Raw genomic sequence first — 72,089 nt, forward strand, 5'->3', positions numbered from 1 at the left:
AGGGAGGGTTGTGTCTTTTTAATCCAATATGTTAACCACAGCAATTAAGAAGAAACACCATAGTACAAAATCCTGTGCTAAACAGTACCACACAGGAGGGTGAGGGGAGTCTGAAATAGCAGAGCTCAGTGTCACAATAGGCCCATGGGAACTGGAATTAATTTGGGTCCATAACTTCTTATATATCTTCAGGCCGAAGGCTTGGCTCTGCAAGCCCCAATGGTCACTGTTTTCCAGAGATTTCTGACTCTGAGCTTAGGGTGAGGGGTATACAGACAAAACTCTTTTACATTTTTAACATGAAATCAACTATAAAACCCTTCAGAAAGCCACATAAATTGATATTAAATCAGGCCAATACAATCCATGTGCAGGCATAGAAGACATAGACACATTTGCTTCATGAAGTACAAAAATAGAAAATGAATACAATCTATGTAGCTAAAAGTTACTGCAGTAACGTTTATAATATAGCATATAAAGTACAGTGAATTAAAATAAGTGTAAACCTTCAAATGTTTAACTTTCATCATATAACCTAAACTAACAGTTTAATATTCAACTAAAGGTTTAATTCTCAGAGCTCCAGAAGGTCATCGGTCATCTTCCACAAATGGCTGAGTTATCGACACAATACTTCAATGTGAAAACTCCAGTTGGGCTGTTTTGCAGGTGCCTGCAACAGAAAGCCCAGGAGAATTGGAGGTATTGTTTGAATAAGTCTCTCCATTGCTGCACAGCTTTTCTGTTTAGTCTTTTGTCTGCCAGAAAATCCATGTACACAGCCAAGGTTACTCATTTCAGAGCAAAAGTGAATAAACCTCTGCTTTTTTTTTTTTAATTAATTCCTATCGAAACCCAGGATGGACAGACAGCTAGTTCACTTTTCTCAGTCAGGCATAATGAACTCAATACATAGCACAATGCACATACCAGCTCTTATTAGTATCCTTCTTATTTGGACGGGATTTTTCTCACACTCAGATTAGGTGGAACCAAGGCACAGAATCCAATTCTAAGTCTGCCTGGTAGGAGGAGGGATGCTTTCAGTTGATCTCTGATTCTTTCCCACCCTTGCCTCCCGTCCCCACACTCTCCCATATAAGCAATACGAATACTGCACGTACGGTCTCTAATATATCAGACCTAACCATTACAGGACTCCTTTCTTGAGACAGCATGGAGGGACTAGTGCTGTTTGAGATTAAGCTGTACTCATGGAGGTGTTTAGGAAACAAACAAGTCTGAACTCCACTATAGCAGTGGTCTTTCACTTTTTTGTTTTAAAAAATCAGGATTGCAGTTATGCTGAGATGAGGAAGTTCCACAGAGACATTTGAGTAAAATGTATGGTAAGTGAATCAGATATTTGGTTTGGGGATTAAGACTCTGAAAATTAATTTGGATCCAAAGACCTGGAACAGTGTTTTTCAATCTTAGAAACACAAATATTAATCAGAAAAGTATTCATTCTCTGTATTACACCCACCACTCCCAGTGAAAGTATGAAATGCTGTTGTGGGTCTATCTGACTCCAGTTTACATTTAAGGTGTGAGGGGCTCAAGGACAATTTGTAGACAATTTGAAACTCTACCTTAGTTTTTCTGGACAGAGGTTTGTGTCAGAATAAATGTCTTAATGTAAACAGTGTGTAACTGATCTTTATTTCAGTTTATGTAGATGAGCCTACAGATTTTTCAGAGATGCAGAAGATATAGTCACTGCCCAACCCGTGAATTGACTGTTCAAGTCAGAATTCATGCAATCATGATTTGGCATTATCACATGCTTTTAGATTCACATAGATTAATAGGAATGAAGGCAAGAAGGGATCACTGTGATCATCTAGTCCGGGGTCGGCAACTTCTAGCACGCGGCTCGCCAGGGTGAGCACCCTGACAGGCCGGGCCAGTTTGTTTATCTGCCGCGTCGGCAGGTTCAGCTGATCGCGGCTCCCACTGGCCGCAGTTTGCTGTCCTAGGCCAATGGAGGAGGGAGGAAGCCACAGCCAGCGCCAGGGGCGGCTCCAGGCACCAGCGCAGCAAGCGCGTGCCTGGGATAGCAACCCGCGGGGGTTGGCCTGCCCGTTGCTGTGAGGGCGGCAGGCAGGCAGCTTTTGGCAGTGCACCAGCTGGAGGTCCAGTGGTCTCGTGGCTTTGGCGGCAATTTGGTGGAGGGGACACTGATGGCGCGGCACTGATGGACTTCCCGCAGGCGCACCGCCAAAAGCCACCTGTCTGCCATGCTTGGGACGGCAAAAAACATAGAGTTGCCCCAGGCCAGCACATCCCTCACCGGTGCCACTTGCCGCCTCCCCTGTTGGCCCAAGACGGCAAACCGCAGCCAGTGGGAGCTGCAATCGGCCGAACCTGCCAACACAGCAGGTAAACAAACTGGCCCGGCCCACCAGGGTGCTTACCCCTGATCTATTCTGACCTGTATAACACAGGCCACAGAACTTCCCCAAAATAATTCCTAGAGCAGATCTTTTAGAAAGATATCCAAGTAGAGAGGAGTCAAACATACTGAATAAGGGGTCTCAGATCCTCCCCCATAGGTTTGTGGCTGGGACAGTAGCTGTATCCTCACCAGCCTGAAACAAAGCATGTGTTCTGCAACAGAAGGGATAGATAAGAGTCCCGGCTGATGAGCGTAGACCACAGATCAGTTCCCTGCTATGTTCTTCAGTTGGCTTCTGTACCATCTCTTTTAAGGTTTATTAAACTAAATGAAAACCAAAAAAGAGAAGAAAGGGTTAATCAACGATGTGTGAGCTGATTTAAATACAATTGCTTGTGTTGCTCTATCACTAAGAACCAGAAGGATCTGCTATCAGCTGGCAGTTTCACACTTTATGCTAAAATATCTCTTCTCCTTATTATAATCTATGGATGAAATCACAAAATAGCTCAACTACCAGCTGTGAATTTAGGGCCCGACCCCTTACTTACATGAGAATTCCTTACAACTGCAAATATTACATATGCAAGTAGTGGGATTATTCACATGACTCAGGGCTGTAGGCTGGGACCCTAAAGGTGTTCTCTGATAACTTCTTTCACCTGAGAATTGTGTGATGAGAGCGGCCTGCAGTTTCCCACGAAACAGGATCAGCCAGGTTATAGGCTTTGATTTCTGAACCTGATCAATTGGAGTGGTGGGCAAGCACCTCTCAGGATTGGGCTATAAATCTGCCATAAGGTGGCATAGGGCAGTGTGACTGCATCAATGACTAGCTACTCACATTAATTTTAATAGAACTTTTAAAAATAATTTCAGCATAAACCACAATGTATGTGAGTGAGTGTAAATTAATAGAAAACTCTCTTTCAGGAATGAAAAATAAATGTAATCTGAGATCAATATTTATGAAGCTGTGATTAACTGACTGATGACCAAATGATTACAAACCTCTGTCTGAGACATCTACTCAAATGTATTAGCTTTGATGAAAAAAAAAATTGAAAAAATACAAACTGGGTCAATGAAAGAGAGCAATCCTAATCAATTTTTAATAGCACTTAAAATTTTATGATTTTTTTAAACTTTCCTTTTAATAATTAATCCAAAAAATGAATCTAATTTAAACAAGGTGGTAGAAGGTGTTCTGTATCTGTTTGATGGTGTCCTTAATGAAGACATTCAATTAGGGTTGGCTTTTCATTATAAATCTGTTTGGTTAGATGAAACATTCTGATTGGCTGATAGACTTTTGAGACCTGTCGAATAAGTGAGGTGAACCACGCAGCGCGGCACAACTGTCTTGTTAAGATTCTGTGCTGCTAACTTCACCTTCCTGTAGCTCAAAAAAATGCACGTTCTTCCTAGCTTTTGCAGAAGTTTTTTTGAGTGTCATGGTGCTTTGTCTTGTTCCTCAGTAAATCCCAAGGACAGATCTTCAGCTGCAGAAAATTGTCAAAGCTTTATTGACTTCAGTGGAGCTCTGACAGTTTACACTAATTGAGGAGCTGTCCCTAAGAGCACGATTATTTCATGATAACCTTATATTTTCTGGGCTGGATTCTGATGTTCATACAGTGAACAGCACCTCACTCCACCCAATAGTCCAATAATGGTATTACTTGCAGAGTAAGGCCCCAAACCTGCAATGCATAAGCATGCAATTAGTTTACTGAAGTCAAGTTAGTCTTTGTAGGATCAAGACCTAAAGCATTATTCTGCATGAATAAAGGTATCACAAACTGGCCCTCTTCTGTGTTGTATCGCCTATTACACCACGAAAAACTATAAACAAGATGATACTCTACCTGAAAAAGAAGAAAATAGGGGCAGATTTTGCCACCCTGACTCACACTGAGTATTACCTTATTCCATGATAGGATAACCAGATAGCAAGGGTCAAAAATCAGGATGGGAGGGGAGGGTAAGAGGGTCCTGTTGAAGACAAAGTCCCTAATATTGGGACAGTCCTGATAAAATTGGGATATCTGGTCAAGCTATTCCATGAGTAGATCCATTTTCTTCAGTGGAACTATTTGCCTGTGAAATAATGGCAGAACCTGCCTCATCACTTGTAATTATTTCTGGAACTTCCTTGCCCCCAAATAAATAAGGATCTTACATCACTCCTTCTTTTAATGTAACATCTACATCTAGGGCAGGTTTTGGCACACACACAAAATCAGGTATGAATAAAGGGAACTGACTCCTTGCCCCTCCACTTGTAGGGCTAGATTGAGCTCTGACACCCATACATAGTCCCTCTGACTTCACTCATAATCCTGTACCTTTTATTCCTCTTAAGATAAAATCTTATCTATAGCAATAAAAATGAAAATATATCACAAGGACAGAGTCAAAATATTTAAAGACTATCATAAAATGTAAGCCAATTTGGATTCTTTTCCCTACTTTTTTTTTTCTTTTTCTTGAAGCACCAGGTGAAGCACACCAATACTTACACAGTGTTGCCAGTCCCAAGCAGTATAAACTCCTGAGTCAGGCCCCTCAAAATCATGACATGTTCTTATTGTGGTCAGATGTTTGCTGCGTGTGTTCCATCATGCTGTCATCCTGATCTTATCTTTAAGATGGTTCTGCATATTCCTGCTATCTTTGGGGAATGTGCTAGTATTGATGTGTTCTGGTACCACCTTTTTGGAATGTGTTTGCATATATATTCTTGTACCTAGCACTATTTAGGAATATGTGTTTCTGCAATATCAGCCCTGTTCTTGCCAGATTCTCTGAGCAGGGCCTGCCTCTTGCTCACAACTTAACTTTGCTTTATAGCAGCAAAGCTTGGGCCCTTACTTTAGCCCAGGCCTCAAGCCTCATAGCAGACCTTTGATACAAGGCCTTATGTCTCAGGCCCTCATTCTACTATATTTATAAGATTTAAAATGTAATGCACTCATGGGTCTTTTTATTTGCCTGTTGGTGAGCCAACATTTAGAGTTCATATTTTCAAGCTTTTCTCCATAGTCATAAAGGCTAGAAATGTACTTTTGTTTTTAAAAGGAAGCTGATACTCAGAGGTAATAACGTGATCCCAGGAGCTAGGCCTTTAAGAAAAACACCAAGAGAAGTGTGAAACCCATGGTCAAATCACAAGAGTTGGCAACACTAGATGACATGTTTATGAAGACAAAGGCAAATTCTGAAGTCCTGACTTTGAGCTTTCTGCTCACCTGTGTATCCTGTGTCCATGGAAGAGGAAGTTCCACCTTCACAGACCTGAAAGAGGAGGGGACAGGAGGAATTGGGGCTGAGAAGACAGCTGGATTCCTCCTAATTCCCCCTGCCAAAAAAATTACCCGTGAAAGAGACTCTCACAAATTACTAAATCAGATACATGCATGTCATGTTTATATAGCCCCATCTTTATCCATCTGTGCTGCTTCCCTCGTCTAGGGTGACCAGACAGCAAGTGTGAAAAATCGGGATGGGGTGGGGTGGAAGTAGGCATCTATATAAGACAAAGCCCCAAATATTGGGCACTCAATAACAGATTTTAAAGTAGCCATTCTTCAACAAAAAAACTTCAAAAACAGACTTCAAAGAGAAGCTGCAGAGCTAGAATTTATTTGCAAATTTAACACCATCAATTTGAGCTTGAATAGGGACTGGCTGGCTCACTACAAAAGCAATTCTCTCTCTCTTGGTATTGATACCTCCTCATCAATTATTGGGAGTGGACCACATCCACCCTGACTGAATTGGCCTTCAACACTGGTTCTCCATTTGTAAGGCAACTCCCTTCTCTTCATGTGCCAATATATATTTATACCTGTACCTGTAATTTTCACTCCAAGCATCTGAAGAAGTGGATTTTTTACTCACGAGAGCTTATGCCCTTATCTCTTATGAATCCACTTGAGATCTGCAGAGAATTTCCTACTTCTTCTGTGGAGGATAGAGTGGAGAACACGGACCCTCCCAATACCATCACTCATGGAAGAATTCTTGTGACTCCTCTGCACAAGAACAAAAAGAATGGAACCCTACTTAATCAAGTCAAATTCTGTTTGAAGGCAACATTTGTTTGGTTTTAGTAAAGAGTAAAAATGGAACATGAATTGCCCTATGGTTTCCTTATAGTTCTCCCTCCCCTAAATCTGTGTTCCTATTCCTCCTTCTCCATCTCAAACCACCCTAATCCTTGCTAAAGATTAGCATGTTTGCATTATCACTTAGTATTAATGACTGATAGTATGAATATTTATCATGATAATTATTATTATGTTATATACAAGCATGTCATTATTTCATTAATTTCTTATTGCATCTATCACAGTGGTTCAGGCACTTTCACTACAAAAAATAAAATAAAAATAAATTAAAACATAAACCAGGACCAAATAAAAACATTTAATAAAATGCTAGCTGAAATAGAGGCACCTGCCATCTTCCCCTGAAGAGATAATGTTATCAGCTCACTTTTATCTGTTTAAAAGCTTGATTTTTATTGGAAAGATATTTCCTATAGGCAATGGAACACTGATAATTCTTAAATATCTAGTTTTATGTAATGCAAAGCTTTTAAACATAAATATGGGACTTACTACTCAAAAGAAGCATGCACTAGTGCAGGGGCCAGCAACCTCTGGCACGCGGCCTGCCAGGATCGCGGCTCCCACTGGCCGCTGATCACCGTCCCAGGCCAATGGGGATGGCAGGAAGTGGTGCGGGCAAGGGATGTGCTGGCCACGGCTTCCCGCAGCCCCATTGGCCTGGGAGAGCGAACCGCAGCCAATGGGAGCTGCGATTGCCCGAACCTGCCGACGCGGCAGGTAAACAAACTGGCCCAGCCTGCCAGGGTGCTTACCCTGGCGAGCCGCGTGCCAGAGGTTGCCGACCCCTGCTCTAGTGGAAAGAACAGCAGTGTAGGAGCCAGAAATTGCTGAGGTCTAATCCTAGTCTTATCAGTGACTCAATCTGGCCTTGAGCAAGTCAATGAACCTCTGTGTGTCCCAATTTTCCCATCTGTAAAATGAGGTCAATAATCCCTCCCCACTTCACAGAGTTGTATTGAGGATAAATTATTTAATGATTCAGGTACTGACCAATGGTTATATTTTTAGTCAAGCTGGTTGAAACTTTACGCACGAAAAGTTTTTTTGTGTCTATGTGTGAAAAAAATGGACTTTATTCAACATTTAAAGTTTTGGGAAAAATTGCAGACTTTTGGAATGTTTTGGTTTTTGCAGAGTTCAACAACATTTTAATTGATGGTTTTATAAAAAAAATTATCAAAATCATTTTGAAAATTTTCATTTGCCAAAAACCTGGCTTTCAGTTAAAAGATATAGTTTTTAGTAAATGAAAACTTTTGAGAGAGATTTTGATAATGTTTTTGAAAATTTCCATAACAATCTTGTTAAAAGGTGTTGTGAAAAATCCATAAGAAACAAACAGATAATGGGTTCATTCTGAACCTGGCGAAATGGAAACAACTTCAAAAACTTACATTATTTCATGAAATCACTTTCCCATCTTTTGACCAGCTATAAATTTTAGACTCTCCCTGCCTTATTTTTAGAATGCCCCCTGACAATGCCAAATAATGCAGATGATGCTACAGAGGCTGGGTACAGCTCCTGTTGTCATTTTGTATCAAAATACTTTTCCTTCTATTCTCACATAAGGGGTTTAATCCTACATACCTTGCATACTTGAAACTTCCATTGACTTCAGTGAGAGGTTTAGGTACACAAGCTAGGCAGGATCTGGCCCAAACTACCGTTGCTTTCTCTGATGTATTCAGCACTTAGATGGGTCTCCCACTCTGTTCCTAGTCAAGGCATATAAATTCATCTGGGAGGCACTTGTTAGAAGACTAGGACCCAATCTTGTTCCTATTGACGTCAATGGAAAAACTCGCATTAACTTCAGTGTGCGGAACTCAACCCTCTCTCTGAATACATTGGGCCTGATTCTTCACTCCCTAGCAGCGAATGTAGTCTCAGAGTGAAGCTGGATCACATGCTAACTTTCCATGACCATCTGAAGAAGATAGCTGCCAAGAATGAAGACAAGGATCAGCCTGGTCCAGAAACTGGCAAGCACAAGCTGGAGAGCATCAGCAACATATTATGGACATCAGTGATGGCCCTTGTGTACTCTGTAGCCGAGTACTGTGCTCTGGTATGGACCAGAAGTTGCCATATGCGACTTGTTGATGTCCAACTGAACAGTGCAGTTCAGTGCATCACTGGAACCGTCAAGTCAACCCCAACGCTTTGGCTTCTGTTGCTGTCGCACATTACTTCCCCATCCATTTGCTGCAATCCTTCGGGAATTTCAGAGGATTCTGGAAAATGAACACATTCCCATCCACCAGGACCTTAATAACGTCCCTCACCACTGCCTGAAGTCGCATAAGCCCTTTGGGATCCGCAGGTTTAACCTTAAACAATGCATCTTCAACCCTGATGAAAGCCAAATGGAGTTTACAAGAAGTTACAAAAAATATCTCGTAAAAGATCTGACACAGAGATCCCTGGTTTCAATCACCCATGAAGCTCCAGGGCAACCCTAAAGCACATCCATACAACTATGGCAGATGCTGCCCAAATGGAAAATTAAAGACTCCCCAGTGTGTGACTGTGGTCACCCAGAACATATAAGAACTCAATGCCTGATTCACAAATACAAAGCAGGCATCACAGCAATACACTCTGCTACTCCAGATGCAATTAACTGGCTTAACCATCTGAATGTAAAACTATAGTTGTTACTCTACCTTTACATCAGCCATATGAGGAAGAGAACGTAGTCCAGAATTCGGCAACCTCTGACACTCGGCTCACCAGGCTAAGGCCCCCGGTGGGCCAGGCTGGTTTCTTTACCTGCTGCATCCACAGGTTCAGCTGATCACGGCTCCCACTAGCCGCGGTTTGCCACTCCAGGCCAATGGGGGCTGCAGGAAGTGGTGCGGGATGAGGGATGTGCTCTGCTTCCCGCTGCCCCAAAGGTTGCCAGTTCCTGATGTAGTCATTTCTACCTGTGCACAGTAAGAAATCAGCATCTTGCACCCACTTTGCACAGGTGGTGGGTAGTGGATAATCAGCCCTCTGTGTCTGAAAGCAAGGTTTTCTCATTCCAGGAGCTTTATCTTTCAAATTCATTCCCTTAGACCGCGACCCTAAGCAGCTTAGTATTTGAATAATTGTTTCTATTTTGATCCCTTTTTTAATTTTCTGAAATTTAAGTGAATGGTTGCTACAGCAAGAAGCAGTCCAGAAAGTATTTTTTAAAAAAAATCTTGAAGAAAGGTGTGGCTGTTTAAGAGCTACAAATTCTACCAACAGAACTTGTCTATATCCCTTATCCTACTCAATTACCTAAATGTGAAAAGATTTAGGTGTCTCCACCTGAATGGCTGACCAGAATTTCTTGTTCTATCCTGGCTTTTCTTAGAGCTTTCAACAAAAGACCTTGGAGTCAAGTCATAAATAATATTTTTGGGCAATATGACAAAAAGGTTTCTGGGACTCCAACTGCATTTAATAAACTAAGTGATAAAGTTAACACATAAGGCCCCTTTCCTGCAAGCTTATCCTTGCTTTTTTGATACCTCTCTTTCTCCATTTTTTAGCTGTGGGTATATTAATGCCACTCTCCAAATCAGATGAACTTTCACAGTTCACCACCTAGAGTCTTCATGCTGGAGTATTTCAACAGCCATTCCAAGCATTCCTAGAACTTTTCTTTTCTTTCCCATCAACCCTGTGCTCATTGACAAATCATTGACTCAACTCCCATTGACCCATGTTAACCAGCTCCTCTGGGCCTGGACCCTTTAAATTCTTGTTATCTCCTGCAATAGTGCTACATTTCTCATCTCCCCTTAACAAAGGCAGATTGCTAACCCTCCAGCTTCTTTCTTCTTTTCACTCTCTCACACTACAGAATTAAATATTTTCCATGCCCCTGAAGAGTTGGTAACATCATTCCATATATTTCAAATAAATCTCAGGTACTATTAGATCACAAATAATTTTTAAAGTATTTGTTCACTATCTAAGCTTCCAACTACAGCAGAAATCTGCTAACCAAATAAGTTTAACCTCTGTGCGCAGAAAATGTATTCCTTTTGGAAGGTATTCAGAAAGAATAGCTTGCTTGTTTTAGGAGCTACTTTTGGTTTAAAGACCAGATATTTATCTTAAAACTAACATGTTCCTTTAACAGATCAGTTTTCTCTTACATATACTTCTTGAAAATGGAGGAATTTTATTCCTTTGAAAAATGTACTGCATGATCAGGTATTTGTTTTAAAAGGTCTCATGTGTCAGCTGTAAGACATGTTTCTTTATATTTGATTTCACTTTCATGTGTTTTGTTCTTTGTGTCATCTATTAACACTGTTTTGATTAAAAAATATATAAAAATAAAGGAAGATACATAAAAGGGTTTCTTTGCCAGTCTGTGATTTTGTTTGGTGCATGGTAAATTCAGTAATTTAATAGATCTCTTATTTAGGCTGTTATATTTAAAGCTGGTTTAACTATAAGAATCATTTTAGGCTTATATAGTCTGTGCTGTGATGATTATCAGAGTCTTTTCTCATTTTCTTCCAGGTCTTAGGTGTTCATTCCAGGGACAGAAGCAGCGTATTCGCTTAGAAGACAGCAACCTGCCTCAGTTAGTTATAATTAGAGACAGGCCTAGTCTAGAAAACCAGACTTGTCAAAATCTGGGGAAAGTTTACATCTAGATCTGAATTTTATGGCTTGGGCCTATCCCTCCAGTAATGGGCCTAAACCAAAACCTAAATCCAAGCAACCCTGCTTCTGGGGAAAGTTGAGATTTTGATCTGAACTTTGTGATGTAGGCTGTTTTCTCTCTCTTTTGCAGAGTTGCTCCCACAGTTTTATCTGGTAGGGAATCTGTAGTTTGGAGATTGTTGGCCACATCCTTGAATCCAGCTGTGCTGCACTTGGAGTAGAAACTGGCGGGGGAGGAATGTGGCTCTAAATCACCCTTCTGCTCCTCTGATCCAGAGGCTGGCGGGGGGATTATATCATCTTAATTTACACCTTGAAGTATACTAGCATTAACAGTCCCATACATACCTTCAGATGCCATAGATCACAAGAAGCTCAAGCCACATTGCCAGCCCCTCCTCAAAGCACACCTTGTATATTAGAGCAGGGACCACAAATAGATGGTTTAGAACCACCTGTGTTGACTTTGTGACACCTGGGGATTCCCTTTGGCCAGGAAAATTCCCAGTTAAAAATGGTTTCTAGGAGATTTACACTGAGCATTGCAAATCAACCACGAATGGGGTTGGCAGGGGTATCAAAGATCTGGTTCTGTTCATTTTTCTAAGGTCTAGTCCTGCAGACACTTATTATTAGGCATAACAGTTTACTATTCTAAAGCCTGCTCTACACACAATTTTTTTATCAGTATAACTATTTGAATTACGGACACGGGGTGATCTTTTTTTCAAAATAGCTATATCTGTACAAATTACAGTGTGGATGAAATTATAAAGGTGCCATATTCCAGTAGAATTTATTTTCCTTTCCCATATGGGAACAGCTATACCAGTATAAAGCACCTTCACTTCAATAACTATACTGGTGTAAAGCACCTGTATACTAACATAACTGCGTATACATTATAGGTGTGGAAGAGAGGCTGTACTGCTTTAACTAAATTAAATTTTTATTTGTACACAAGCCCTAAATTATCCCAGTGATTATTTTTGGCGATGTTTATCAGATCAGATCCTTAGACTGTAAACCCGTTAGGACAGAGATCATGTCTTCTTTTGTACCTTGTACAGAGTTGAGCACCCTCTGGGCAACTAATATTAATAATGAAAATAAAATAAAGAAAATAGTTATTTATAATACTACTATACTAATAATAGTAATAACGATAATACATTAAATAATAGGGTGAAACAGGTCCTACACTACATTGCTACACCATTTTAAACCCCATTTAATTGGCTATGATTTTCATTCTCCTTGATCTTAGTTGTTGCATCTTCTGAGAGTTATGGAAAGGTGAGGTAACTAACTTTTTCCAGAGGTTCCTTCTTCAACTCCCCTCAAGGAATATTAGAGACTAGACATTTTAGAGATAAATCCCCATACCACCACAGCAGAGTCCTGAGAGCTAGCCAGGAATACGATTTATACTTGGGACTGTAGTAGCCTCTCCACCTCATTGCCCTTCTGTGGGATTGTAACGAGACTGCTGACTCGCTGAGCGTGTCTAATGCTCTGGCTTTCTATATAAGCCTGGGCCAGGGGGGCAAGATGCTGAGAGACTCCTGCACAGGCAGATCCCACAAGGAACAACAGAGAGAGGAGAAACGAATCCTCCCTAGAAGACAGTGAATGCTGGTGGTATATTAACAGGAGGGGACAGCCTGCAGTTTCATAGCCCAGTAAACCAGTCCTTGTTTAAAGGTTCAGGCGGGGCAGGTTAACCTTCGGCACAGCAGCAGCAACATGCAGCTGTGTACGCGCTACACCCAGGAGGCCCAAGCCCCCTGTTTCGCCTCTCTTCTCCTCCAAGGGAACGTTTCAAAAGCGCGATTTCGGTTTCCTGTGTTGCGCTGCGGTTGGACTCGCTGGCTTGCCGTACTCCGGGCTAGGTCGTGGGGGCCTGTTTCTCTTGCTGCCGCTACTAGCTGGTGCCGCTGTTTGTGGAACTTCCGCCGCTCGCGGGATTCGAAACGCCACAATGGCTCAGAACGTTCAGAATGTGACATTGTCTCTGACGCTGCCCATCACCTGCCACATTTGCCTGGGAAAGGTAATGGAGCTGCTGCCGCTGGGCAAAGCGAGCGGGGGTAGGGGGAGCCGGCTTGCACCTCCTCCCCCAAATGTGCTCGGGGGCTGGGGCGGGAGATGTTCGCCGCGGGTGGGCGGGGTGGAGGTGCTGCTCTAAGGAGCCTGGCAACAAGTGCAGCCATGATCAGGGGTTCGGCATGTGTCTGGATTTAGTGTTGTCCCTTTAAACAGGCTCCAGCTCCTAAAGTGGCGCCGGAGAGAGACAGAAGGAAAAAGTTGGGGATGGGTGGTAATGCAAGGCGGGGAGGGAGGACCGACCCACGCTGTGTGGTGTTTGCCGAGCCGGCATCGTGACTAGTGGCGTTTTGTTGCTAGCAATTTTTATTGCCACCTTTCGGATTATGACAAACGTGCGCTGCGCTTGTTAAAAGAAATCTTTCCAGCGCTGCGAGTTAACAGAGAGAGTGAGAGGGGAAATGGCCCTTTGGATGAGTGTCTGGCTCCCAGACACGGTTTATCCGTCCCCCTGAATGTGGATAAAAAGGCTTTTTCTTGCGTGTCTGTTGAGGTATTAGGACGCTTTAGAGTGGCGAGTAATGTGTTCTTTGAGGCTGGGAACTACATGTTAAAGAACAACTGGAACAAACATTTTCAGGTGCTGGATGTGGAACAGAGTAGATCAAACAACATGGAGCCAAATTCTACTCCATGCTGCTGAAAAATGTTCCATTTTCCTAATTGAAGTTCTCTTAGGCCAGAATCTCTTCCCTTGACCCTCAAGATTGGGGAGGGTTACTGCTGAAAGTTGGCATATTTCTTCAAGAACTCATTTTCATGACTGGTTGCTTTCCAAATTCACTTTTTCTATTACTTCTCCACCCCAAAATAAATAAAAGACTTCATGAAGAGAGACTACCACTAGGAAATAAATAGTTTTTTTGCTCAGGATTCTGACACTTGGTTAGTGTGTGTGTGGGGTCCCCTTTTCTAAATGACGATAATGTTTTTGCCAGGAGGAGGAGATGTCTGACACAAAGTAGGTACAGCATAGAGCAGCCGTGTTCTTGAGCCGCATGCAGCTCTTTTATAGTTAAAGTGTGGCTCATGGAGACCCCCTCCCCATTCTCTGCCTAGCAGCCAGGGATGGGGGGAGCTTCGAACTTCTGCCCTGTGGTGAGATGTGGAACTAGGTGCTTCTGCCCTGCAGGGAAGGGAGTCTAAAGAGAGGTGTGTGGGTGTGTGTGTGAGACACACACCTTGGTGCAGGTATATCTGAAAATTATTGTATACAGCTAGGAGAGTCAGTAAGTTTGGACACTCCTGGCATAGAGGATGGCCATACTCCAATTGCTCACACTCGTTAAGTGTCTCAATTCTGATCTGGAGGGAGAAGAGCGTAGTTCATTCAGTATCTATGCTAGCTATTCATTTCTTGCCTTTTTTGCTGAGACTCAACAAGGTCTTGTTGGTCTTATGGTCTTGCTTCTGTTTCTGTGGATACTTGCTTGCAATTAACTGGAAGAAACCATAAACAAATTTGTAGGCTGTGGTACAGAATGGCTTTTCTCCAAAATCTGTGTTTTATTCTTTAGAACAGTGGTTCTCAAACTTTTTTTTTTTTCCCCATGGACCACTTGAAAATTGTTGAGAGTCTCAGAGGACCACTTAATTATCTTTCCAAATATTGTTTGTACCGTTAGCCAACTACTGTAAAGCACTTTGGATAAAAGTGCTATATTAAAAAAAAAAACACTTAATTTGTTATTCTACAGATAAAAGCACACAACTCATATTTTAATATCGATAGTCTTACCTTTCTCATGTGACAGATGTGCCCTCTCTCCCCTACCACAGCAGCCCCCAAGCTGGGGCTGGGAAGGAGGGTGGGGGGTCTCTCACCTGCTACAGAACTGAGGCTGTCTCTCCCTGACAGCTGTGGCCCTGGAGCTGGGGAAAGTCACCTCTTTCTCTGGCCACCACAGCCCTGCATATCCCAAATTCCTCCCACTTCCTCTTCTCACCCCACTGCCCCCTCCTACCTACCCCTTATACTCTTCCCCCACCCCCCCCGACCACCACCTCACATGTACGTCTTCTCCAGGGTCCAGGCACCTAATTAGTGGAGACATGCCTGTGCGGCTCCACTAATTAGGTGGATGACCCTTCATTTTCTCCTGTGCGGCCACCCAGGTGCTCCCCTTAGAGGGAACTATCCGCGGACCACCTGAATGGAGCTCGCAGACCACTGGTGGTCCATGGACTGTGGTGTGAAAACCTTTTGCTTTAGAATCTTTCCACAATATGTTGAGTTCAGTACATCTTACATCAAGATAAATGTGTTGACATTATAAATGGACCTGGTAGTAACTCCTGTGGTTGAGGATGTTCAATTGTTTGTAATTTTACCAAACTTTAGCCATTCTGGGTGAAATTTTCCATACTAAATGTTGGCTCTTAGCTGAATTTTTTTGGAAAACTTTTCAACAAAACATGTTCAGAACCAAGAACAAACTTAAGGGGAAAATATGTTCTTTTTCTACTGTAGTATAAATTCTTACAGCTGTTTCTTGTTGAAAAGTTCTTGTCTGTATGCTTTTGAGCATGTGATTGAAATTTGGCAGGGGAGTCACCCTGGAGTCAGAGAGGTGCCTTTTGCTGTCCCATGAAAATTGTGCAGGGTTTGGATGGTATGTGATAAATAAGACATGGAGCCACATGTTCAGTGGTGAAGGAATAAAAGAAATACTGAATGAATAGCTACTCATTAACTGAACGCCATCCGTTCTGTGCACTGAGTGAGGCAGAAGTCCTGTGGGGAATAAATAGTGTGTGACCAAGTAATTAAAGATTGAATCATATATATGCACAGTGGGTGAGGTAAGAAATGAATTAAAATTATACAGGTGACTTTAATTCTGGAATTTCATAAGTTTTGAATACCTGACATTACAACCTTAATATTGTTTTAATCCGAATGTTATGATATATTTAAGGGGTTTTTTTTGTTTTATTTTTATTTTAACTGTGAGCTCTCTGGGTCATGGGCTGTCTCTTTGTTCTGTCTTTGTACAGTGCCTAGTACAATGGGGTCTTTGGACTAGGGCTCTGAGGTGCTACAGTTATACTGTATATTGATGGTTCTTGAATGTATTGCCAGCTGCCCTACTTCAGCTCTTGAAGACTTCATCCTGTTTTCTTAACCACCCTTCTTAAAGAATACTGTGCATTATTTCTTCTGTACTGGCAAGGCATCCGGAACATGGTTTCCATTTTTATTATCTGAAGGGTTGACAGCTTGCTTGGGCTCAGTCCTGCACTCATTGAAGTCTATAAAAAGTTTGCCCTGGACTTCTGAAGATATGACCAATGGCCTCGGTACATTTGCTACTCAGCTAACTTTTTGTAAAATAAATAAATATTCAAACACATGGTTGCTGTAAGAAAGCAGAGTGTTAAACCTTAATTAAGCAACTGCTTAACTGATTAGCCATACATGTTTCTTAGGGTTCTTTTTAATTCTGATTGCTTAACTAAAGAAAAGAACTCAAGAGTTGCATTTAGCTTTGTAGAGTTTTGTTAAATATTCTTAACAGCAACTAATAGTATGGGATATAAGAAAACAAAAGATTGTATTGGACTGTGACTAAGTCATCAAAAGCTAGAAAGTTGGCGGATATAACCATTCACATTTTCAAGATCAAATCACAATAGCAAATAACACTTGTACTCAATCACTAGCTTGAAACGATGACTTTGTTTAGATTTTTTGATTGAATTCCTCAGATTGGAGCATCACTTGTGCCAACTGGTTATCAACTCTGGTGTTGCTAACATGAGGGAAATGCTGGGGGGGACAATCCAAAGCTAAAGCACAAGGCAATTTGGTCAGTTGCGTTCATGCCATTTCACCAAGATCTCCTTCCCCATAGTTGACCACCATAGAGCCATTCTAACCTACTTTCCCACAAATTATATTAGCCCCAGAATCTGACTAATCCTCCTAACTGTCTAGCACAGGGGTTTCAAACTCAAATGACCACGAGGGCCACATGAGGACTAGTTCATTGGCCCGAGAGTGGCATCACTGACATCCCCTCCCCCTCACTGCCCCAGGCCCTGCCCCCACTCCACCCCTTTCATGAGGCCCCTCCCCTGCCTCCATTCCGATCCCTTCCCCGAAGTCCCCACCCCAACTCCACTCCCTCCCTGACCCCAGAGGGTGCAGGAGGGGTGTGGCGGAGCTCAGGGCAGGGAGTTGGGGTGTGCAGTGCAGGAGGGGTGAGGGGTCCAGGGTGCAGCAGGGGGCTCAGGGCAGGGAGTTGGGGTGCGGGATGGAGTGTGGGGTGTGGCAGAGGGTTGGGGTTCAGGCAGGGGGCTCAGGGCAGGGAGTTGGGGTACAGGGTGCAGCAGGGGGCTCAGGGCAAGGGGTTGGGGTGCAGAAGGGGTGTGGGATGTAGCAGGGGATTCAGGGCAGGGAGTTAGGGGGTGGGGTGCAGGAGGGCTCCGTACCAAGAGCGGTTCTGGGGTGGCCCCGACAAGCAGCTGAAACCATGTTCCTGCAGCCCCTGGGAGAGGAGGGATGCAGGGCTCCATGTGCTGTTTGCCGCTCCTTCAGGTTCCTCCCCCGAAGCTCCCATTGGCTACGGTTCCCCATTCCAGGCCAATGGAAGCTGCTGGGGTGCAGGCGGTGCCTGGGCACATGGAGCCCTCTGCTCTCCCCCCGGCCGCAGGGACGTGATGCCAGCTGCTTCAGGGAGTGGCGCAGGGCTCAAGGGGGGCCATCTGCTGTAGTTTGCCCACCCCTGGCCTGGAGATAAGCTGGGGGGGTGTGTGGGGTGCTTGGCGGGCCGGAGGAAATAGCCCCACAGGCTGTGTGTTTGAGATCCCTGGTCTAGCATATATTCCTACATTTATGACAGACTGTATAGACTGAGTGCTGTTCAAAAGGCTTGTACACTTGATCTGTATTCATGTCTGTATTAAACAATTAACTAGGGTAGACGCTTGTACTGCAGTGTTCTGCAATCTCAGTTAACAAACTTGTTCAGTTTCAAAGCTTCTGTAGGACAATCTTGATTGGAACCTGTTGCAAAACAAGGATACACACCATAACTCGGTGACAACCTTTAAAGTACATACACAAACGTGTACACTTCCTACTAATTAGATATCCAGTTTCAGGAAGTGGTCAATTGATTTGGGTCGTAATCCAAGAGAAAATCTGTGGGCCACTTATCACCAGATCTTTTCTCCAACGTCTGCAGCTTTCAGCTCAGTTATTGTTCACAGCAGAAGCTAATGCTGCAAATGCAGGTGAAGCAAAGGACAGACAAAACCATAGTCTTCCTTGCATACTAGCGGGCAACCCAAATTGCTGGAAAATAAAGAGACAGGTAAAGGTATGTATCCAGCATAGTTACTTGATGTCACCAGAGGACTTCCAGGTGGCCAGCCCAGGATCTCAGTCGTCTTCCTTCCAGGTGTCTTCAGCTTTCGGGAAGCAGTGTGCTGCAGGAGATGGCCATTTTCTCCCATTTCTGATGGGTGTTTCAGCTTGGTTCCTCTTCTTGGAGATGCTGGTGTGAATCAATCAGATGTTTATCCAGGCGTCTGGACGTTTTGAATCTTCAGCATCCAAAATGAGAGGTATCCTCTCTCCCTGTATAGTCATCACCTTTTTGAGTTCTTGCAGCTAGGACTGGAATTTTCCAGTCTCTTTGTGCAGCACATCTTCTCACACCAGCTTGTGTAAGACAAGTTAGGCCATAGCTGTTGCTGCAACCATCTTAGGACATACTGTGAACACCAGCTAAATTGCTTCAGTCAGCAAGTTACCTCTGCAAATTGCTTTCCATGGGCCCCTCTGCCTGCTGAGCATCCTTTAGCCACCTTTGCAGTTATGCTTGCTCAAGTTGCAGTTTCTACATCAGTGTTCTGCTAGCTGCTAAAATATTCAGTTTAAAGTTCATATAGTCATACAAAGAGCCTCTATATTCTTTGCTGTCTTAATTTGTTTTAGCAGTCCATTGTATAATGCAAAATCATGGCAGAACAGCTGTGTAACTTTTCCATTTCTGTTCTTGTTTTAACAATAATGATGGGGCCTCTTTTATATGAATGAGTTGACACTGTGCATTATTAATCAAACAGTTACATTTCTGGTTATTCCACTCTGTGATCAAGTGTCCTTATAAACACAATTTTTGGTTTTAGTTCCTTTTATTTGCTCCCTCTTCCAGCACAGATATATTTCACTGACTTGGTAGTTTAAGCATGCCTGAGTGCAGACATTAGCCCTACTTGTTCACTTTGTCACTAAGCTTAGAAATCAGTATGATTGCAACCCCTTTTTCTCCCTAATAGGATTGCTTATGAGATAAACCCTGTCATTAAAGATTACAATATTTTTCCCAAACCTGTATCGCTTATAGTCGACTTCCCTTTATGTGTATAACTTCTTTTAATCAGAATATTACAGTCCATCAAGTTCCCTGTTTTTCAGTACTGCATCTGGCAACATCATGTATTTTAATGTTTTTTTATTCATGTTTTGTTCATTCAAAGACAGGGAAAAAATCTCTTCCCCGCCCCCTCCCCCTGTCTCACCAGTTGTTCTTGTGAAAAGCTGCAGCAACTCTTAAGTTTCCTCAGGCTATCTGAAGAAACCATGCCTGTTAGACCTGGAATTTTTTGTCTGATCCCTCTGTCCTGTATCTTCTAAACAGCCTTGTTGCCTGCAAAATTCATAACAGTGACTCAGACTTTAGGGCCTGAATTGCTACACTGATTTCAAAGTGACATGAATGTGCACAGGATTAGAAACTTCCAGTTAGCTGTGCAAAAAGCCTGTTTAATAAGGTAATTAACAGACATTTTGCATGAAAGAATAGTACAGTGTTTCTCAAACTGGGTTTGCCGCTTGTGTAGAGAAAGCCCCTGGGCGGGCTGGGCTGGTTTGTTTACCTGCCCTGTCCGCAGGTCCAGCCGATTGCGGCTCCCACTGGCCACGATTCACTGCTTCAGGCCAATGGGAGCTGCAGGAAGCAGTGTGGGCCGAGGGGCTTACTGGCTGCCGGTTCCAGCAGCCCCCATTGGCCTGAAGTGGCAAACTGCAGCTCCCACTGGCCACGATCGGCCAGACCTGCGGACGAGGCAGGTAAACAAACTGGTCCAGCCTGCAAGGGGCTTTCTCTATACAGGCGCTGACTCCAGTTTGAGAAACACTGGCATAGTAGGATCACCTCTCTCTCTCTCTCAATCCTACCCAGATATGCTACATTTAAAAAAAAAAAAAAAAAAGTCATTGAACAGATTGAGGAACTTGACCTCTGCCCAATGAGGAGGTTTAAGCCAGAAGTTGTATTTGAATTATACATTTTAGCAATGCCAAATACTGTTATACAAAAAATGTTTTTGGATAACAGATCTTGAGATTGTAATAGAGTTTTTATTGTTGCACATATCACTTTGTTTAGATATCAAAGTACTTCTAAAAAAAAAACCTGAAATGAAAGCAGAGTTAAATCAGGAGCACAATGCCCTAGACGGTACTAAAATGTAACTTGATGTTTTGCTTAAGATATTGTGATGTGAATGTTGACTCTTCAGGTTTTTGGTATCTTGAGGTCTTGAAATGAATCTTGCTATTTTGTGTGTGTGTGTGTGCGCGCATGTATAATTTTTTTTATTATTGTGCTCTACTGTTTTTAGTTTTCAGTCTTTGATAGCTGTGCAACCATTCTAAGGCTACTTCTGATGAGAAGGAATAGAGGTGTATTAACAAGAGTTTTGTATTGAAGACACAGGAGGTAATTGTCCCACTTTACTTGGCACTGGTGAAGCCTCAGCTGGAGTACTGTGTCCAGTTTTGGGCACCCCACTTTTGGAGAGATGTGGATAAATTAGAGAGAGAGTCCAGAGGAGAGCAACAAAAATGGCTTAGATTAGAACATCTGACCTTTGAAGAAAGTTTAAAAAAAAAAAAAAACCCCAACTGGGCATATTTAGTCTTGAGAAAAGAAGATTGAGGGGGGAACCTGTTAAATCTTCAAATGTGTTAAGAGTTTTTATAAAGACTGATCAATTGTTCTCCTTGACCAGTGGAGATAGGACAAGAAGTAATGGGCTTAATATTCAGGAAAGAAAATTTTAGGTTGGATATTAGGAAAAACTTTCTAACTGTAAGGGTAGTTAAGATCTGGAATAGGCTTCCTGGTTGGGGAATCCCCATTATGGGAGGTTTTTAAGAACAGGTTGGACAAACTCCTGTAAGGGTTGGTCTAGGCTTATTTGGTCCAGCCTCAGTGCAGGGCGCTGAAGATGATGTCCTCTTGCAGTCTTTGCCAGTCCTATGAAAGCAAAAAAAGAAGCTACTCTTCTGGCTGATGTGTGGGGAAAATAAGGTAAGACTGTTTGTAAAGAGATGTACTAAGCAATCAGAGTACTTTAAGATTCATGATTTTAGAACTTTTATTGTAACCAAGGATTCATAGGGCTAGTTTAAACACAATCTGGAACCAAAATAACTAAATTAGTTTTAAGACACAAGGCGGGTTAGGCGATATCTTTTATTGGACCAACTTCTTTTGGTGAAAGAGGCAGGCTCTCAAGCTTCACAGAGCTCTTCTTCAGGCCTGGGCTAATAAATTGGTCCAATGAAAAATATTACTTCACCCATCTTGCCTCTCTAATATCCTGGGACCGACAACACTGCAAACAATGGAATAAATCGGTTTAACACTTCTTTGGTGTAAGTTTGTGTATGGATACGTCAATCATATAATTCAGCTTGAAATAATTTAATTGAATAATGAGAATAAATTAGATTAAATGGCAAAAGACCCTCTTAATCTGAAATCAGTGTCTACATTTTAAAGGTGTGAATTAAAATAATTTGATTATTTGGATTCCACTTTGTTCATAGACAGGTCATTAGGTTTTCAAGAGTGTCATTTTGGGAGTTCTTAAAACAATATTAATCCTGTAATACAACAGGGATATGAGAGGTGAATTGATGGATGGACTGACAGTATTGGGGCTTGATTCTATTCCATCTATGTGCATTATTTTCAGTTTGTGTAGGATTGAGTTTGTAGGTATGATTACTACAAAACACATCCAATCTGGCTTTCAAATAAATTACCGGCTATCCTCTTTATTTTCTCTTTTCTTTTCTTTTCATTCTCCCTCTTCCCCCATTTCCATCTGTGTTACGACTTCCTTCTTAATGCAGCCAAGGAAAAAATCTTAAAAATTAACAACAGTTTTATTTTAAAAGGTACCATGTTTCTTGTTTTGTTTGAACTTTGGTTTTAATTGTTTCCTACCTGAGGCATTTTAGTACCTAAAGCAATGTCTAGTGTTCTTTGTCTATTTCCAAAGTAGATATTTTGGGTGGAGATAGTGATTTGATTTTGTTTTGTTTTTGTGTGTGTGTGTGTGTGTGTGTGTGTTTTTACTGTTACATGAGTTGAGTCGTCTTAGAAGCATAGGAATCAGAGCTGGGTTTAAGAGATTTAAGAGCACGAATTAATTTTCTGAAATATAGCCTCACTTTCTGTAACAAGGTAAATATCGTAGTGAAGTGCAGAATCTTTCTTGCATAGTTAGTTTTGAATCCTGATGCCTGATGATTTCCAAACAGAATTTAAATTAATCAGAGAGAGAGCATGAAATGTTTTTAGTAATATTTTCTAAACACTTATTACAGTAAACCTGGTACTTTGTTGCTATGGAAGGGAAAACATAAACATCTTGTTGAACTCAATGCATTTGTGATCCAAGAATTTAAGTGAAAATTTTTAGGTAAATGTTCATGTTACATAAGCTTTCTGTTAGCCACCCTGTGCTATTTTGTAGTGTATTGCACATCAGTATCGCACCTTTAGAAAGATTAATGGGTTAGTGATCCCTGGACCTACTAGTTGAAATCCCAGATGGGTAGATTTAGATCCTCATCCTTCAAACAGACTGTGCAGGTGAGACCTTAATCCTAGATACTTCAGTCACAATTCTTGCAAGAACACGGGTTTGACTTGTGCCAAAAACCTTTCCTATTCTCTCTGTGTGTGAATCCTTTGTTGCTTGTCTCTAAGTGATCCTTGACCTAGACGTGGCTGCATTTCAGTGGGGCTATCTGTATATTAGTTTATGAAGTTCTTTGGGAGTCACTTTGAATGAAAGATACCATACGATATACATGAAATATGCCCTTTGATCCATTTTTACTGTTAAATCCAAATATCTCCTGAATGACAGTAGTAATATATAATAGACTAAAACCAAATAAACTTAAAGTAGCTTTAAAATATTTTACAATCTTCTTTTCTTTTTTTTTTCTTTTTTTTTTTGAAAAAGGTCCGCCATCCGGTCATCTGTGTCAACAACCACGTGTTCTGCTCCATTTGTATTGATGTGTGGTTGAAGAACAATAGTCAGTGTCCGGCTTGCAGGATCCCTATCACCCCTGACAATCCCTGCAAGGAGATTATAGGTAAGGGCCTGTTAGCCACTGAAATAATGTTCCAATATTTGCTCACAGATGAGACTCTTCCGTGGTGAAAACATGCCCTAATGTTTTCCCTACTGTTTCTTAGACACATTTGGCATAATCATTTATAGATATGAGCCAACACGTTTTAAAACACAATGACTGAACGGGTGCTCTGACTCTTCAATGTGCTTCAGTGGGCTTCAATAACTGTCTTTGAAAGTGTTGGCCAGAGAGTGTAATTGTTGCATGCGGACAGAGCCGTTATACATCCTGCCTATGTATTGCAACCCCCTAACCCAAGGAGAGAGCACCTAGCAGGAATGCCAACTAGTTCCATATAGAGGCTGACTAGACACTTTTTTTTTCTGAAAAATTCTCCTGAAGTTGAGTGTGAGTTGCAAAATTTGAAGGAAGAACCTGCACTTCCCAGAGTCTGATAACGTTCTCATCTGGGTTTTTTGTTGAGACCCATCTCTACATGTTTAAATATTTAACAAGTGTACTTAATAAATAAAGTAGGCTTGATTACTAACCCTCTCTCAAAATGAGCCATCTTTCTAGGTAATTGTAGGTTTGATTTCCCCTTCCCCAGTGGAATCTAGCGGTACAGTTTTCTTTAAAACAAAAATAGGAATCTAAATTCACGTGGAGAAAAATGGTGTATTTTTTACTAATTTTGGATTGAAAAACAAACCCAGTAATAATACTAGTGGCACCTTAGAGACTAACAAATTTATTTGAGCATAAGCTTTCTCTTACTTAATTGGCCTCTCAGGGTTGGTAGGACAACTCCCCCCTTTTCATGCTCTCTGTATGTGTGTGTATATATCTCCTCAGTATATGTTCCATTCTATGCATCCGAAGAAGTGGGCTGTAGCCCACGAAAGCTTATGCTCAAATAAATTTGTTAGTCTCTAAGGTGCCACAAGTACTCCTGTTCTTTTTGCGTTTACAGACTAACATGGCTGCTACTCTGAAACCAGTAATAATACTGTTTATCTTGCATTGCTGTAGGAGGAACAAGTGAAAGTGAGCCCATATTTAGTCCTACAGTCAGAAAACATCTTCGTAAAACCAGACTTGAACTGCTCCACAAAGAATATGAGGTAACAGCAAAGATAACTTCCGATGAGCAGCTTTTAACCTTATCTTGTTACGTACAACTCTTCTCTTTAATTTCTACACTTCCTTTTAAGAAAAGTTTCATTTTGAATACACACTAAAACTTAAATTTATCTCCTAATCTTAATTTGAGTTTGTGTGGATTTAAGATTAGGACATAATTTGAATTTGTGTGGATTCATCTCCTAATCCAGATTTCAAGGTGAGAGTTTCAGAAGAACTTTGCATCGGAGCTTACCCTGCTCCCACTGAAGTCAATAGGAGCTTTATTATTAACTTAGTGAGAGCAGGGTTTAGGCCGAGGCCAAGCACTTAAAAATCCTGCCCGCAGACTTTAGTCCCTTCCCCACACACACACGCACACACCTTCATGTGACCTACAGTATTTTTAATGCATTATGGTTAACTTGTCTCTTCCTGCTGCTGCACCCAAACAAGCATGTCTGTGCCAAGAAGCGCGAGAAAGTGGGCTTCTTCTAAAGAAATCCCTCTAGACTATGAAAGAAAATCATTTCGTGGAGAAACACTGTCAACTTGCATTTTTTGACATGGACTAATTTTTTTTTTTAAATATACAAAGTTCTTCTAAAATGACAAAACACTCAGCAGATCTTTCTGCTCCCCTTCTGCGTAAAAGATCTCCTGTGAACAGGGGAGAGTCGGCAGGTATGCCTGGGTCCATGCTTTCTCTGCCCACCTCTGTTCATATGGTTGCCTGCTGCCTTCTCTTCAGATTTTGTGAGCCTGGTAGGAGCAGTGTAGAAATAAATGCTCCAAGTTCTAAACTCTTCCCTGAGACCTGTGATGTTGTCCTAGTGAGGGAATAAGAGGGGGCAGAAACAGATGTGCTTCAACTGCTCCCAAGGTCTTCGGAAACACCCTGCCAGGGGAGCTCTGAGCAGTGAAACCCTGCAACCTGATGGCCCTTGACTACAAGCATTGGGTCCAGGTCAGTGGGAAATCAGCTGGACCCTCTTGCGTCCTGTCAGCTCTCCTTCTCTCACCCCTGGGTTCAGTGCAGGGGTGGCTGCATGCTAAAGAGTTGCAGTGCATCTTGCTCCCCAGCCCAGCAGGGGCTGGCAGCCAGTAGGGGTAAGGTATGCAGCTGTTGTGCACTTACCCCAGGCAGGAAGCAGAGGCATCTACTCAGGTTTTGGGGGGGAAGAGTCAGAGGCAAGTTTGGTCAGAAGATGACGTAATCTTCTCGGGTCGGGTTGACTTGGACCTGGGTCAGGCCTAAAAGTTAGGTCCGAGGAGGCCTCTTGCCAAGAGATCCCTAATATGCCTGTCAGATCACCCCAAATGTCACTACAGTTGAGAATTGAAGGTAATAAATCTCCAAAACTCAATGAATAGTTTGTCTCTCTAAAACATGGAGGATCCAATGCAGAAGATTTTTTTTTTTTTCATTTATGAATCCAGGCAAGACCTAAGTTTTTATAAGTGTGTATCCTCCTGTAGTCTTACTTTCCACAGCAGTTTTGACCACACACATGCTTTCATGGCTTTAGTATAGAGAACACATGAACAGTTACTGCCAAGGGATTAGGCACAAATAGGGTTTCCCATAACCCTCTTCTTTCCCCCACCCCTCCAAGTGTTTGGTTTTGGCAGCTTATGGAAGTCTACATTTTTTTTTTTTTCCCCTACATTCTTGTCTCCAAACATGCAGCTCAAGACCTTTTTCCATACCTTTGGTCTTTCTTTTGTAAGATCTCTTCCCATTTCTCATTCTTTAACAGCAGCAAATGAGGCAGCAGACTGTCCATGTGAGCACACTGTGTAGAAGCCAGCCTCCTAAAATGTACACAGCAAAGCGTTATCCATAGTAGTGAAAAGTGTCCAGTCCACATATAGTCTTATGCACTTGCTATATATAGTCAGAGGGAATTCCTCTGCCCATAGCTGAAATCCTAAACTACGCTCCAGAATGCAGCCTTCCAAAACCTGCCCAGAGGTCAATCCATCGGTGCACTTTGAAAAGTTCTGTAATGAATTCCTTGCAGGCAGGGCACCCATCCTACTGTCCAGAGGATCTCTATACATAAAGCACTTAAAGAATTAAGTCCCAAGGTAATTGCTGTTAATTTTTATATCTTTTGTCTGGTTTGTTTGCATTCTTGTGCTTCCTGGGTTTGTAACACTTTCAGGATGAAATAGAATCCTTGCAGAAAGAAGTGGAAGAGCTAAGAGGTAAAAACCTTGGCTTGGAAGCACAGCTGAAAACGGTTCTGGATCCTGGGGCCTTGGGTCTGTGTAATACGCATGAAGAAAGTCATCGGTCAACAGATGAGGCAAGCCGACCTGGCCCAGAAACTGTAGAAGAATGGACCAAAAAACTTAAAGCTGCTAATGATCTATATGAGAAAGTGAAAGATGATGTGGAAAAGTTAAAGGAGGTAACAAATGTCTGCTTCTCTAATCACATAGCAGTGTAATTGTTCATGTTGTTCAAATGGGATGAGGGTCAGTTTGACCCTTTGAGTACTTCATAGCTCCAAAAGGAAGAGGGAGAAAATTGTGACTGTTGATGCTTTTGCTTGTTCTAGTCATTCTCACATGTGACTTTCAATTTGTCTGTCATCCCATGGCTCAATAATTGGATTATACTAGCACTTGTTTTCAGTATTGAGAACCAGAGTCTTCCAGCTTGAAATACATTATAGAATATATCTGTTTTTCCAGAAGGAACCCAATTGCCTTAAACCAGAGGTGAGCAACCTCTGCCACACGGTTCGTAAGGGTAAACACCCTGGCGGGCTGGGCCAGTTTGTTTACCTGCTGTGTCGGCAGGTTTGGCCAACTGCGGCTCCCACCTGAAAAAGAGACACATCTGCTTTCAGTTACACTGATGCAAACTCAGAACAATTCCATGAACAGCAATGGAACTGTCCAGGTTTTGTACTGGTGTAACAGCAGAATTTGGCTTTTGGAGTCTTTGCAGTATTTAGATGGTATAATTGCTTAGTATTAACATTGAAAGCAAACAAAAAAGCAGATTATTCAGAGGTCTGGTGCATAACACAAAGAACAGGGAGGAAGGAGGGCTTTGATCAACAAACTTTTTTTTTTTTTAATTAATTTTATTTATTGAGGCTTTAAGTCACAATTTTAGGATTTATATAAACTGTGTAAATACCTCCATTTAAGGAAGGGGTTCCCAAACTTGGTTTGTTCAGGGTAAGCCCCTGGTGGGCCGTGAGACACTTTGTTTTCCTGAGCGTCTGGAGGTACAGCCGCATGCAGATCCCAGTGGCTGCAGTTCGCTGTTCCTGGCCAATAGGAGCTGCGGAAAGCGGTAGCTTGGTCCACACCACTTCCTGCAGCTCCTATTGGCTGGGGACTGCAAACCACGGCCGGTGGGACCTGCGAGCGACCATACCTGTAGACACAAAGGTAAACAAAACGTCTTGTGGCCTGCCAGGGGCTTACACTGAACAAGCCACAAAACAAGTTTGGGAACCCCTGATTTAAGGTTGAGTCGTAAGTCTGCTGGGTCCTCAGCGTTCTTTCCAATTTATTAAGATTGAGCAGTTTTCAAAGTGCAAGGAGTTTCTCCTCCCTGTTTTTAGGCCTTTACATTAGTTGGAAACTTGGGGGGGTGGGGGGGGAGAACATGTAGTTGCTCTAAAAACATTGCAGCAGGAAAACTTCCCTTGACATGAAGTATCTTGTTAACAAGACTGTCCACTGAACTGAGAAGAAGAAATTGACCTCAATTCAAAGAGTGAGCGAGCCAGTAAATCAGGAGGCTTAAACTTAACATCACGGCAGCTGTGCTGAAGGAAGACAGCAAGTAGTTTGTCATAAAGGATTTACGTCCATAGGATAACTAAGCTTTTATTTTTTTAGAATCAGAGTAATCTTACTCTAGTTTGGAGGGAAGAAAAGCTGTTCAACATTAGTTTTGCTGATACCTGCACATTGTAATGTTAATGTACTTAAAGTATTTAGTCATGTGAAAAAAAACACAGAATTGCCATTAGTACATCCCCTTAATGACTCTCTCTACTAACGAACATAGCTCTGTTTATTTCCCTAGATAGGAGCCTTGCAGTGTATTTTGGGGATATAAATAAAAAATGTCTGTTCTCTATTCAGTTTTGCGAACCATTTCCCAGGGTAATTTTTAAGTGGTGTCTCAGTCTGAGGGCTGTTTCCTAGCTGCAGTTTTCTAATGCTATCTCTTTAAAAAGCGCAAACAGCTTGTCTTATAAATTACTATAAGCCAGTTCTGTTTTACTTTATACTTAATTATTTTTAAACCGCCCCCCCCCCTTTTTTTTTTAAGGCAAATAAGAAACTGAGACTGGAAAATGGTGGCCTTGTGAGGGAGAATTTGCGACTGAAGGCTGAAGTTGATAGTAGATCACCTCAAAAGTATGTAAACATTTTAAAAGCGACTATTTTATTCATAGACCATTTTTAACTATTGTGGAGCCTTAGCTTAAAATTACAGTGATGTATTTAGTGTTGTGTATGTGTCTTGAATATGAATTTGGCGTTTTCCTGTGCACAGACCTGGGAGTCCACTTCAAGCTTAGCAAATACATGTGATGTACAGTCTCTGTACTATCACCATTGCATTACCTGGGCAGTACCTTAGGACTCAGTTTCAGCTTTCCTTTTCAAGAAATTTCACTTCTCTTTCAAGCTGGTATCAGACTCTCTTTGGGTGAGGGAGGGATTATTACCAAGTGACCTGCAGCAACAGATAGTTTCTCATGGTTTTTATAGTGTTTGCCTGAGCTCCTTGTTCAGTCAAAACTCTAGAAGTCAATGAAAGTTTTCTATGCGAGTAAACTGTGCAGGATTAGACCTCTTAAGTAGCAACTTGTCACTGAGTTCCACTGTAAATTTACCGTTTCAAACGATTAAAACTTTGAGGACAATGACATCAAAAGGCAGAGACTGTCATGCTGACTGCGCTTCTCTGCTGAGGTGTCTGTCCCATGTTCATCACGGACGCACTGCAGGAAGCATTTCTTCCAGTTCTGATTTCTTTGATTCTGTAAGTCAGATTCTCACAGGTTTGACACCAGTGTAACTCCATTGACTACAGTGAAGCTATTCCTGATTTCACATTCGGGGTAACTAAGAATCAGGCCCAACCCTTTTTTTTTCTTTTCTTCCTGGCTTTGTGATGTTACAGGAGAGTGAGCTGGTTCCCATTCTGGCTCACACATCAACTAAATTATTCACCAGGATGAAATCCTCCTGTAGTGGAGAGCCAGCACAAAGCCTATATGTCGCTAAAGCCCGAGAATGAAACTTCTGCATGCACAAAAGTGAATCTTGGCCAAAAATCCGATAATGTTTGGGACACAGAACTTAGTTTGTGTGGTGGGTTTTTATTTTTAGGGAGAGGGGGTCCCTCTTTCTGCCATTCCCCTCCTTATGCCCGAAGATTTCAAGATGAGTTTGCAGGGTTGGTAGTTAGTTGCAATTAAAAGCAGCAAAAAGACTAACAGACGTATTGGAGCATGAGCTTTCGTGGGTGAATACCCACTTTGTTGGAGTGCATCAGACGAAGTGGGTATTCACCCATGAAAGCTCATGCTCCAATACGTCTGTTAGTCTATAAGATGCCACAGGACTCTTTGCTGCTTTTACAGATCCAGACTAACACGGCTACCCCTCTGATACTTGACAGTTGCAATTAAAACTATGGCTTTCTGAGCAAATCCTGGAGAAATAATTGAAACACTGGACCTCACAATGCAACGTTAGGGGTTCTTTTCTTTGTTTTTGTATTCAGTACAGTGATTTATCTGAACAATTACTTGATGTGTACATAAATTTTGTATGCAGAATCCTCAGAAAACAGTAAGGAATGTGGGAAGCCAGCTATTGTTGTCTTTAATGGTGTCTCATTCCAATCTAAACTAAACATCTGCTTGAATCTATTCCTAATCTAGTAGTATTACTGTTGTTTCTCTTTAAATCACACTTTTTAGTGAGCTGACGGAAGCAGAGCATGGAACTTGAATGATTAGTTTATGCAGTTAATACCCTTATCGTTAATTTACCTACAAAAAGATTTGTCAGTCCTCATAGTTGCATTATCCCAAAGTCACTTTATCTATCTCTCACTAGTGAGAGTTTATCTAAATATTGTCCCGCAAGTCCTCTCCTTTGCTGAAAACTTAAGCACGTTGAAATATTGATGGCAGCTGCATTGAAGATCTTTTTTGGAAAGATCCATTTATTGTAATGACTTTGTGCTTATAATTTTATGGGAAAACACAACCTGCCTCTTTTGGGTAATATAAAGCATTTCTTGTAGTGATATTATTAACTTCCTTTTTGGCAACTCACAAGCCCTGCTGAGGAATCTTATTAATGGCCTTAAAAAGAGTCAACTGGTAGATCCACTGGCTAAGCCCCAAGGATCTAAAAGTATTCTTGGTAGAAATTCATCTTGATGATATTTCCTTTTTACCCAAAGTGAGAGATGGAGCTGGCCTATGTACTCAGAGTATTCTGTGTTTTATGATTAGTTAGATTCAGATTTGTTTTAACCAGCTCTATATCGGCTTATTAGGTATCCTCAGCCCTGAATATGTAATTCCTTCTCCTGCCAGTTAAAATTCCAGTCTGAGGAGCTTTCGGTAACATCCAGAATATAGTGGTATTAATGCTGATTTTTTTTTTCTCCATCCATTTTAATCTCATGGTTTATCTTGGCATTTATTTTTTTTTAAATTTTGGGCATTGTAAGCCCTGAATTTTGCATAAAAATACTATTTTTTGTTTAACTCTAAAACAAATTTTGTTCACTATTTTCTAAATATATATAAACAAAAACCTGGGGAAATATTTTAAATATTAAAAACAAAAACAAAACTGCTTTGAGTCTTTCTAAGGTGAATTGGGTTGGTTTCCCACAGAGCAATCATGAAATTACATCTGTAATGTGCCAGGAAGTGTCTTGATTTGTCCTGTAGAAAAATCAAAATTTGTTCTCTGTTATTTGAATTAGCATTCCAACTTCTCTGAACAGATTTCACTAAGAACTTCAAAATGATCTTTGCTCCGGCTAACTTGAGTAAAGATAGAAACTCGTGTCAGCAGTGGACTTATTTTTTTTTTTTTTTTCAAAACTGATAGGAATTTGTCTTCAAATATGGCAAGATTGTCCCTTATTGCAATAGATTCTCTACCACTGCAGCCTTCTCCCCCCGCCCCACCCCCCAAAAAAAATAAAAAGTTGGAAAAGGAAACACTATTTTCCTAGTTCAGTTGCTGGAGAACCAAGTGGCCTTGTGTGAATGAATGGAAAGCCCCTAGTAAAAGGAAATATGACAGGTTGCAGTATGCACAGTATACAGTAGAGAACATATCCTTTCTGTGGTTTCAAAACTGTACTCCCATCTCTCAGACTTTTACAGCAAGAGTGCTCTTGGGGCAGTACTCTGAGACCAACTGCTGTCCGCTTCCAGAAAAGACACCCTTCTTCAACAGCACTGAGAACAGATAGGTCCAGTATAATTATCTCCTGAGCTTCCGTGTTGTGGGAGAAAATTCTGAGGAAAATTTCAGCACTCTAGGTGCAAAAGTTTTAATCTTCAGCAGCTGAGTCAGGACTTGCAAACCTTATGGTCAGTTTTGTGGGATGCCTCAAACCTCATCCTTCTTGCCTTGTAATATTTGCCATCCTTGGATGCGAACTGACTTTGTTACTTAATTTTTTGTTAACTTTGAACACAGTTGTTTGGCCTCTCCAACCCTCTTAGGCCAAAAAGGAGGTTCTTCTTCAAATGAAGTCCAGGTGGTTCTTGGAATCCCGCTTCTTTCTGGGTTCTGTTCAAATCCTACTTCTACAACTCAGAAATAAACAATGCCACTTCACGCAACAAATAGGGCTCAGCCATCCTTCATGGCCTAAAGAAGACTGACACTTCTCTTTTGTGTTGGAGATTGATCATATGGGAAGAGGTGTGTGTATATGTTATATGGTTGCCTGCAGAAGATGAAAGGGGATACTTTCCAATGTTATGTCAATATGTTGATTTTTGGTCAAGTTCAGTGTGTAAAATTTATAAGCACCTATTTCTGTTCCAAGTTAGATGGACTAGAGTTTGAACACTGCTCTTCCAGACTTCCTGCTGTGAACCATCAGTGTCTGTTAATAGAAAGCAATGAATGATAGGCTCTACCGCAAATGTTCCTCACTGAGGCAAGATTCCAACATCTGTGCAACTACTCTTGCTTCAGATTTCATAAAGCCACATGCTTGATGGCTATTTTTTCTTGGCCTGTCCTTGATCCTAGTGGTCTTCTCCAGGCTAAGCAACCTGGAGGAGGAGGGGATCCACTTGGGAATCACTTTCTGGATGGATCCCATCAGGGCTCTGTCCTTCCAGAAGACTGTCTGGGAAACTTGCAGGATGTTGCTGATGTTTCAGCATCACAGTTGCTTGTTGAAGCTGGACAAGATTTCACTGGTTCCCACACCAAATTTTGCCTCACTTCAGGGCTGTTTTTCCTAATCCACCAGCCTAGACCTGCTGGAGGAGTGGTACCATATTTAATTTCCCCTGTTCATCTCCAGACCAAAAGTTTCCATCTCTCAATTCTTCAGATTATTCAGGCACAGTTATTGGGCTTGCCTAAACTCCAGACCTCCTGGAGAACTGCATCTTCATGTTTGAGAACCATTAAGAAGAGTCCAGGCACCTGCTCACCTGGCAGCTTCATCCATTCCTTGTCATGGTGGCTATTGGAAATATAATCTCCTAGATGCTGAAATTCCATTTCGGAACCTTCTGTGATGAGGGGTAGCAAAAGTCTAAATTCCTTACCATATTTCCTTCTCATCAGTTAGTCATTCATACCCAAGCTACATATGTCACTTTTAAAATCTTTCCTTGTATATCAGTTCCTCTAGCCTCCAGTATTTTGTTATAGTTCTTACCAGAGCTCCCTCCAATTTCTCAACATCTTGCTGTGTTCCAAAAACGGCTATCTGTGTCCTATAGAGACTACTAACTCCCTGCTCCATGATGTGGCCTACCCATGTATGCATCCCAGACTTGCATTGGCTTTTTTTTTGTTTGTTTGTTTTGTTTCCTTATTGCACTGCGTGCATTTCTTTACTGTCCACTATTATTAAAAAGCCAGTGCAAGCGTCATTTGGTGTCATTGCTTTCCAGGTACCTCCTGTCCTCTGAATATCTTTGTTCTATGTACATGGGTCTTTTTCCCCCAAGCTGAATCTTCTTTTTAAAAAAAAATAAAAAATCCTGTTTTCTGCCTGTTTTAAAATTAGTCCTTTAGTGTTTCTCTTACAGCTGGTGTTGTGCTGCTACATATAACATGATACCTGCTGGAACATTTGTACCTACATACAGGGTCAGAACGGCAATCTCAGAAGTTGTAATAAATTTCTCCTGGACATCATTAGGGCTCACTTTATAATATCCATATCAACATGGTAGGCAGAGAGAGACTCCCAAGTATGATCCTTGCTTCAACCATTCATAGCGTGGATGTATTGCTGCTTTTGGTCACTGGGACCTGTATGCTGCTGTTGCTTGTTATCTTATCTTTCCCAAGGTCTAATTTTTTCTCCTTCCTGCTTGCTGATTCCCAGTAGTCATCCACACTGATGGAATAGCAGTGCATGAAAATGAGACCACTTCCTTTCCTATCTGCAAACTCTCATTTTGCTAATACACTTCTAATATGCTCAACCCCGACACTGAAGATCCTCCCTAAAAAGTGAACATTCTTGTTTGTTTGTTCAGCTTCAAACCTTGGGTTCTCCTCTGGGAAAGGGAAATTCCTCTCTCCCCATTCTCCAGTCCTCTTATAGCAGTGCCCCAAAACATTCAGCCAGAGGTGGTGTAGCTTAATCTTATAAGGATGAGACTCGCTCTGTAGCCAGCAGGAGTGGTTTCAGCAGGTAGTAATTAGACTAATTTACCTTTTTGAAGACGAACATTTGGCCCATTTTTCACATTTATGTATTAAAACATCACAACACAGCTATTAAGAACTGGTTGGTGCAGAGTACTAACCTTGCTTTCACTAGGCTCTGTGATGCCCTAAGGAGTCTTATCCTTTCAAAGGTAGCATGCCCTTTCCTCTCATTCTGTATCTTTCATGTTCATCCCACATTCCATTGTCTGCCCCCCTTGCTCAGTTCCTGGTACACCCTGTCTTCTGTTGGTCTTGTGATGTTTAGCCCCTTTTTGTTACCCATATTCTATTTTTTTTTTTCATCCTTGATCCCAGTGTCTCCCTGCTTACTTCTCCCTCCTTTTCCTTCTCTTCCTCTCTTCCAGGGACAGAAGAGGAGCAGCTGCTGTCTAGGGCTGTGGCGATGTAGCCTTCTATCTTTGGGGAGGAGGTGCTGCTGCTGAGAGGAGGAGGATAGTGTTGTATCTCTCTGTGCTCTGTCCCCCTCTCCCCCATACCTGCTTCCTGCCACAGAGCAGCTCTTCCCCTCTCTCCTGCCCCTCACCCTCTGTAACTAGAGGACAGTTTAGCAGAGGAGATGCCTGCAGAGAGTTCAGGGCAGCCCAATTGAGCCTCTTCTCCTTGTATCCCCCCATGAATCAGTCCATGGACCCCCTCAAAATCTAGGAGCCCACAGGCTTCAGAGGCTTTGATAGCTAGCAGCTGTTCAGGGGCTAGCTAAGATAATAATTCCAGGGTGGTTTAAGACTATTATGCTGGGCTTTGCAGGGTTTTGTAACATGTACCACATCCCCTCCCTCACTCCACACCCTGTGGGAGATCCCTGTGTTTCATGGGTGTATATACTAGAGGGCTGTGGGACTAGTTGCTATTTTGAACTTGAATTCCTATCTTGTCCCCTCAAAATCAAAACTTCCATGTTATTTTAGTGCTTTGTATATGGTTAAAATACAAAGGGCTTGTTTGCTTTAGTAGTTTATTATACTTACTCTGTTATATAAGTTTAAACTATGCACGTACAGAGCTGAGGACATAATTTGGCTTGCAGAACAATTATTACTGAGGTGATGTGGGAAGGAAAGAATCTAAGCTGAGTTTGCTGGGCTGGTAGTTATTGACTTGAAACTAAACAGACTTGATCTGGAGTTAGTGATAGACAATAAACATGAGTCCGAACTGCCTTTAGTTTTACATTGTCACTTTTCTGAGTGAGAACACACTTTTGAATCTCACTTTGATTTAAATATGACAGGGCTATTGAAGAACAACTTGCAGTAGTATCTGCAAAGGAATGTCAGTTCTTGTTACTCAATAGAAATACTTACAGCTGGTAACTTTTTGCAGAGGTAGATGAGGAACTGTCTGTTTAACTTCTCATTGCCAGCTTTAACTTGCAATAATTTTTTGTGGCTAAAACTCGACTGACGAGAGAACTTGAGAGAGGGAGTGACTTTATATATTTCTGTTGTGTGGGACCATGCGTATGGACCTCATAAGGCTGGCAGCCTTCTACGCTTGCTAGGGGTGAAAGGATGAATTTGAGATATAGCAATAGACTAGATACAGGCTTCCTTTATATATTACTGTTGGGTTTTTTAACACTGAAAATATTGGAGACAGAGTCTTTCAACAGGCATTATTAAGTACTTGCCCCAAAACATTCACATTGCATATCTGCAGTTCTGTTGATGGGCTTCTCATGATATCCACAAACTGGAAAATAATTCTCCTGAAAGTGTTCGAACTTATCTATGTTCTTGGCACGCTGACTTGGAGCTCGGATGCCAAACAGATTGGGTTGTTTGTTTGTTTTTGTTTTTTTATCTTCAGATCACAGCTTTCTCATTAAGAAACTCCAATGTGTGGACAGTCACTATAACCACATAGAACTTTTCCTGGCCATCGAGTAATTTACTTAAATATTTGAACTAATATGGCTGGCTGGGGGAGAAAAAATAGTATGGAAGCCTTGAAAATTTGGATTTTAAATGCACACAAGCCTCAAAGTAGAGATAGAAAGTTGCTCTGCTACTTTGATGCTTTATTGCAGGTGTAACTATTTGTAGGTGGTCCTTTTTCCAGAAACTCAAATTCCCAGACATGTCTCCTTACAACGATTAACATATTAGCAATGCTGCTTGCTTTTGAATGACAAACTTCATTTTTTTTCCTGAGGACACACATTCTAAAACTTGCACTTGAGACTACAGTGCTTCCTCTTGGTAAGCAAATCTGAGGTTGTCACTAATGCTATTTGCATTAAATAAACATATTACACAGTTCTTCCATTAAAAAAATTGCCAGGTATGCATATAAATGTAAAACATGTTTAATTTCTATGTTAAAGTGTCTGTTACAACAATCTCTGGAAAATGTTGCTTATAGCATAAGCAATTTTCATTTCTCTGGTGATTACACTTAGCTTTTAAGCTAATTGTGACTTAGAGAGAGAGTGAGTGTGTGTGTGTGTATTGCCATATCAGACGAGACACTGCATCTACTGTGCTAGCTTATACAGTGGCCTTTACCAACGTCTTCAGAGGAAGTAAAAATAAATACAGCACAGTGCCCCTGGCCAGGGAAGCAGGGAAAAATCTGTTGTGATCCTTGCAGTGCTCACATAACTCACTATGTCATATTTGATTTATCTCTATTTGAGTTTTTTGAAATTAAGGTGAAAAACAAGCCAAGATATGTTAACATACTGTATTTAATATAACATAGTGAAATTTAAATCTAGTCTGTTTAAAAAAACAATGAATGAAAAGTGGCATCGGGTACTCCACCTGTCTGAGTCCCTTGCCAACATATGTGGATTTACAATCAGTGTTATTTCTTTTTAAAAACATTTTCCCCTCCCATATTGCCACATATGAAAGACCCACACCATGAGGAAGAACTTACTAACTATACAGGGAAAATGGTGAAACTGACTATACACAAAGTAAACCAAATTCATATATTATGTTATTCTAGGTTGACTGTCTCCCTTTAAATAGCAAAGTTTATTCCTTGTTTAGAAAGCAATGCATGGCTATATATGGAAAGCTTGTCTTGTACTGGTTTGCCCCTTTGAGCTGAAAACGAGATTTGTAGCCAATTCCGTAGGTGGGTGTAAATCATGGTTTCCTCCCTCTCGTAGCACCAATGAGGTTGATGCTGTATCCAACTTCGTCGGGAGTTTTGAGCACCCCAGGCTTCCATTGGCTTCGACTGTAATTGTTAGCATACACCACCTCTGGAAAATCACTCAGCTGGTGTTCAGGGATCAGAATTCAAAAATCAAAATCTGACTCGGTCTTTTGCTGGCAACACACACGTTGCTCTGTAGCAATGCTTCTGGCTGTTTCAGAGATGATATTCACAGACTGGGGATGCACCTGCATTCAGACCTCATTATCCTGAGGGTTGTGATATGTAGGGCTGGGAAACAAAAGTTCGGGGACAGGAAAGAGGTTCCTTATATGCACAGAGGTTCCAAAGAGGACCTTATATGCACAGTCTCTGTACCTGGTAACAGTCTCTTGTTAATGAATGCAAATCAGTGCTTGTGCATAGGAGGAAAAGCAAGTAGCCCAGCATAAATAGATGATGTGATTTTTAGAGTGGCTGCAGGTTTTTCCCTCCTCATAATATCGGAACTGAATTTGTTTTCTTTCTGTAAATTAAAAGTCTCAGATGGAGCAGGAGATTCCCTCATGCCTACCTGTCAAAGGCAGGTTAGAATTGGGTGGGCATATAGATGACCTTCCCTAAAGTAAGAGAGGGGTGGGGGTATCTACACTTTCTTTTGTAACTTTGCAAATGAAAATATGCTTTAGCTAGAAATTGTGCAAAAGTATTATTTGCAACTCTTGCAATCACAAAAGCCAATTTTATATATTGGAATCCAGGAAGTGTAATTAGATTGACTTTACAATGCTAAAACCTATAAAACCAGGTAGCACTGAACTATTTTAAAGTACATGTGAAGCCCAAGGAGAGGCTGAGATGAATGTAATTGAAATGGTCCAAATAAGTATTTAAAACCACCTCTAAGGATTGTTGCAATTTCCAAATTTCATATTGGCATTTTATATTTGACAAGGTGACATTGTGTAAGAAATGTATTGTAAAACTCTGCTCTACTGTAGGAAAATGATTGAATGTAAATATTTCAAGATGTGGACCACCATTCAAATGTTCCCATAAATCTTTGCCATTGTTTTAGGGGATAATTCTTCATGCATATTTGAGTTGAATTGATAGATCCAGCCCCTGGAAGGGTAATCTTCTGCTTGTTATTGCTTCACTATAACTTTGAGTGGTAGAGGTGTTTCATGAATTCACCTCCCACCTATACAATATGATTTTTTTCATTACTAGTCGGTAACTACAATCTTGAATGGGACTATATTTTTTACTTTCAAGTTAACATGGTGTATGTTGACAGTATTGTCTCTTCTTGAAACTAGGAAATTTATTTGTGTCAAGGTTTGAAAAAACGTAGCACAAATCAATTCTTTCTACTTAACATTTTCTCTCTCCACATTTCTTGCAGGTTTGGTAGGTTTACAGCAGCTGCACTTCAGTCCAAAGTAGAGCAGTGTGAACGTGAAATGAACCGTCTGAAAAAAGCACTGGAAAGAAGTGACAAGTACATAGAAGAACTGGAGGGTCAGCTTATGCAACTGAAAGGATCAAGCGGAGAAACCCAAAATGTGAGTACTGTTAGTGAGAGAGCACTTTTCACAGATAATACAGGAAGTGAAAGCAGTGAAGAAGACATTGCATCATTGAAAAGCCAAGTAGAAAGACTAGAGAAAAAGACTTTAACTAACGGCCAAAGTCCTGACAGTCTTGAGCAATTGTCAGGTAATGGACTCTTAGATAGTGATGGTGCTTGCTCAAACTCTGCTAGTCAAGACAGTTCAAATGGGCCAGTCACGCACAATCATCCCACAAACAAAGAACTATTTTCAGGGTGTCAGGAAGTTCTCCTGGATATAGCTGCTACAAATATGGATGCCTGCTTAGAACCACAGTGGGATAAAGGTGAGGATTGTGCACCATATAAAGATGAAGAACTTTATGAGCTTCCAGCACCATGTACACCTTCTTTGTCTCTCAGTTGTCTCCAGTTGAACACCCCTGAAATCAAAGAGAATCCTCTCGTAAAACAAGAGAGTACGGGGAAGCCATCTGCCTTTCTAAGGAAACTGGAGTTTGATGATTTTTGTGACACTTCAGATGATTGCAACAAAGATTCTCCAGAACATAGTGCAAGCCCCTGCAACAGCCAGAAGAAGGTGACTTGTTTTACTTCAGCAAAGCCAGTGTTTTGGAATAGCTGCTTAACAAACTATGCTGAAAACTTAGATTTTGAAGGTTCGGAACAAAACACAATTACTAGTCATTCAGGAGAGCCGTTGGCAAAGTCCAGTGATAAGCGTGAACTTCTTTTATCTAAAAGATTACATACTATCCGCTCTTCAGAAATGAACCGCACAAGAACGTCCAGTGAAGCATCCATGGATGCCGCTTACCTTGACAAAATTTCTGAGCTGGACTCCATGATGTCAGAATCTGACAATAGCAAGAGTCCTTACTACAACTTTAAGTCCTCTGAGCTTGAGAATCCTTCAAAGTCAACACAGTGTTCTGAACTCCTGAATGAATCAGATAAGAAGCTAGAAGAAAGGAACAAACAAAACAATGTAAAATGTCCTGAATCAAGTGAGCAATTGGTAGATTGGAAACCTACTACATTTTCAATCCTCTCTCCATCTGGACTAGACATAAATGAACACTTCCCGTTGTTTTCAGGCCGAAATTCAGAAACTAGTGAAATCAAACCTCAGAACTGTTTGTTTCAAAGAGAGTTTTCCCAAAGTTTTCTTTTCAGTAACTCGCAAAGGCTATTTGAAGAACAAAAGTTGGGTTCTTCTATTTTTAAAGCGTCATCTGAGATTCATAATCTTCACAACCAACTTCAGTCTCCTTGGGCTTCTTCCTTTATTCCTGAAAAGAAACATAAGAGTGTCAATCAGTCAACCAAAAGAAAAATTCAAAGCAGCCTTTCTAGTGCTAGTCCCTCAAAAACTACTAAAAACTAACTCCTTGTTGAATTGAAGTTAGTAGTCTTAGTGTCAACATGGGAACATTTAAAAATCCCCAAGTGAACTTGATTTCTGGTGAGTTCCATGTGACCTGATTCTGTCCCTTTTGACCAAGTGAAAGCAGAATGTTCTCTCAGCACCCCAAATTGCTTCACTTAGAGAAGAATCATTCAGAGCTTTCTTCTTTGATAGGTTTTGTTTTGTAAATTTTTTTTTTAATTGTCAGGTTATGTGAAGTTCTCTTTGAGCAGCAGTTATGTCCTCCTTGAATATGACCAATTTTAAATGTTCTTGTTAAACCAGCCCTTTATACGGGAAAGGACTTGCTTTTAAAAGTTTAATTTCCTATGCTGCACGGTAATGGTAATTGTAACACTGCTACTGGTAATAATTGTTCACTTGCCATAAAACACTGTAAATTCTTGTTGTAAAACTTTACTTCCAGAGGAAACTGCTACTGCTGCTTAGATCTATTTGCATGGCACTATTGTATACTGAAACTGTAGCTTAAAGTGTGTATATAATGTAGCAGCTTCTCTCTTGTTTCTGTGTTTCAGCATTTCAGTTAGAAAACCTCTCTTCCTTAAGACTGAAAAATGGCCTTTTTTTTTTTAAGTTAAACACAATTTTTAATTTCATTTCCACAAAGCATTGTTATTCAGAACATGTTCAGTACGCCTGTGTAGACCATAAAAATGGGTTTGTATGCTAATGACTTGTTTACCTAATGTGCACTGAACATTTTACATTAATACTGTACTGTTTTACATTAATACTGCATGCTTTTCTATGTGAATTGAATAAAGGATGTCATAAGCACTATAATCTTTGATGTTGCCTCAGATATTGGACTAGCACAGGAAGAACTGGAAAAGTTTCCCTTTTTTTTTTTTTTTTTATAATTTTGAAAACTGTGTATAAAACTTGGGTTACAATTTTTGAATAAATTCACATCTTCCCCCTCCCTGTTGGAGGCATTGCCATTCTGGTGTCAGCGTCAATGCAGTTGGTGGAAATCGGTTTCAGCCTTTCTGGAGATGACTTTTCTATTAAGTACTGAATAGGTCAACATAATCTGATGATCTGCTACAGAAAGGAGACCAATTAAGCAGCAAAGCAAGATTGGTCTCTTTGTATTACCATATACTTTATTGTGTTTAAAATTTTAAATATGCTTTTTATCTTAGACATGGAATTGTCATTCTAAATGGACCCCAGGATGACATTTCTTACAAATGGGCAGATCATGTCTATCGATGGATCAAGGACAAGAAATCCATAAACTGTCTTTAGCTCACCTGATTAGAGGGATAAACAGCTGGAAACTCTTTGGACTAACACTATAATAAAAATATTGTAGTTCTGTCAACAGTTGGACCTAGAATATATTTTGCATTTTCTATGAACATGTTCAGCAACAAGTGTGGCTTTACTTATGTACAAATATCTGTTCCAAAATGGTCACCAGTGCCACAAACACGATATCCCAGCTGCAGCTACAAGCCCCAGTACCAAACACCAGCCTATTCCATAGCACCTCTGACTGTAGCTGATGCTGGGTCAATCCTCCAAGAAAAGGAATGTTTGTTAATGTATAGTCTTAATTTATACAGTTCAAAAATTAAGGGGCCATCCTGTTCTGGACACTAATTCTGGCTGTCCCTAGTTAATTATGTAAATCACAGGATTACTTTTGTGTTAGCGCTTTTTTCAGAGACCACATTTACCTTCTGTTTAAAATACCATTGCACTGTTTGTAAGTCATGCAAGCACACATGCAATTGCCAAATGCTGGGGTTAATTTTTATTTTGATTCTTTTCTGGTTGTATGACCAAGCCCTTGGGTCTTTGAAATGTAAATTTTGCACTTCGGAATCCATTCAGTTTGTTTTACACGATATCATTTTACCTTTTGTTGATAGGGTTAAGTAACAACATGAATGGTTGCTGGTGTCTTATCTAAATTCAAGTCAGAATACATAAAAATATTTATTGTGTGGGTAATCCTGGTGATTTGATTTTTAGGCAGCATTTTTTGATAGACACTGTTTAGTTTTAGTCATGCAAATGGAAGAGACGTTAAGAACTAAAAAAAGTGGTAAATGGGCAAAGGTTTAAACTTGTATCCCTTTCTGTCTTATCCACCTCAGCCCCTTAATACTCTGCAAACTGAAGTACATGCTTCACTTTTATGCACTTAGTAGTCCTAGGGTATGTCTGCACTGCAATTAAACTCCCACTGCTGGCCCCTGTTTAACTGTGGTGTAGACATTTGGACTCAGGCTGGAGCCTGGGCTCAGCTTGTCTCTCTCAACAACAGAGGTTGGTCCAATAAAAGATATTACTTCACCTTGTCTCTGTAAAACACCTACCACACTTAAGGGTGCTATGTCAATAAATAGTAATATATAAGCAACTCCTTTTTGATTTAAAGTTTACAGAAAGTATTGGTGACATGTACAGCCTATACATTAAATCACATACAGTGAAACAACTCTTTTTTTACACAATTGAAAATAACATAAAATGTGTTAATTGTTTATAAGTTTTGTATTCTTCAGGCTTTTTATTGCTCCTCTCATCCAGTCTTTGGCTATATTTAATGTTTTTCACAAATGTATTTAAATACAAGTTAAACTGTTCTTACATATAGTTAAGTAAGAACATGTAGACTCTCTCTCTGTCTCTCTCACTCTCACAAGATCTGACACAAATTAAACTGTTGTGGGCTTTGATCTAACAACAAGAAATAGACAGCTGGCCTGCAGCTTACTAAGAAAATATTCTTAAGTTCTACAAAGTTTTTTTCTAAGTCAGGCTAGGTCCTGCTGAAACAAGCTCTGTTAAAATCTTTAATTCTGCTGTGTACAGTAGCAGTCAGTAAATAGACAGTTACAAGTTAACTTGTAACTATGTGGGTTAGCTTATTGCACAAGATATGTAATTTCCAAATTTTCAGTGGCAGTGAGGGAGATATCCCTGTTCCCTTTTCCTCTTTTGGTGTACAGACCATACATGGCAATATGGTCTTCAGAGAAGAGGTGGCCAGAGAGCATCATTAGCACCAATCCTTTCTCTAGTCAACATAGGAAGTAGGTCTTTCCTTTTCTCTTTGTTTAAAAGTGAATGCCACCTGTATTCTAAAGGAACCTGGCTTTACTGCTACTCATCACTAAATCAAAGCTGTTCATTGACTCCTGCAATTAACTATGTTCCTGCTACTGGGGGAAGCGCTCTCCAAGGTCTTTTTTCATTTTTTTTTTGTTTGTTTTGATCAATTTTGTAAGTGTTTGGCTTACAAAATAAGATTCTTTAAAAAAATTTTATACCAGTCAAAGTAGTAGATTGAAAGATGGTGTTGGCTAGAGGTGAGAGTTGCCCAACTGGCTTCTTACCATTAGCAGATATTTGAAGGCTGTACTTTTGATCCTATGTTCCAGAAGCACTTTAGAACACCTGCACAGATGATCTTAGTGAAGCCTTGGAGGGTGTGGTGTGTTAGAAACTTGGTGACCTAAGCTACTCATGTAGGGCTGTGACTTCAATGTAAAAAAAAACAGCTTTGTGGGCAAGGTTCCAACTCTCTCCTTCTCTTGGCCTACATACTACTATAGGCTTGCACAAAAGAGTGAGTACACCAATATACAGTACAAGTGATGTAATTCAAACAGTTGGTTTAATAAATTTTAGTTTTCCCTCTGCTGTTGTAGTGGTTGTATCAAGCCCTTCCCCTGAATACATTTTTACAGACTGCTCTTCAGATGAAGAGGTTTAGTGATGGAAGGGAGGGGAGAAAGAGAGGTAGGAAAGACCTGTGTGTGAGAGAGGGTTGGGTAAGATGGAAAAGGGAGGAAAGCGGGGAGAGAGGTGCTGGAAGGGAGCAACCCCAGAGAAGCAAATCAAGTTTGAGAATTATTTTCAGGATTCTGGTATCTCCTACTTTAACAGGTTGCTTTCACATGCTTGTGTGCCTGCTGTCTAGCAAATACCAGAATGCTTAGGGAGAGCAGCAGATTTTATGTATATAAATAGGACAAGCAAATGTCAATTGTAACAACTTCCTATTAGCTTATGGTGAGGGCAGTGTTTCACTTTTTTTGCATAACACTTGGGCTAGAATGAAGAGAGAGGAGCCTGGTTCACTTTTATTTCGAGTCAATTTCATTTTTACACACATCTTAGTGCCTCAGTCTGGGTTACAGCCCCTCAAAAAATGAGTTTAGTCTTTTTTTTTTAATTCCCTAAGAACTGCAAGGCCAAACACTTTGGTAATATTTTCTAATGAGGTTAAATTGTGTAAAAGCATAATTTTAAATAAGCCCTTTTAACTGTGCCCCCAAAATTACAAGGGTATTCCTTTTGAAAGAACTAACACGGATCAAGGGTGAGTGGAAGTAGGGCCATATCTCTGTCTTTTTATTATTGCCCCCTTTCCTTGTGTACTATCTCTGGTACTTAGTTTCCCCCTTCAAAACAGGACCTTTATACAGAAGGAAGAAAATATCCATTTGTAGATGCGGTAGGCTCTCTGCTTAGTGGGTTCTCGCCCAGTTTATGCAAAGCTGGGCTAGTGTAGCCTTGGGCTAGTCTGGAGTAGATTCTTTCATCAGCACTCAGGCAAACAGGAAGGAGTTCCTTACTTCTCCATCCCCATCCCCAAATCAACAATGTCACTAAAGCTGGCCCAGCTGTCTACACCTTATAGTCCCGCCATGTCTAAGTTTGGGCTAAAAGTTACACTCTTCACCCCTTGTATCTACAGCAAACTTCCCTCTGTGTGGTGCTTTCACTGACTCAATGCGAGCTCAGTTCTCTCGCCTCTGGTCCCCATCCCTTCCCCGCCTCATGAGCAGCACAGAAATCTTTTTTTTTTTAAACTGCCAACAAAACCTAGTGATTAAGACACGAAACTAACAAAGAGTTTTTCTTCCACCTTAACCTTGCACACAAACCTTTAACAAATTAATTAATCCTAATGAATTAACACTTCATTTATTTAAACGCGCTCCAGTTCATGAATTAAATTTTCATGCAGTGATTAAAGGCTGTTAAAATATGCATGATTTCGTTAAAATTTTATAATAAATCAGGGCAATGTGTTACATGACAAGGCAACTATTTCCCAGCCCCTCGGAACGTGCTTTGATTTGTGCAGAGACTGGGAGGCGAGCGCATCGCTCTGTATTTTGGCAATTGAACAGATTTCAGAGTGCCTTTAGATTTAACTTCTGATCGACCTTCTCCCCCTCTACAAGCCCCTCTCTGAGTCGTTTCTTATGTAAGAAAACCAGTAGCTACGGGATAGACACGGTAGGGATGTTGTAAGGGAGCGCAGTCTAAGGGAGATGAAGCAGAGAGTGTTCAATTCTCTGTTTGTATTATATATATGTTAAAAATCAGCGGTACATTTACCGATGGTGCTTAAATGATGCTGAAGTGTAAAGTGAGCTAGAGACTTTTATGCTGCAGGCCCTTCACAGTGTACCTTTTAATTAGCATATATCACTTAAAAATAGTAACCAGAAACTTTACCAGACAGAGCTAGAACGGCAATATTTTCTACTGGACCCAGAACTAGCTCCTCCAGCCCCGTTGTTCTCCCGAAAAGGGACGTTCTGAATTACCTTGGGACCTAACTCACAATCAAGAGTTTCAATTTTTAATATGACAACATTCTACACTTTGGCTGCAAAAGCAATTATTGCAGCTTGTACATCAGTAATTAGCAGGTCTTTGCTGATGTAAGGAAAGTCCTCATTAGGACATGGAAATACTTTTTGTGCATTCACCCATAGGGCTTTTTTTTTTCCCCAAGGTAGGTTAGTTTAATCATCTAAAGAGAGAATAGTTTTTATGCTAAATGGGACATTGACTTTCAGTAAACCTTTCCAAATAACACAGGTACCCTGGGCTTGCTTTTAGTGCTACCACCACCACGCAGAGAAATTTTAAGGTAGCGCAAATAAAAAGTCAATCTAATTCTTGAAGTAAAACTGCACCAGAGATTAATGCAGGATCTTCTAGAAACCCCTAAATGACTTTTTCTTTAAAGTCAGAATATATAGCAAAGTATGAGGAGACATTAGAGGTTAATATCCCAAGCTTTAGTATATTCATCTTTTGGGAATCCTAAAAAGGGAAATCAAATACAATGGGTTACAGTAATTAATTTATACATCGTTTTACTGTGGGAATGGGGGGTTTACTTTATTAGCTTTCGGGATAGGCAGTGCAGTCAATTAAGGAAATCTGCCTATTTCTTACATTTGAAACAGGAGAAAAGTACCAGAGACAAGTAAATGCATAGCTAGGTAGATAGATAGATATGCGTCCCTTTATCGAGTATGTTTGCCCATAAAAGTGGAGCTACAGCATGGTCATATCTCCAGTGAACTCATGCTCGGAACTTGCAAGTTTATTACCATCAGTATTCATGAGAATGGAAGTACCCACTAGGAATAGGAATAACAGCGAATATTAAAATAAAATAAAATATATTGCCAGGCCCGTGAGATGTCCATACCTCTGCGATCTGAGATCGGGAGAGAGACTGACTGACTTTCTGTGTGGATAGGTATGTGTATTTGCAGGTGTAGCCTGGGGCTGTGTTGGTGACTCACAGAAACTGGAAAACGAAGAAGAGGTGCACTGAGAACAGAGCAACAACTCAACCTAGACGTATTTGCTCACAAAGCCAGCAAAGAGAGGAGTGAAATTTGAAGTGCACAACACCACAATCGGCTGGATCCTGCGCCCATTGAAAAACGTGGTAGTTTTGACACTTATCTCAGTGGAAGCAGGATTGGGCTCATTTTAGGCTTTCTCTTTTCTATTTTCTCATTTTAGGCTTTCTCTGAGGGACCGAAAGAGGATTGCGGTTTAAAACATCCCTTTGAAACGTTCTCTCTTCCTCCCCTGCCTCCACTCCCATCCCACTCTTCACAAAAGTACCCAAAGTACTACGAATGAGGCTTGGTTTATCTTTTGATTCAGCCCTTTGTTTTATTATTATACGCGAGGAGCCACGGAGACTCAAATAATTTTTGAGACTAAAACAAATGTGAAAGTCTCGCCTCTCTCTACCTTCCACTCCCGCTCTTGGCCTCTGTTAGGAAGAGATCAGAGAAGAAAGAGTTGATTGAGTCTTAAACTTTGAAACTATGTTCAATGTCTGAAGACTCCAACATAATAAAAAGAAGGGCAGGACAAAAGTTGGCCACTACAGAACATTATCCAGACCCCTGTTGCCGAATGTACATTAGCATGGCAGGGTCGGAGGATAAGCCCTAAATTCAATTGTCTTTTACAGATTCTGGAACTATCAAACTTGAGTGAACAGGGCATGAGGCAGCATGGGGTCCCGTATCAATGGGGAACTGTCCAGCACAAAAAAGCTCCTGAAAAACATGTCAAGTACCTGCGAGATCTTCGATTATAACACACTCCCCACCTACTGCATGGGATTTTTGCACAAAAATTATGCCCAAGACTATTTGTAACAAAAGAGTGCACTATAACTAGCCTGCAATGCATCTACAGCCAGGTAGAAGCTGTACTTCCACTGGTGCTTGCCAATCTGAGTAAACCAACAGGCGTTATGCTGACATACTTCCCAGGCATACTATCCATTTCACCCGTTCCTGCGCTAGGTTGTTAGCGCTCCAGGAAGACCTGGAACAGAAAGAACAGAAACCATTGGCTTCGAACAGATGTTACGTGTGCTGGTAGAAACAGTAGTTCCTAAGCCAGTCCTAACATTAAAACCCTTAATAATATTCCTCTGGGGCTAAATCATTGAGATGAAGTTGCAGGAAGAAAGAGTCAAGGCTGAGCTTTTCGAAGTAAAGGGAAATAAATGGACCAAAAGGAACATGAGTTGCTGGTCCACCTGGTAAACTTCAAAGCAAAAGCTGCCCCAAATCAACGTCTCTTGTATGCCTTTTCACCCAGGGCAGATATGCCCAAGGCTATATTCTCTACTTATAACTGTGAATAAATGTATTGGTTTGTGGCAACCCAAGCTGGCCTGTCTACAATGCAGGAGCTATCTAGAAGTGTTGCAATCGCTACTATATGAGTATTTCCCAACCAGCCAAAACCGAAGGATGATATTATTAATGACACTAGGGGTCTTCTGAATAATGGTCGAAAGCTCACGGAAGGCTGCTGTAGAGGTAAGAAGTTAAGGGTTTACAATCAGGAGCCCAGAATCTGTGGTGTGATGAGCAACCTCAGAATTGGTAGCCAAAGAGAAAAGAGAGAGAAGAGAGCGTGGCTCTGCCTCACTTACAGATTTCATTATTTTTAGTGGACTGTCTCCTGGTATGCAAGTTCTTAACGGCCACCACCACCTTCCTCTAGGCACAGGTTCTTTCCTTTCTCCCGCATGCCCTTAAAAAAGCCACTGTAGTTGATGAGTATAAGAAATAGAACTACTAAACAGGTGTGGGCCAACCATATCTAGCTCTGTTTATCACTAATGAGCTATCTGGAGAACATGCTATATGATATCTTGGCTTGCGAGAAGGGGAAAAATAAAGCCCATGGAATAATCCATAGACAATATATGTCTTTTTCTCCTCCTTTTATCATCACTTGAACAATCTTCATTTACACTGAGCGTTCCCTCTACCGATGTACACTGGTGAGTGTACTTGGCCAGCGTTCTGGCTAACCAGATAAATTTGTCCAGCTCTGAGTGTCTCCATCTTCAGCGTCAGGTGAGAAGCCCATTATCTTTGTGTGGCTGATTGGTTTACAGTTATATCTATTCTACTAGCAAAGGAATGCGGGTTGGTTTGCATCAGGCTCCAGCACGCATTTTCCATCCGCGTCTCACTTCAAAACAATGTATCAAATGCACCCTTTCCCCATTTGCTGATCTTCAATTTACAAAACAAGGCAGCTCAAAAAGCTAGGGTAAATCATGAATTGTTAATAAAAGCATGTTACTTATTATACTGTTCCTCTTAAACAATGATTTCGATACAGGTTTCCCCCCTTAAAACCAGAATTGCCAGTTTCTAGTTCATCCCCCCTCCTAGATAGAGTTGCATTTAGCAGTCCCTGGGGACACAATAATGGCTGGAGACCGGCTTTCTCTCGTACAAGTAATTGAACATCTTTCTTTCTTTCTTCTCAGGCGGGATGAGAAACTGGAGAAAGACATATGACGACAAATGTGGACTTTACTTGGGATTTTAATATGTTCTCTGTGTGTGTTTGAGAGGGGTATATGTATATGCATAGTATACGAACATGTATATATGTACATAGACGAATCTCAGAGCTTGAGAGATACAGCTATTCCGGCACTCTATAAGGGTGACACATGGCAGATCGGTTATCAGATCACTGCATCAAACAAACACCCGGCTGCTTTTTCCTGGTGCCTGTCTTTATCACTGCTGGAGCAGACGCGATAACATCTGGGCTATCACCCAGGGTTATCATTAGAGTGCCCCAATGGACTGGCATCACCTGTGTTGTTCCCTTCGGATTCAGATTAATCCCAGTTGTTGATCATAAACATGAGAGACAATTTTACAGGTTGGTTAATTAAAGGATTTGCCTGCCACCAGTTTTAACTACATATAGTTAACTTAAGAATTCCACTCTAGAAAAGATCGGGCCATAACCCAAAATATTAGTCATCAATATATTTGCGAATCATTATTCTATTCTTTTTTCCTAACCGTTTCATTTAAATGCAACAATAAAACTGAGGAGAAACACAGACAAAAAAGAATTCCAACAAGGTTATTTTCCAGCCTCTTCCTCCTTTTCCTTTCTGCAGTAATGCCTATGAAGGCGATTCAGACTAGTTTCCCTGTGTTCTCTCTTCATAAAAAGAACCAAACTACTCGTAGTTTTAAAAATAAAAAGGCTTTGTGATTATTGTATGCTTCAAGTCATGCTGGAGTGAGATGTGGGTTTTCGCACGATTAAAGAAGAGAGATTTTACAGGCTGCAAAAAAGGAAATGCACAATTTCATTTCAACAGTGTTTCCCACGTAGAAAGCACATGCTCCTTGTGAGCTAAGTGGCTGTCACTAGCGGTGCCTGACACAATAACGTTTGCAACAAAACTAGATGGGGGAGAAATGAAATTATATGGAAATCAATAGACCCTGACTGCTTCAAACCAATGTCTGTCGCAATGATTGTTCTCAAGGAGCTTATTTAGAATTCTTAAAAGTAACAGGCTTACGCTGGAAAACTGTCACTTTCTGTGTTGAGAGTCTCTCTGAAGGACTGCACAGGAGCACAGGAAATTAACATCTCTTTGGCTAGAATCCAGTTATTTTAAATAATGATTATGTAATCATATATATGTAATTAGACACCATGTATAAACCAGGTATAAAATCAGATCTGCACATTACAGGTACCAGCACCTAATCATGCACAAAGTCAGAGACAGCTATAGAGACATGCACACTGCATTGTATTGCATGTAAGATCTGGGCATGTATACATGTACGTATATTATACGCAGATGGACATGCTGGCACATAATACATAGATGCGCACGTTGGTGTCTCTGTGTCCGATTAGAAAGGCGAGCAATGCGCATGTGTTGCAGCTACAGGTGTAACACCTGCACTGTCCTTTCTGGTGGTCGTTATAAGAGCAGCTCTCAAACTCCGGCACCGGCTAGACGTGCAAACGCGCAAGGAGATGCAACAAGGCGCGGGGAGGGAGAGAGCGGGAGGCGGGGAGGAGGAGGCAGGGGGTGACAGCTGATGTCTATCAAAGCCGGAGCGCCAAGCTCTCGCGAGAGTCTGTCGGTCCGTAGCCACGAGATGTGGGGCTCAGGTGTAAGCAGAGCGCATCTCAGCCCAGCGCTAGGATAGAGCAGACAGATAAGTGAGACCGAGAGGGCTGGAGGGAGTCTCACTGTGCGGTCAAAGGGAGCGCCAAGAAACAGCGGCACCAGCAGTGGGATCTGCCGCTGCACCCTCATCCCGGAGAGCGCCCGGAGAGCACTTTTCCTCTTACTTCAGGAGTGTTTGTGGATTTACATGCCAAGCCTTCAAGATGATGTCCATGAACAGCAAACAGCCGCATTTTGCCATGCATCCCACCCTACCTGAACACAAGTACCCCTCGCTGCACTCCAGCTCGGAAGCAATAAGAAGAGCCTGTCTACCAACTCCACCGGTAAGGGGCAAGCCGCTGCATCTCTCTCCCTCTCTCTCTCTCCCCCTGTATACTGCATGTATGTGCATTAATAAAAAAACCGCTGCGAGGCACATTTTGATAAGCGGCGCTTAATGTTTTTTTCATGTCCTCCTCTGCAATCATCTGAGCGCCTGTGATCTTTTTTGAAAGCGGTGTTCGCACGAGTCTCCGACTTCCTCCACTTTCGGTATTAATTTTTATGACTCGGCCTCTGAAAGGAATGTTCTTTATGCGCGCTGGTGTTTGACACAATTCCCCAGCTGAGAGTTACATATCCATTTCTTCTTCTCCTTTCTTTTCTTTTCCTTTGCCCCCCTCCTTTCACTTTCCTCCGCTTTTTGGTTCCCTCCTCTCCCTGCTCCCTCCTTTGCTGCTCTCCTCCACTCCTTGCCCTGCTTCCTCCTCTCTTTCTTCCCACCTTCCTCCTCTCTTTATTTTCTCTTCCACTCCCTGCTCTCTCCCTTGTATTCGCCCCTCTCTCGGCTCCCCCATTCCCTCACTTCCTCTCTCCTTGGGCTCCCCTGTGATTCTCTCTTCTCCCCCCCCCGGCTTGTTCCCCCCTTTCTGTTCCCTCCTGCCCTGTCTCCCTCACTATATTCCCCCATCTGCCCCTGCTTTCCCCACCCCCACTTTACTCTCTTCTCTCTGCCCCAATTCGCCTCCCCTCTCTCCACTGCGTTTGCCCTTTTATTACCCCGCTCCCGCGTCTCTCTCCCACCCCACTCTCCTTTCTGCCCCCCTATGCTCCCCCCTTTTGTGTCGATTGCAGTTGCAGAGCAATATCTTCGCCAGCCTAGATGAGACCCTGCTGGCCCGGGCCGAGGCTCTGGCGGCCGTCGACATCGCCGTGTCCCAGGGCAAGAGCCACCCCTTCAAGCCGGACGCCACCTACCACACCATGAACAGCGTGCCGTGCACCTCCACCTCCACCGTGCCGCTGGCGCACCACCACCACCACCACCACCATCACCACCAGGCGCTGGAGCCCGGAGACCTGCTGGACCACATCACCTCCCCGTCGCTGGCGCTCATGGCCGGCGGCGGGGGCCACGAAGGGGCCGGCGGGGGCGGAGGCGGCGGCGGCGGAGGAGGAGGCGGCGGAGGCGGCGGCGGCGGGGGGGGCTTGATCTCCACCTCGGCCCATCCCCACTCGCACATGCACGGCCTGGGCCACCTGTCGCACCCGGCCGCCATGAACATGCCCTCGGGCCTGCCCCACCCGGGGCTGGTGGCCGCTCACCACGGCGCGGCGGGGCAAGTGGCCTCGGCGGTGGTGGGGGCGGCCGGCCTGGCCTCCATCTGCGACTCGGACACGGACCCCCGGGAGCTGGAGGCCTTCGCCGAGCGCTTCAAGCAGCGGCGGATCAAGCTGGGCGTGACCCAGGCCGACGTGGGCTCGGCCCTGGCCAACCTGAAGATCCCCGGCGTGGGCTCGCTGAGCCAGAGCACCATCTGCCGCTTCGAGTCGCTCACCCTGTCCCACAACAACATGATCGCGCTCAAGCCCATCCTGCAGGCCTGGCTGGAGGAGGCCGAGGGCGCCCAGCGCGAGAAAATGAACAAGCCCGAGCTCTTCAACGGGGGCGAGAAGAAGCGCAAGCGGACTTCCATCGCCGCCCCGGAGAAGCGCTCCCTGGAGGCGTACTTCGCCGTGCAGCCCCGGCCCTCCTCCGAGAAGATCGCCGCCATCGCCGAGAAATTGGACCTGAAAAAGAACGTGGTGCGGGTTTGGTTTTGCAACCAGAGACAGAAGCAAAAAAGGATGAAATTTTCCGCCACCTACTAAACAAGCCAACAAAACCAACGCGCCAAGTTTCCATCCCCTGGAGTGTGGGCGAAGGGAGGGGACCGAGAGGGGGCTGTTGTGGGGCTGGAAGTGAAGGGAGGGAGATGGGGGGGTGCGAGTGGGAGGGGAGATTGTGGAAAGGGCGAGGGGGCTGGAGGAGCCACTGGACTTCTTGCTTGATCAGAGACATTCTCAAAATCTCCTGGGGACCAAGGAACAATGTAGGGGAGAGAAAAAAAATTAAAGGAAAAGAAACGAGAACAACCAGAAGAAGAGCAAAAGTAAATGCTCTAGGAATCCATGGGGGGCACTTCTGCAGGCTAATCGCCCCCTTTACAGGAAGAGAGAGCGAGAACAATTCAAGCGTAAACACACAGAGACACACACAAAACTTACAAATAAATACATTAAAAACCCCGAGTCACCAATTTTAAAAGGAAAAAAAACACAACCCAGAAGGTGAAACTATTGGTGATGATGCTCATTGTTTTTGTTTGGGTCTCTTTTTTTGTTCTTTTGGTTTTAACTGTTTTTAATGAGGCTTCGTGATGGTTCTTCTCTGTGTTACTGGGGGTTTGGAGAGGGATGTTTTTGCAGTTCCCAATTCGGTTCGGACGGCTTGGGGAGTGAGCGGGGAGAGGGAGAGATTCTGGCCCTTGTTTCTTTAACACTAGCTAGCTAAGAGCAGAGAGTGAATGCTCAGTCACAGGCTTTATACTCCGAGACATTTTCCCTTTCTTCCGCCCTCCCTCTGCTAGGGAAGCCAACCATTTTTATAACTAGCTGTATAAAAAGTTACTTGCCCCTTTGTTCCTTTTCCTCCCTGTGTGTGCTTTGTGTTTATATCTAGAGCGAGAGATCCATATCTCTATAGAGATACATCTAGCTAGAGATACAATGCATACATTGGCTGTTATACTGCCCTGGCTGCCCTGTTAACGTTAGAAGAAAACATGCTCTGAGTCATTAAGTCTCGGGGTTAAATGTGTCCTTCCCCTCTGGCATCTCTTCTAAATCTGCTGGAGAGGTTTAGAGGATTGCGGTGGTAGAAGGGTTCCTATTAGTAACAGGGTTTATTCTGCATAAGTAGGTAAGCGAAATCACCAATGTAAAGAGGCAGGATTTGAAACATTTATTTCTGCGGGGTCTGCATGTTGAAGGGGGAAACATTTGGGTTTAAAAATCGTTTATTGTAAATAAACGTTAGGTAGAGGAATTGTTTTGTATGGTTACATTTGCACTATCACAGTCTCCCAAATTGGAATGCAGAGTAATTATTCCATATTATTAAAGATAAAGGTGCATTATATCTCGGGAATGGGGGTGGGGGGCCAGAGCTCGTTGGATAAAATACCAGCTGTGTGCAAAAGACATTCACTGGGTCTGGTGTTACTGGAAAGGCTTTAATAACAAGGCATTTCTGAAAAGAAAACGCCCTGCTGTTTAAAACAAACAAAGACTGAAATCATGCATGACCTAAAAAAAGGCACAGAAAGATCCGTGATAAGGTCTCGCTATTATTTATTTATTTGTTTGATTATTTATTTAATTATTTTGTGTATCATTGTTTGCAGCGCAAACATTCTATGCATTTTGAAACTGAGCACTAAAAATAGAGTAGCTTCTGGTAGAACCTTTTGTGGATGGTGTAATTTCACAGTTTACTGCCTGTTTTCACCGAAAACACAAACATTCTTGTCACGTTCTTGTATTTAGATTTTTTTTTAAAAAAAGGAAGATGATTGTAAATATTTTCGTTAATGCAACACACACATGCACAAAAAATGGTTACAAACTGCAACCACGTGTGGATCCTGAAATGTCTCACTGAATTATCTACCTGTCCATGTATGTTTGCTGAGCTTTCTCCTTGGTTGTGTCTTTACTATATTACTTTTATTTCTTTCAGAAATATTTCTGTAACACAAAATACAACAGGGAGATAAGTCCCAGCACACTTACAAATAAAACAAACATGAAAACAGAATAGTTTATTATTGGGTGCATCTTTTTTTTGTTTATTTCTGAGGCACGGCTGATAAATTCAAGGTATAGCCGTTAGACAAATACTAATTCTACCAAAAAATAAAAATAGTGAGAGATGTATTTTTCTGCTAAATTCAGAAATCATTACTTTGAGATAGCTCTGATGTGAAAATCGGTGCTCTGAATAAAATTAACTATATATTAGCTGCGTGTGTTTCTTGAAGTTTATTCTATAACTGCAGAAAATATAAATCAAGGTAAAATTAAAAAGGACTTCTGAAGTATTTCTTTTCAGTTTGCTGGAAAGGATTATGCACCGACAAAATATGTGTAAAGAAAAAAAAGCTTGGTGCTTTCAGGTTTATATGTTGTTCTGACTGGCCTAATTGCACTTAATTATGTAACAAAATATTTTATTTTTATTTTGTGTTAATAAATATGAAAATCATAAACTGATCTCTCCTGACGTTGTAAATGCAATTGTTCATTAGGAACGTATAGGATGCCACCTACTGCTTCAAGTGATCAAAGAACCTTTTTCTTTTCTGATGACCTGTGACTAGATCATATGCCAAATGTAAAAAGTTACTTAATAGCTGGGATTATTTCTTCTGTAGGCATATTTTAGCCAAATCTTTTTAATTTTGCCGGTAAATCTGTGAATCAAAACACTTAACGTGATGTTCAGTAAAGAATAAAACGTTCAAAAAGCTGTGATTTTAAGCAACTGTTGATGTTAAAAACAAAAGCACTAAAGGTATTTTTTAAAAAAATAGATCTCCTCCACCGGAAATTGACTTGTTTCTGTGTTATTAACTTGAAATGTCATCAGAATTTTTAATAAATGCATTTGTAAAAAATATTATTTTATAGAAAAGTATTACCGGCTATCATTTTTGGAGAGTCAGGAATGAACAAATACAATAAATTACAAACTTTTTTTTAATCTTCCCCAAAACTGAAATGTTAGAGAACAACACGTTTGTATTATACAACAATGACCAATGTATGTATTGAAAAGTAAAGAAGTTTGTTTTGTATTAAGTACAATCCTTATCGAGTACAAAGAAAATACTATGTTAATAAAACAGATTATGAAAAGGAAAAAAAAAGGACAGCTTTGCAGAGTTTCCTATTTTTTATGGTAGGAAACTGTGCAAAACCAGAATGCTCTGTTTTCTGTTGAATGGATCTGAAAATTTCACGACAGAAACCCAAGTATCAATGAGGCCTTTTTAACCAACTCACTCAAAATAGTCCCGGGTGTGGAGGGAAACAGGTCACAATGATAGTTTAAACTTTTGCTTCTTTAAAAAGGCTGAAGAGGGCGAAAATCCATTCCAATATATTGTCAATAAATATATAATCTCCTGAGCGGGGAACTCAACTTTGTTGCTAAAAAGTTTGAATTATTCTCCAGGCTGGAAAATGTTGCGGATCTATTCTAGAATATACAACCTAATAGCTTCAGAACTTCTATCAAGTTCAGAACCTGTGACCCCTGCCGTGGAAGGGTGAGGAAACTTTGGTACCGTAGCCTCTTTAGTTTCATATTTTCCACATTTGCTATACCTTGTCGATTTCCTGGTCTGATTTCCCAGCCACCTCCTTAAAACCTAGACTGACTTCTGGAATTTCTGTTTAACGCTTGTTCTTCAATTGCTTTCAACTTAGATTAGACCATCATAAATGAATAATAGACATCCACTGCCATGATAGTATTGATTTTTACTCTCTGTGATATTAAGACTAATTCGGTCCTGGTTCAACAAGTAAAAGGCTCTCCAGAAGGAGAATGAAGTGTCCTACAGCACAGTTTTTATAGTCTATACTCTCCCCCCCCCCCCTTCCCACCGACGCATTCCCTCTTCCCTCCAAACAGAGACAGATTTGTCGAAAGATAATTATTTTAACTCTGACGGACTTGATCGCATAAAGCTAATACTACTGCGGCTGCCCTCTGTTATTCCGACTTTTCCCAAACGATTTTAAATCCCTCCAGTTATTTAGGTCTTGCTTTGCAGCCGATGTCTTTTTAAAGCTTTTATTATATTTACCTGCTGATTCAAAAAGAGGAGAAAAGCGTAATTGACTTTAAAATATCAGCAGCAGAATTCCAATTCGCATGGGAACCTATTTCCACCTGCGAGACAAGCATATTATTATCAGTAATTATGTTATTTAATAGTTGATAAAATATTAGAGCTCACTGCTGCCTAGGCCCCTTCTCCATCCTCAGTATAAATGGGCCCTATGCCAGAAGAGCGATGGGTCTGCAGAGCAGTTTTCTATCACGTGCACTACAAAAGGATGGCCGCAAATACAATTACAGAGCCGCCTTTAATAATTCATGGGCTGAGATTTCGAAAATTAATAAAATGAATTATAACAAGAGGCTAATTAAAAACTTTAGTAATTGTTGTCAAGACAGCTTGATGGGAGGCGTGCTGCAGACCCCCCCCCCACCTAGCTTTTGGAAAACATTGTTCTTTGAAAACCTAGAATGTGAAACAGACTTGGTTTGTAGGGAGAGTCGTTTTGATTTTTATATGGTTGTAGATCATTTCTACTGGAATCTGATTCGAGTGTGACAAATAGCAATCAGCTATCTATAACACGGCAAATCAAAAAGTTCCACTGTGTAAAGTTAACCTGAAAGAGGAGCTCACAGATTAATATTTGATTGAGCAAACAGACAACAACACAACGCAAGTGTTTCTACGCTGGCAGAGAGTGTTTCTACACGCCCGCAGCTAGTCACCAGAGAACTGTTGGCTTTGCACCATTCGGATAAAGAAAGGATTTTGACACAAAGGGCTGGAACTTTCAGTCCCTACCTAACCAGGCAAGCCCCTATCAGTTAGAGTCTGTAATATGCCTGGTCTGAAGGTTTTAAGTGTGTGTCTTGTACACAACCATTCCATCCCGCTAGACTTTGGTCTGAGTAAGGGCTGCAGGATAAACCGGGCGTAGTATGAAGCATTTGATTTATACACCTCCAAAGTCAGTGAAAGTCAGCGTTAAGATTCCACCTCAACCTTAACCTGCCCTTTGTGATTAGGCACTGCAGGAGATCTAATGTTGCTCCACTGATAACAATACCAAGGCAAACGGGGCCAGCTTTGATCTTGGTGTAACTCAGGCGAAAGCGATGGAATTACACCAGGAATTAATTTGGCCCAAGCATGCCACTAATGGCTGTATATCTGTCTTTAACTGATATCAATTTGCTTTTGCTAGTTTAAACAGGACTTTAACCTTGGTTTAACACGGACCTGAGTTTTAATTTCCTTTGTTTTTGTTTACGAGTGGTAAGAAACTACAGAAGCAGCAGCTCACTTGAAGCGTACAAGAGGCACTTTTAAAGCTCTCAGATCATTGACACCGGGGTAACGGATCTGAAGGAGTCCTTTCCAGTCTATTGAGGCAATGCAGACTTTTGGAGAATCTTAATCCAGGGATTACGAGCATGATGGACCTTAATAGTTCCTTGCAGTCTAATGTGTCAATGCGAATTTATTGACATTTAAACTGCAGATCCTTGTCTGATAGTTTAATGACTGAGCACGTGAACAAGAAATTTGCATATGCAAAAATACGCTGCACAAACTATGCACTATATCTCCTGTCCAAAATCCTTATGGTAAATAGTAGCTGTGCATACTAGTCCCTCTTGCAACATTATGATGAGTCTTTAAAGTTTCTTTATCTAAATACCCAAAGGCATCACTGATTATGGGTAAAGCGAATTTCTTTTAAAATAAACGTGGTCCTGTTGTTTGTTTTGTACAAAATTCCTAAAACGATAATAATAAAAAACCTCGATGCCACAGAATGTCTATCGTTTACCATTTTATAAATTCAAATGGATTTAAACCGAATCTGATAAATAAAAAGAAACACTATATTGATACGTTGATACGTTGTAGCAAGACCATAACTCGGAGCTGATTTTTTTGCAATCAGGTAATAAAACTCTCAAAATAGCTTCTTACAGGGGAAATGCTGACCGACCCCTGACTACAAAGGCTCTGGCATAGAGCAGTTTCCGGTGCTGGGTACTAAGATTGAGTTATAATCCTCCTGAAAATAAGGCTTAATAATGGAAATGCTGAGAAGCACTAAACTACAGATACGAGATATACTCCTGTAAATATCTACATCTATAGATGAAGAGTGGGGTAGATGTATACACACGTACTTACCCAGGATGAAAGCAAGCAAAAAGGTGTAAACTACAGCTAAAATGTGTAAGATCCCTTCTTCATTTTTAAAAAGATGTTTCCGAAGGAAAGGATAGCCTGTCAACATGAATACATTTTGTGCAAGGCTGCTTAAAGAAGACAAGACACCTAGATGCATAACTTAGTCCTTGATTATGGTCATTATGTAAACGGAATTACTAACAAAAGTTTGTTTGGTAACTAATTATCCCACAATCTCTGCCTCTCTTCACTTCAGCATAATGTATACAAACTTTCATACACATAGATCAGAATAAAACAAAGTGTTGACAGCATCCAGCAGTGGAAATTCACTTACACAAGACTTTTACTCACTGAAGTGTTGACAATAAACATTTAATGAAGGCAGAGACTTGGATGTCTCCAGACAGTGTCAGAATACTTTAAATAGACCATTAGCATGGCTTCTTCTACTTCAAACAGAGCACACTATACCATAACATTATAAAAAATACAAAGTATGAAACAAATAATCTGTTTATACAGATATTTTAAGTTGTTTTCACCAGTTCTGACATCCCCTGTATTTAGTAACAGAAACTTACTCAATTCAGATTACTCGCGCTTAAAAAATGTTAAATACAGTTAATGCAATATTAATCGCCCTTTGGTGATATAAAATGCAATATTTTCAGGCAGCTATCGAGCTTTTCTAGAGGAAGAGCTGATGAAAACAGTCACAGCTGAATAGTGGAGAGAAAAAAGCTCTGTATTTATTGCTTTTGTTTGGCTTTTGGCTACAGAGACAGGAACATTCTAATGGGGTAAGGACATTTATTTTATCTGCAATCTATTGCTGCTAGAGCAGGAGTGGCAGATGGGGTTTGGTGTTATATTCACAGAGTAATTTAGAGCAAATCCTAATAACTAATAATGATTTATGTTAATTTCAACCACTTATGTGACTTTATTAAAGCCGTGCTGTAAAAGAAAAGGGAAAGCTGGAGAGGCAATCTGTATCTAACAGAAACCGAACTGCGTGCTTTAAAAAAAGACTTAGGTTGCTTTAATGGGTTACACTAAAAATTGTGACATGGGGAAGGCAGTGTCTATGACTATTATTCAGATACGGTAGAGAGCATTCTTTTGAGATTGTGCACCTTCAGATCTAATTTCCTATACAAAGTGCCCCATGTAGAAAGCCCGGCTACCTAAGAGAGAAAAAATTCTCATATGTATGATGCAAAATGTATTGGTTGTGTAAAAGGAATCTGTTATTTTAATGTGTTGGGTTGCCATGCCGTCCACTTAAGGGTTTACCAAGCATAAATCCTGGCTGAATGAATGGTAACATCCCCAAAGTACTCGATGCAGAACTTGTATTAAGGGCTACACAAATGCATGGAGATCTCCGATTCTTTACCTACATCCTTAAAGCCTAACCCCGGGTTTATTCCTCACTGGAAATCTGCAGTTAGTTAGGATTTTGTATGATCATAAATGAATGGCTGTTTCCAAGATTCATTTGCATTTTCCCCTATTATCTTCAGTCCCATTACAAACTGGTCATACCGGCACATACACACCTAGTATTAAGCTCACTGAAATAAGCGATGTTTCCAAAGGAGAAAACCGACTAGTGCTTTTCTGCATAGGAACAGGTTGATGTACTGTACAGAAGAGGAGTACTTACAATATTTTGAAAGGGAGGGTGCTCTTAGCTCCTGGCAATTTACTTTCTCAGCTACCTTTCTGCGTTTTTCCGCCTTGGGGCATACAGTCTGAAAGTAAAACGACATCAAAGCTCCTGATTAACACCATTTTCCAGAAATCAGAAGACGAAGCTAGCTGGAACGTTTATCTGGTGTTAGCGTTTATTTTCGAACAAAACAGTCAGAACAAAGTTCAAAAGAGACAGGGCAGTTATCTACGGGGGACTAAGGGGAAAGGGAAAGTGCAAGGCGTGATTTATGTTTCTGTCAAAACGCTGAAATGGATTAAATAAACCTTCTGTTTGCTACATTCTCTGCTACTGTAGTGTGGATTGTCCGTCTCCAAATATACAGCAATTAGCTCTTCTCACACCCCATTGCAAAGCATTCTGTTTTAAGAGCGTTTCCTCAACTTTTAGATTCTTTGCAGGAGGCTGTCTGCTTTTTTGTCTCCGAGCTGTTACTGCATTTTAAATGTGACCCTGTTCCATAAAAAGACGTTTCTGCGTTGTCTGTAGTATCGGTTTTATTTATAGCAACTACTTTTTTTCTGGTAAAAAAAAATCCATATTTTAAGGGGTGGAGCTGATTTTGATGTCTCTCACTACGTCCACATCTGAAAACAGTACAGCTATCTCAGTTAATACTGCTTGTATAAAAGGACTTCAGACTCATGTATGTATCTGTTTTTTGAACTATGGGATAGTGCTGATGAACTAGATACGGGCAGTATTCAACTGTGTGTGTGTGTTTGTGTGTGTACATTTATATCTATCTATGTCTCTATCTATCTACACACATAGAGAATGTATATAGCTTTAAATGTATCTGTGTATATAACAACAACACCACCACACACACACACACACATGCACGAATTTAAGACGGTGGATTTCAGATAAGGAACGTGGTGGATCTTTGCTGCTTAAGTTCATTAGTGCTCTGCCCTAGCGCTTCAGCACCAGGAACAGCTCCCTTAAAATTGCAGAGTTATACTTTATTGAAAGACTGTATCAAACAGCTCTGGGGTGCAGCCTTTCTGCGCAGGGCTTTAGATGAAGTCTGACTGTCTGACTGCACAGAAGCCTCTAATATGTTAATAGCCGTAGGGGATGCCTAAGGTACCATCTCAAGCTGCTTCGCACACCATATGTCAGGCCGTTAGCCACATGGATCTATTAATCAAAGAGAGGGCGAGAGCGAGCTTTTAATACTCCGCCCTATTTCACTATATCCTTCCTTCTTTCATTTTCTCCAGTATAAAGCACAAAACTATCTAGAAGAGACAGATGGATTTCTCTTTTGATCTAGTCCTTTATAGACCCATTTATAGTTAGCGTTAAGAAGAGTGGGGTACCTTCACCCTCGCAAGGTTTAGCTTAAAACTCCTGCTCAACTTCTTCGAAAAAGAAGATCTACATCCACCCACACAACAGAAACTTTATGTCCTAGAAAAGCCGCCTCTGAAGGAAAGTATTTTAATAGCAACATCGCTATAACCTCCTATTTAAAAATAAACGAGCAGTTATAAATCTGATCAGCCTTCCGCACTGTCCCTCAAATACCAAATATTCCATTGTAATGCGTTATTTCTTTAGTTTAAATAAGCTCAGCGGTGAATACAATGGTTGAGTCCCAAAGTGCTGTGGCCTCATGGGAAAAAGTATGTCAGTCTTCCCAGTTCAGTGTGCAGCGTGGTCCAAAGGAGAAGAAAAACAGCACCCTATACTTTTCAATATTGAAAATACGTTTAATATTGAAAACAACTTTCAAAATGTAGACGAGAGAATTTCTGGTAGGTGTTGCTGTTTAATGTTACAAAACAGCGCTCCCCTAAACACGCCCATTATTCAGAGAGGGGGAAAAAAGCTATGTACCCATGTATGTAGCCTGAATGATTTGTATACGAGAGTATAGAGGAGCTCCTTTTCTGAGGAAAAGTGACTCTTGCTCTGAACGTGTGTTTTTAGAAAACGTTTGCATGACCGTGTACCCACACCCAAACTCGCACATGCTCCTCATAAATTTTACCCATATCATGTACCTGACGGCACAATCAATAGTCATATAATAATTCCGCTACTCTTACACTTTTCCTTTTCTCTGATGATGGGTGAGAGGCCACATACCTTTTGCTCTTGCTTGTTCTACATAAAGTGTTTTTTAAACCCAGTTTAGTCAAAATATGTTGTTGGAGAACACTAGATCCCAGAAACAGCAAGTTATTACGCGGAGGAAAACGACGAAATTTCCTCCATATGCCATATAATGTAGTAGAATCGGAAAGGTTAGGTTTCCTCTTTAGGAATGTGCGTGTACAGACAAAATATAAAAAACACACACGTTGGATATGTTCTAAAATACCCAGAGAGAAGTCTAGTGTATTTACCAATTAAGACACACGTGGGGATAGGGAAAACATCTTGAAACTATAGTCATAATACGACTGCACAAAACCACACCATAATATAGCTCATTAAAATACTATGTATTAGTATCGTATATTACGGAGAGACAGCTTTGCGTGAAAGCATTTGGGACAATTTCTGATGTATACGCATAGTGCAGAGAGCATATTGAGTATAGGGTACCGCATGCTGAATAGCTTGTGTTGAAATCGAGCTTAAAAGACAGAGCTAACTTCTAATATTTCTCCTCTTTGGTCTGAAAAATGATTAGTGCATCTAGTGCTTAGACATAAAGCTACTGAGGTGATCGTCTTTAAGAAAAATGTTTCCTTTAATAAAGATTTGATTTAACCTGTAATAGGCTGCAAAAATGTTAAAGCATTGCCAGGCAATATATTACATCAAGATGGCGATAAATAGATGGTTTGAGATTCAATGATTCTGCCTTTCAAACTACCTTGCCATGGAAAGGCACTTATTACCCTAAAAATTTGGTGCACACACCAACCATCGTTTCCTTCCCTCTAGTTAAAAGGTAACCCATATATCTATCGCTTTAGGTTTCCAGCGCCTCGTAACTTAATTCCTTCAGGCTATTCATCAGCACAGTAATTAAACTACCAAATGGATGTAAATAAAGTGAAATTGGTTTCATGACAGATGAGCCGAAGAGGCCTCTGACATGAAACAAGCCAGGACAATAATTATTTCTGCACCAGGCTCTATGAGGTACTCCATCTGGATTTATTAGGTGCTGCAAGTTATTTGCTGGGAGCAGTCAAGACATGAGGATTCACGTTAATTTGACAGGATTTTTTGCATCCTAAATAGGTTACAGAAATATTAATCTAGAATTAACTTTATCGAAACTATAAATAGGCCTACCTCTGTATCCAGAATAAAAACACCCTTCAGTCAAAATAATGTATTAACCAAAGGGGCTAATTAAACCATTCATTTTCTCAGTGCTACTGAGTGCGTACTTTATAATTCACGTCTCCATATATTCCCGACCAAAACAATAATCCAGATTGTTTTGGTGGCCAATATATGTTCCACTTCTTGGAAAGAGTCTTACCTTTTAAAAATCAACACAACAGCAGCAATATAGTGAAAGCAGAGTTGTGGGAGTTTTTAAAAGCGCCCCTTTCCAAAAGTCATCGGCAATTACAGGCTCAGCCAAACCAAATCTGGTAGGCATCTGCTCCCACCTTTCTGTGACGGCAAAGTTTATACCCACAGAAAATAGGGACGCACAAAGATTCCAGGAAATGGGGGTGTTTGGACTCAACAAAGCTCAAGTGTAATTGGAGTCATCAGGTCCAGCATGGAGTGGAAGTAATATAGAGAATACATAAAAAAGGGCTCTCACAGCAGGTGGAGATTAGTTCCTTTTCCCTTGAAAAGATTAGAAACTGACTGCTTTATGCTTAAACGTACTCTCAATTATTTAAGCGCCCCTTCGTGATTAGCAAGTGAAAGTAACGCTCCAACGCGCTGAAGAAATGAAGCAAAGATAACATTGCTTTCCCACAGTTCACGTAGGCTTTCCAGCACCGTGGCTAGCTCCCTGCCGGCTAACAACACTCATACAGGGGAACCCTCTCCGATACATACACCTGGAGGGGGTAAGGGATGGGGAGGCGAATAAGGAGGGAGGCAATTTGCGCGTGAAAAAATTCCGCTTTCCCCCAGCCTGGGAGAACATAATTCTTGCAGAGGCGATTTGGGCTTGTGAAAAGAATTTCCCCCTTATGCTGAACCCTCAAATCCACCCCACTGACAAAAGCTTTAATATGTTCTCAAAGGATGGGGGAGGGGTGTGTGTGTCAAGATTCTGTGTCACACCACAGCAGTTGATTAGAGCTCAGATCTTTTGCAATGTTGTCCTAATAAAGCAACGCGCATTGTACACCCTCACGAAAGGCGTGTGGGTAATTTTAAAGCCAGAGAGGGATTCTAAAGGAATTTATTTCCCTTTATCTCTGACTCGCTCCCTTTTAACAAGCACAGGAGGCTAATTATTTAAAAGTTCATGTAAAATTATAAGACAGAGCCCAGTTCTTTAATTAGAATATAGTATGAATAGGGATACCATATGGAGGAGAATGTCAAGAGGAGGGTGCCAGAGGCAGATCCTAGGAAATCTGTATTCATTTCTGCCTCCTATTTGTTCAGTAATCTCTACCATCATAACTAAATCTTGGAGCACTGATGTAGTTCGAGTTGTTGTTGACTCAACGTCAAAATTCAATCACTGGGGGTTTTGCATCAGCCGGGCTACTTATTTGTCTAATAAATCCGTCATTTTGTAAGAAAAATATTTGAGCAGCCGTACTTGACCTCTTGGTATCCACAAGTCACATTTATTTCTACCAGTTTACAAATGCAAAATGGAGATGATCATCTAATGCCTCCAGGTACTGTGTTGATATCTGATTGGATTTTAGATGGAAATGTCTGTTTTAAATACCCTGTGATTAAACTGACATATAATAGAATTCATGCCTTTCAGACGGAATCCTGAATTGCAACTTAAAATCCTGAGGGTTTAAAACATTGCAGTTAACCATAAGTTGTTGTGTATGATTATTTGTTAAACTCAAATAATAGGATTTTATTTAAGCCTGATCTTTTTCACTGGAAAACTTATTCTGACCCTGGAATATTTCTGATTGAAGGGTGTCACACCGCACACAGAAGTACCTCTGTATGAGATACCTGACTATTATGTGATAGTTTACGTGGGGTGGGGAGTGTTACTGCGTTGACTTCAATGAAAAATTATTAAAAAGGGAGCTATGCCACAAAAGTTTGTTTCGAGTGTAAGGAAATAACTGTTACCATGGTACTTTCATTCATAGCCAAAACCAAGATCACTGTCCTTAAAGGGCGAGTCTCTTATCTGTGCGGATGAATGAATGATTTCACCTTATAGGGCCAAATCCTGACGCCTACACTCCGATTTAGAGCTAATGAGTTCGCGGGAACTGATCAGATACAGCGCCCATTTGGTGTTGGTTTCTCGAAGGCATATTTTTTAAACGATAACGTGTTCATTTGCCCCGTTAGGCTTCATGCAAATGATGATCAAGAACAAGAAAGGCCGCGAACCCATTGGCCCATTCAGAGACACTTTCATAATTAACCTTCATCCCGAGACGCCGCCCTCGGCTCTAAAGTTGGGTGTCCCGTTCGTGACCAACTGCTGGGGCCTCGGTCATACTGGCCTCCCTCAGGACACTAATCCGACTGAGAAGCGAGCCACAGAAGCCGGACTCGCAGGGGGTTTACATGGACTGAGCTCTGCAGAGGGGGGATACCCGAGCCCTTTCCAACACGCTGGCTGGCTCAAATTCCAGCCTGGGGTGAGAGGTTTCCGCCTAGTGATCAGGGTTGGTTTGATAAGATCGCCCTGAGAACCAGGCTGACAAGCTGCTTTAAAGTTGCCCCGTTGCCTTCCTTTTTACTTCTCGCGCCAACCAACCTTTCCCTTGTTTGACTTGGAAAGGGGCCGCACAGGTTTAGCACAAGCCTCGCGGAGAGGCGTTTCAAGGACAAAGCCTTGTCCAAGAACGACAGGAAAGAACCTCCAGTGTTAGGTTTCTGAGTCTTCCTCTGGAGCCTCCTTTGCAGGCTACTACTGGAGCATTACTTGCCCAAACCCAGGGTTGCCATGAAAGGAACCTCAGGGATCAGACAGGACTGAAAAGCCAGCTGACTAGTTATCTGTCCCTCGTGTCCTTTGGGACCGTTAGGTGTTTTCAGAGACGGGGTCCAAGGCTTTCCATCCCAACCATTACCCAGGGGCAGTTTAGAGTCCCACCGATCCTGGTGGCTCAGGTTACCCCGTTAGCGCAAACGGGAGGAGCGCGCAATGTCTTCTTAAGACTTCCCAGCACGCGACCCCTGCTGTATCTCGCCCTGTGGCGGGTTAGAGACCCAGCCTCTCAGCCTTGCTTTAAGGTGCCAGCACAGCAACTCCTTCGCGGTGCACACCTCAGCTCCTCGGGGATGCCCAGGCGACGCGAGAGCGCCTTGTGCAGCGCATCCTGGCCCAGGCCGGGCTGTTTGGCGCCTGCCCGGTGTCAGTGCAGGGGGCTGCAGTGTGTAGGCCAAGGACAGGTCTGGAAAACTAATACTGCCTAATGCCGCCCTACGTTTGTCTCTTCTCTCCTTTAACGCGCTCCTCAGGGGGAGCCAGGGAGCTGCCACCGCAGCCGATCTCAGCTGGCAAAGTGCCTTCCCAAAAGGGACTGGCGGAGCAGGGAAAACGTTCCCCGGGAAAGTCTATAGCGGAACCGCTCTCTCGACAGCTCTACGCAGGGGCACACCCTCGCTGCAGGTCGCAATAGGCAACGACCCCCCGTGCAGGTGCGGAAGAGCGAGCTGGCTCCAGAGGCGAACAAACTGGAAACAACTGAAAACGTGCGCAGACCTGCTTTGCAAATCCCGTTAATCAAAGAGCTGCTCATTCGCACCACGCCACTGTGCCACAACCCAGTCCTCCGCTGCTTGTGTCGCAACTCCGTGGTCTCGAGCCTGTGCTAATCTTACTCACGTGACTCGCCCTAAAGCACCAGATTAGCCCCGCTGAAGTTAGCTGCATGGAGGGGTAAGGAAGGTGTGCACGGGATGGATGCTTAGTAGAAAGGGTTTGGAGTTTTGCACACAAAAGCTATAATGACTGTGTTGCTATGGTCTCTGGAGGTGGATTCACTTTACTTCTGAAGAATGACATCGATCACTAGCAAATAAGAATATTTTGGTCAAGTGTTTCTGCAGAAACTTATTTATGCCCCGCTGCGAGATCGGGGATGGGGAGTAATAACCTACCAATACAAGGAAGTTCTTAGCAGGTGCAGTCCTATCTTTGTCCAGCACTGGCATAATATTGAACTGTACACTTTTGAGGTATATGTACGAAAACCTAACCCACTTGCTGGGAGCTGGAGCGCTCCTTAGGTACCAGGGATTACTTTTACATTCTGGTCTATTAGCTCACTCCAGTTTTAAAATGGTTTAGTCTTCCACTGGTAACTAATATTCGAAGTCCGGGAGTAGCCAGGAATCCAGACTTACTCGCCCAGATGTGGAATGCTGGCCCCCTTGTAGATAGGTTTATCAAGTCAGGTAATGACAACTCTAAATGAGAGGATGGAAAGTGAAGTAAACATGTCATTCATTCCATTTAGCACCACTGACAGCAAAGGGTCTCAACAGTTGTCCCATCTTCTTTAAAGGGGGGAAACTCAAAACTTGCAAAGGCAGCCTCAGAATACAGGTTTTTTCTTTTTTTATAATAGCTTCATATTGCCAACAAACCACTCATTCCTAGTTGCTTTTCTTTTTAGAGTCTTTTTGGTGACTTTTCCCTGCGTTCTCCTCTTCAGCAACTTGTGAATGATCTGGAGGGTCTATTGTTCCTAGGATAAATACAGACACAGTCCAACTTGTTTTCAGTCCAAGCGCAGAAAGTCAGAACGTTCATATTAAAACAAGTAATTGATTATCACCAGGTCACTGAAGAGAGTCAATAACACGTTACCTGATGCCTTGTATCAATATGACAGCTAGAGTAGAGACCATATTCTAGCTCAATCTGAATCTGGGATTCAGTTTCAAATGACAGGTATCAGTTGTGAACTATTTAACCAGCCCCCCAATACAATGAAGGGAGGAGGAAAGGTGAAATATTTCAGCATATTGAAAATATTGATGTTGGCCTGTAGAAATGAATGTACTAAGCTGTAGTTATTAACAACGTATAGAGGCTTAAATCAATATAAATTAATTTAATTATGATTTCTAATTGCATTATGCATGATCAATTTGACACACTACATTAAAGATAATTAGAGAAGGACACCAGTCACTAATCATTCCCCTAATAGATTTAATGAAAAGGAATGTCATATATTACCTGTGGGATAAATCTACAAAAGAATATAAATGCTTATTTTTCAATAGAAAGTGTGGGAAAATAATTGTACCTTTTAATAGACATTTTAACAACTGTATTGTAAATGTATAATGGATTTCTATTTTTATTTTACATGGTCTTGGTTAAGTATTTATTAGTGTTGATTAAAGTGCTGGGGTGTTGTTATAGGATCATATATTGGGGACTTGAATGAAGACCAACTTTTATGTAAAAATATCATGCTGTCCTCAGAAGCTTGTGCCAAGAGGTCACAGTAAATGGAGGTCCTAACTTAGCATAATAGCTTTAACATTTCCATGACATCATCAGGGAATCTGAAAAGGAGTCTAAGGATAATCAGAGTGGTCATTCAGAAGACCAGTAAATATTTTATGAGGATATATAGGAGACAGGAAAGAAGGTGGTCAGAAAGGTGAATCTGTACTGCTTAGTGCTCTGTGAAGAAGGTTTTACACTTGCTACCAGTTTTGATTGAAACTCTGCACATTGTTAATAAAAGAGACTGAGCCTAACCCTTGGAAAGCCAAACCCCAATTTGCTTTTAGTTGAGATCTAAATACATTTGTATTCACTGTAGCCTTTAGAGTGTAGTGATGAGCTGTCTCCGAGCATTTATCTTACTTTTTAGCTTCACCTGTGCATGTACATGAGTCTACGTTCACACTTCAGGTTGTGCTCTGTTACTCGGTGCATTCCTGTACTGGGAGTAAAAGATGATTTACTGTTAAACTGACAGCAACAAAAATAAATGGATATATTTTTAGAATGGTAACAGGATTATGCCAGTGGATTAATTGAATATGCTCCCGCATTTGATTCCTTTTATTTTCACACCTTTGACTAATAATGGAAGCATTTCTTGCATTATGCAGACACAAGTCTTTGTTAGAATCAGCATATATCTGGAGTCTTCAAAGAGTTATTACGTAATAAGGGAAACAGAGATTTGGTTTAAACAGAAATAAATAATAGTATTTAACATGAAACCTTATCATAACCAAGTTTGTTTAAGAATGTTCATTCTTTTAGAGCCCAATCAATGCCCACAAAGTGGTGAGCACCCTCAGCACTCCGATTACCTCCAGTGGCATTGATGCATGTATAAGTGTGTTGAAAGTGCTGGTCTGGGCCTTACAATTGTTATGTATTGGCAAAGAAGTGTAACTTTTTCTAATGTAATGTGACCAGGAAAATTGTAATCATGGTTTTGAAATGCAAATACAGGAAGGCTGAGGCAGTGAATGATTACAGAGATTTGACACTGGGGGATTTGTAATTTTTCTACTGTTAATAAACTCCCAGTAAAAAGTACACAACAGAACAGTTGTTCTTTAGATTCCATAGAGAGAAAGTATAAATAGAAGTGGGCTCATGTCACAGCTCACTTCATAATCAATCCTGAATATTCCAAATGCAAGTAGGACAAATTGTAACATCAGCTTGGTCAGAGTTGAGTTATTCACAGCTTTAGATGATGTGCCATAAATTTCATACCCACAGCCCAAATTCAGGTTTCAGCTCTAAAATCCATTTATGATAATTTAAAAAGTGATGGGGCCTGAATCTGCAGTCCTTGTTCAGCCCAAACTCCCACTAGCTTTAGTTCTGTACCCCTGAAAAGCTAGCATAACCTGACTTGCACAGAGAATGTCTTCTGGGTTCAGCGGTAATGCAGTTGTCTCCAATCACCCAAACCAGGCCTGGGGCACCAATGCAGCTTAGATACCAAGGCACCTTAAAATACCTGAGGCAGATAGATGGCAATGGCTACTATAGCACATAGGCAGTAGTATCAGCTACAGTTAGCATGAATCTCCTACATGTCCATGAATCTGGCCAGTGGGTTCACTGTCATGCCCCTACCTGTGCCCTAACCTAAACCACATCTACTGGAGGGAATATCCATGTGCCATTGCTCCACAGCATGCAGGAAGCATGGAGATCTCCTGCATGGCTTTTCCATGGTCAAAGAACCCACAAAGGATGGGCGCAGTCTTATGAATTTAGTTGATTTGACTGAATAAG

The 72,089-nt window shown here is 41.4% G+C and overlaps 2 protein-coding genes across 3 annotated transcripts; both read left to right on the forward strand.

Annotated features, from left to right (window-relative positions):
- The first annotated feature begins 13,129 nt into the window (after nucleotides 1-13,129).
- Nucleotides 13,130-43,479, forward strand: OBI1 (ORC ubiquitin ligase 1). The gene is made up of 6 exons (XM_032798373.2): nucleotides 13,130-13,246; nucleotides 23,581-23,716; nucleotides 24,731-24,822; nucleotides 26,989-27,237; nucleotides 29,130-29,218; nucleotides 39,303-43,479. The coding sequence occupies exons 1-6, from the start codon at nucleotides 13,175-13,177 to the stop codon at nucleotides 40,855-40,857; spliced, it is 2,193 nt and encodes a 730-aa protein (XP_032654264.1). The 5' UTR covers nucleotides 13,130-13,174; the 3' UTR covers nucleotides 40,858-43,479.
- An 8,322-nt stretch (nucleotides 43,480-51,801) lies between these two features.
- On the forward strand, nucleotides 51,802-53,830 carry POU4F1 (POU class 4 homeobox 1). Of its 2 annotated transcripts, XM_032798372.1 has the most exons (3): nucleotides 51,802-52,023; nucleotides 52,814-53,081; nucleotides 53,148-53,830. In XM_032798372.1, the coding sequence occupies exons 1-3, from the start codon at nucleotides 51,901-51,903 to the stop codon at nucleotides 53,828-53,830; spliced, it is 1,074 nt and encodes a 357-aa protein (XP_032654263.1). In that variant the 5' UTR covers nucleotides 51,802-51,900. The 2 variants fall into 2 exon arrangements, with proteins under 2 accessions (XP_032654263.1, XP_032654262.1); XM_032798371.1 differs by having other exon boundaries at nucleotides 52,814-53,830.
- Nucleotides 53,831-72,089: the final 18,259 nt, after the last annotated feature.

Source organism: Chelonoidis abingdonii, chromosome 1 (genome assembly GCF_003597395.2).
Source record: "Chelonoidis abingdonii isolate Lonesome George chromosome 1, CheloAbing_2.0, whole genome shotgun sequence".
In the NCBI taxonomy this organism is placed as follows: Eukaryota; Metazoa; Chordata; order Testudines; family Testudinidae; genus Chelonoidis; species Chelonoidis abingdonii.

What these genes read in the sequence shown, in the direction of transcription:
- OBI1 (XM_032798373.2), top strand. Translation starts at nt 13,175, where the DNA reads ATGGCTCAGAACGTTCAGAATGTGACATTGTCTCTGACGCTGCCCATC. An exon ending in TGCTCCACAAAGAATATGAG is followed by an intron (nt 24,823 to 26,988) that starts GTAACAGCAAAG and finishes TAACACTTTCAG; the next exon opens with GATGAAATAGAATCCTTGCA. An exon ending in ATGTGGAAAAGTTAAAGGAG is followed by an intron (nt 27,238 to 29,129) that starts GTAACAAATGTC and finishes TTTTTTTTTAAG; the next exon opens with GCAAATAAGAAACTGAGACT.
- POU4F1 (XM_032798371.1), top strand. Translation starts at nt 51,901, where the DNA reads ATGATGTCCATGAACAGCAAACAGCCGCATTTTGCCATGCATCCCACC. An exon ending in CCTGTCTACCAACTCCACCG is followed by an intron (nt 52,024 to 52,813) that starts GTAAGGGGCAAG and finishes TGTCGATTGCAG; the next exon opens with TTGCAGAGCAATATCTTCGC.